The sequence below is a fragment of the Bos javanicus genome, chromosome 25 (genome assembly GCF_032452875.1).
Source record: "Bos javanicus breed banteng chromosome 25, ARS-OSU_banteng_1.0, whole genome shotgun sequence".
Classification (NCBI taxonomy): domain Eukaryota; kingdom Metazoa; phylum Chordata; class Mammalia; order Artiodactyla; family Bovidae; genus Bos; species Bos javanicus.
In genome coordinates, this window is record NC_083892.1 from 22,147,458 (window position 1) to 22,219,546 (window position 72,089).

At 39.8% G+C, this 72,089-nt stretch overlaps 1 protein-coding gene across 2 annotated transcripts; it reads left to right on the plus strand.

Moving 5' to 3' along the window:
* The first annotated feature begins 23,203 nt into the window (after positions 1-23,203).
* Positions 23,204-57,702, plus strand: RBBP6 (RB binding protein 6, ubiquitin ligase). Of its 2 annotated transcripts, XM_061401450.1 has the most exons (18): positions 23,204-23,369; positions 28,188-28,287; positions 30,637-30,673; positions 35,083-35,127; positions 37,163-37,251; positions 37,379-37,475; positions 37,833-37,972; positions 40,840-41,012; positions 42,543-42,646; positions 42,758-43,095; positions 48,583-48,679; positions 48,774-48,852; positions 48,958-49,012; positions 50,635-50,703; positions 51,960-52,319; positions 52,608-52,709; positions 53,574-55,331; positions 55,698-57,702. In XM_061401450.1, exons 1-18 carry the CDS (start codon positions 23,204-23,206, stop codon positions 57,280-57,282), a joined length of 5,394 nt encoding a protein of 1,797 aa, XP_061257434.1. In that variant the 3' UTR covers positions 57,283-57,702. The 2 variants fall into 2 exon arrangements, with proteins under 2 accessions (XP_061257434.1, XP_061257435.1); XM_061401451.1 differs by lacking the exon at positions 52,608-52,709.
* Positions 57,703-72,089: the final 14,387 nt, after the last annotated feature.

Here is a 72,089-nt window from a genome sequence, read left to right on the forward strand (position 1 = left end):
TTCATCCTTGGCTCATAAGAGTTTCGTATAGGCCTGCTGAAGGAGAAAATTCAAGCCAAAATCCTAGATGGGTTGGCTCAATATATTAAAATACTTAATATACTTAAATAAATAAATACTATTTATTTCATCAGTATACTTAAAATATACACTGCTCCTGGCTTCACTGGTGGCTCAGCGGTAAAGAATCCACCTGCCAATGCAGAAGACATGGTTCGATCCCCAATCCAGAAAAATTCCACTAGCCCATGCAGCACAACTATTGAACCTGTGCTCTAGAGTCTGGGAACCACAGCTACGGAAGCCCATGCACCCTAGAGCCTGTGCTCCACAAGAGAAGCCACCACAATGAGAAGCCCGTGCATGGCAACTGCAGAGCAGCCCCCACTTGCCTCAGCAAGAGAAAAGCCCACACAGCAATGAAGATTCAGCACAAGTGAAAATAAATACATAAGTAAATAAAAGAAAATGCAGTGCTCCTACATGACTTCTCCACTCAGGGGCAGCTTTGGAAAACTGGACAGAGCTTTGAGCAGTATATCTGTCATCAGTTTTGTGAGAAGAGAGAAGTGGCCTGAGTTAAGGATATATGCTAGCTTCTCGGCAGTGGCGAGTGGCTTCAGTGATTGGTTGGGAGCCTTGAAGAAGCAAGATTAGAGGATCAGAGATCTTAGAGCAGAAGTATGTGGGTAGATCTGATCTGTGGGAGAAGCACAAGTATGTGGATCCTCGTGCCTTTTCTTAATAACCATTAGAGGGCAAAAGAGAGCAGCTAAAAGCTGAGTGCACAGGGTGACTTGTCCAGTGGAGGTTGGCCAGCCTCTTCAATCAGCTGTAACCGTGCCATAGCTGTGAGCCCTTAAATGGAATAACCACCTGGCAGAGTTGGAGACTCAGCAAGGACCCAACAATGTGGACTCCCTCCCACCAAGGCTGGTCCAGCCACTGCTGCTGCTGGACACTTAGCCTGTCAGCATCATCCGTCGACACTGAATCCTATCTATGATGGCATCCCTGGAAGAACCCAACCAGCCCACGGGTGGCAAGGAGATTGCATTGGACCATTTCTCCCCTGGATGAGGCAGTGGTTTGTCCCTATTGGGATTCATCTGGATTTCAAGTATGGGTTTGTTTACCTTTCCCGTCCACAGTACTTTGGCCAGCACCACTATTTCAAGATTCACAAAGTGTCTGGTTTTCCATCATGGGAGCCTGGGTGACAAAGTCTTAGACCACGGGATTCCCTTTATGGTGAAGGACTTGGGCATAATATGCCACATCACTCAGAAGCTGCCTGTCTGATAGAACGCTCCAATGGCCTCTTAAAAGCACGGCTAAGACACCAGCTCAAGGATGACACCTTGGAGGGTTAGGATGCTGTCTCTCAAGATACAATATATACTTTGAACCAGTGGCCATTATATGATGGTGTGTCCCTAAAAGTGGTAATGCATGCATATGAGAATCATATTCCTCTCCACCATCACTCCCAGCAATGCACTTAGGGAGTCTATACTGCCTCTCCCTGCAACCTGAAGCTCTGCTGAACTGAAGTCTCTGTTCCTAAGGGAAGGTTTAGGGATCATTCCACTAACCTAAGGCTAATTTGCTACCTGGTCACTTTAAACTCCTTATGCAAGCCAAAAAAAAAAAAAAAAGCAATTACTATATTGTGTTGTGTGTTCAGCCTCTCAGTTGTGTCCAATGCTTTGCATGTCAGATGATATAGACCCCATGGACTGTAGCCCACCAGGCTCCTCTGTCCATGGAATTTTCCAGGCAAGAATACTATAGTGGGTTGCCATTTGCTATTCCAGGGGATCTTCCCAACCCAGGGATCAAACCCCAGGCACCTGCATCTCCTGCATTGATAGGTAGATTTTTTACCACTGCGCTACCTGGGAAGCCCAGTTACTATATTAGCAGGGCTAATTGACTCATTATTACAAGGACATAGGATTGCTGCTATCATATACAATGAGCAATATATAATGCTGCTATCATATATCATATATATCAGAGAAGAGGATTCTTAAACTCAGAGGATTTCTTGGGGTGCCCCCTGGGTGCTCCCATGGCCTATTTTAACTGTGAAGAGGCAATTAGAGCAACCCCAGCCTCCTTCCAGCATGGAAACCTAGGACCCAGAGCCTTCAGGGATGAAGATCTAGGCTAAACCACCACACAAGCAAAACTGGTGGCCAAAATAAGCCCAGGAAAAGATGTTCAGCATTATCAGTTATTAGGGAAATGCAAATACAAACCACAGTGAAATATCACTTCCCACCCACTGGGATGTCCACACTCAAAAAGAAGAACAAGCGAGGATGTGAAAAAATTGGGGATGTAAAATAGTACAGTTGCTTTGGAAACAGTGTGGTGATTTCTCAAAATGTTAAGCTTTGAGTTACCATATGACCAAGTAATTCCATGCCGAGGTATCTACCCAAGAGAAATAAAAACATATGTCCACACAAATACTTGTACACAGATGTTCATAGCAGCACTGTCCATCACAGTCAATAAGCAGAAGCAGCCCAAATGTCCACTGAATGGATAAACAAAACATCATATTCATACAGTAGAATATTATTCAGTCATAGGAGTGAAGTACTGATACATAATACAGCGTGGACAAACGTTGAAAATACTGTGCTCTGTGGAGGCCAGCATAGAGGTTCCTTAAAAAATTAAAAATAGAGTAGTATGGAAACATATACATTACCATATATGAGAAAGATAGCCAATGAAGATTTGCTGTATGAATCAGGGAACTCAAACTGGGGCTCTGTAGCAACTTAGGAGAGTGGAATGGGGAGGAACGTGGGAGGGAGGTTCAAAAGGGAGAGGATATATGAATACCTACAGTTTATTTATGCTGATGCATGGCAGAAACCAACACAATATTGTAAGACAATTATCCTTCAGTTAAACATAAATTTAAGTGTTAAAAAACATTGAGAAAAAACTAAAAATAGGGTTATAATCCAGCAATCTGACTCCTGGACATATATCCAGAAAAGATGAAAATTCTAATTTGGAAAGATACACGTACCCCAATGTTCATAGCAGCACTATGTACAATATCCAAGACCCAGAAGAAACCTACATGTCCATCAATAGATGAATGAATAAAGAAGATATGATTATATATATATGGTGTATGGGTATACACACATACATATCATATACAAAATGATTTCATTTTATATATGAGACATAAAAAAAGAATGAAATAATGCCATTTGCAGCAACATGAATGGACCCAGAGATTATCATAGGAAGTGAAGTAAGTCAAATATGTTATCACTTATATGTGTAATCACTTATTTACAAAGCAGAGATAGGCTCACAGACATAGAAAACAAACTTAGGAGGAATTCCTTGGCGATCTTGTAGTTGGGACCCCCCACACACACCCTTTCACAGCCAAGGGCGTGGGTTCAATCCATGGTTAGGGAACTATGATCCCAAAAGCTGTGCAGTGCAGTCGAATTAAAAAAAAGTTCCCCAGTGGGGTTTGTGCCCCAGTTACCCATAGCAGTAACCTGTTCCATGAAACACTTTTAACTGGCTTCCTTCCTTTCCCTGTCTCATGACCCTAATTCCCTACTGAGGCTTCTTGGGATCAACTGCCAAATAAACTATGTGCATTTACATCCTTGTCTCAGGATCTGCTTCTAGAGGAACTCAGTTCCAGGCAGGGTTTCCCCAGTGGCCATCGGTACATGCAAATTCAAATTTACATTTTATCCTTTCAGCAAACTAAACTGATGCAGAGGTGGGGGGCAGGGCCATAGATTGTTTCTCCTGAATTACTTTTTGGCCCTGGGAGGAGGCAAGTGAAAAGCTCTGAGGACGCTAGGCATTTTCAAGTAAGAGGAACAACTCTTTGAGATTCTCAGAATTCCATTGGTCCCAGCACATTTCCAACAGTTGCCAATGTTCCCTAGACTATTTCGTCATATAAGAAGCTATCATTGTGGGGCTTCCCGGGTGGCTCAGTGGTAAAGAATCAGCCTGCCAATGCAGGAGACATGGGTTTGATCCCTGATCTGGGAAGATCCCGCATGCCACGGAGCAATTAAGCCTGTGCCCCACAACTACTGAGCCTGTGCTCTAGAGCCCGGGAGCCAAAACTACTGAGCCCGTGTTCTCAACTACTGAAGCCTGCACACCCAGAGCCTGTGCTCTGCAACAAGAGAAGCCACCACGATGAGAAGCCCAGGGCACTGCCCTAGAGAGTAGACCCCTCTCGCCACAACTAGGGAAAAGCCTGTGCAGCAACGAAAACCCAGCACAACCAAAAAATTAATCAACGTTTTCAAAAAGAAGCTACCATTATGCATCAGCTGTACTTCAATTTAAAAAATAATTAACTTTTTAAAAAGGAAGCTACCCCTGTCTTGAAAGAATCTTGTCCCATAGGAGTGGACTCATGCCCTGTGAAATTTCCCCACGCTTTTCTTTTAGGAGAACCTTTTAAGATGTCTCTGGCGGGCTGACAAATGTTTCTAGATGTATGCTGTGTACCTTCACTAGGACAATATACATGATCTGAAGCGGGTATTTTGGGACTTTCCTGAGGCCCAGTGGTTAGGACTCCATGCTTCCACTGCCAGGGGACCAGGTGTGATCCCTGGTGGGAGAAATAAGGTCCCTGCAAATGCTGGGGCCAAAAAGGGGATTATTTTAATTAAAGGAGCAAGTAAGCCTTTATATGTCACCCCAGAAGCTTAGATTGTTTTTGAGTGGTTCCATGAAGTTCATCTGAATGTGACTCTCAAGGGACCTGAAAACAGACTTAGACAGACGCTGCTTTGAGGCCATAAGTGGCTCAGTGGTAAAGAATCTGCCTGCCAATGCAAGAAATGCAGGTTTGATGCCTGGGTGAGGAAGATTCCCTGGAGGAGGAAATAGCAATCCACTCCAGTACTCTTGCCTGGGAAATCCTGCAGACAGAGGAGACTGGTGGGCTATAGTCCATGAGGTTGCAAAAGAGTCAGACACAACTTTGCGACTAAACAAATGGGGTCTTGGCAGACAGAGATGCCTGATAGTTTTCTTTCTTTTTTTCCCTTTTTAAGTGGATGGGTAGAAGGGAGGTGCATGAACAGTGTCTCTGGAGGGAGAGGAGGCACTTAATAAACCAACTCTAATTTACTGGGTAGGGTTTGGGGCAGTGTGACTAAGGGGTTAATTAGCTTCAGGTCTGGGCCGGGGCAGGCCTACCTGGGAATGACCTGAGATCTCTGAGTTCACACAGCAAAATAGAATACCTGCTATAGAAAATAGTTTGTTGGTTCCCCATGAAAGTTAAACATAGGGGCTTCCCTGGTGGCTCAGTGGTAAAGAATCTGCCTGCCAATGCAGGAGACATGGGTTCCATCCTTGACCCAGGAAGATCCCGAGTGTGGTGGAGCAACTAAGCCCATACACCACAACTACTGAGTCTGTGCTCCAGAGCACAGAAGGCACAGCTACTGAAGCCCGGGCACCCCGGAGCCAGTGCTCCAGACGAGAGAAGCCACCGCAATGAGAAGCCTGCACACCGCAACTTGAGGCTAGCCCCAGTTCACCAGAGCTAGAGAAAACCGTACGTTCACCAGTAAAGGAACGGATAAACGAAACTATACAACAGTATATCTTTCAGCCATATAAAAGGTGGACAATTAGTCAGCAAAAAGTACCAATACATGCTGCTGCTGCTGCTGCTGCTGCTGCTGCTAAGTCGCTTCAGTCGTGTCCGACTCTGTGCGACCCCATAGACGGCAGCCCACCAGGCTCCCCTGTCCCTGGGATTCTCCAGGCAAGAACACTGGAGTGGGTTGCCATTTCCTTCTCCAATGCATGAAAGTGAAAAAATAAAGTGAAGTTGCTCAGTTGTGTCCGACTCCTAGTGACCCCATGGACTGCAGCTCACCAGGCCCCTCCGTCCATGGGATTTTCCAGGCAAGAGTACTGGAGTGGGTTGCCATTGCCTTCTCCCCAACACATGCTACAACATGATAAACCTTGAAAATATGGATGAATCTTCAAAACGTGATGCTAGGTGAAAGATACCAGACAGCAAAGACTACGTAGAGCATCATTTCATCTATATGAAATGTCCAAATTAAACAAATCCATGAAGACAAATTATGGTTCAGGACAGGACTGAAGGAGGTGAGTTGGTGTTAGCAGGCATGAGTGGGGAATGACTGCTAATGGGTACCAGGTTTCTTGTGGGGTAATTAAAATGTTCTAAAATTAGTGATGATGGCTGCATGACTCTCTGAATATACCTAAAGCCACTGAACTGTATATGTTTAAAAGGTAAATCTTATGGTATGTGAATTATATCTCAAGAATTCTGTTATAAAGATTGTTGTTGCTCAGTAGCTAAGTCATGCCCAACATTTTGCGACTCCATATGGTGACAAATAAGCACTTGAAAAGATGCTTCTCATTATTAACTATTGGGACATATACATGAGATACTCCCACATATCTGTTAGAAAGACTTTAAAAAAAAAAAAAAGGAAAAAGACTGAAAATATCAAGAACTGACAAGGTCGTGGACCCGTGGGGAGTCTCATACATTGCTGGTGGGAATGCAAGATGGAGCAACTTTGGAAAACAGTTTGGCAGGGTTTTTTTGTAAAGTTACATGTACGATGGCTCAATAACTTATTCTTAGGTATTTACCAAAGATAGATGAACACATGTTCATACAGAAACCTAAACCTGAATTTTATAGCACTGTCATGCATAATCGCCCAAACAAGAAACAACTTAAGGACTTCTCTGCAGTCCAGCAGGTAAGACTCCGAGATTCCATTGCAGAGAGCATGGATTCAATCCCTGGTAAGAGAATTAATATCCCATAAGCCGATCCCTGGGTCAGGAAGATCTCCTGGAGGAGGAAATGGCAACCCACTCCAGTATTCTTGCAAGCACAATCCCACGAACTGGGGAGCTTGGCAGGTACAGTCCATGGGGCTGCACAGAGTCTGATGCAGCTAAACATGCTCACATGTTCACTAGTAAATAATAAGCTGCATACAGCCAAAATAAAAAGCAACCCAAATATTTCAGCTGATGAGTAACCAACCACGATGTACCCGTACAATGCAAGATGAGTCAGTGACAGAAAGGAATGAACTATGGCTTCAACAACATGGATGAATGTCAAATTAAATAGGTTAAGTGAAAAAAGACAGCCTCAAAAGGCAACATATATATGGTATGGGGACTTCCCCTGGCAGTCCAGTGGATAGGACTCTGTGCCTCCAAAGCAGGAGGCATGAGTTCCATCCCTGATCAGGGAACTAAGATCTCACATGCTGGTATAGTGGAGCCAAAAAAAAAAGGCAAAATACAGTATGAAGCCATTTATAGGATGAATGGTAAAATAGCAGGAAGAGAAGACAGGTCAATGGTTGTCTGGGACTGGCAGTAGAGCGAGGGGCTGACTACACAGAGGAACCCATGGGAATTTTGGAGGCGATGGTGCTTGGCGATGTGACTGTATTCTGCCAAAAATCAGAAACCTGTAAGCTAAGATGAATGAATTGTTCTGTGTGAAAATTATACCTCAATGAATCTGACTTCAAAAGAAAAAATATGAAAGCAAAGCGGGAAATTACTCTTTCTGCTCATATGGCTGGACCAACCATCTAACTCCATCTTTCCTTCCCAGAAAGCAATCACTGTTATCAGCCTGTGTATCCTTTCAGCTTCTCAGAAATATTCTAGATATATACAAGTGCATATGTACATATGCATGTATGCACACACAATACGAAGTGAAGTGAAGTGAAGCCGCTCAGTTGTGTCCAACTCTTTGCGACCTCATGGACTGTAGCCTACCAGGCTCTTCCGTCCATGGGATTTTTCCAGGCAAGAATACTGGAGTGGGTTGCTATTTCCTTCTCCAGGAGATCTTCCCGACCCAGGGACTGAACCCGGGTCTCCCGCATTGTAGGCAGGTGCTTTACCATCTGAGCCACCAGGGAAGTCCCATATACAATATGCATACATATAATTTTAGAAGTCTATTATACACTGGGTTTTACTGTGCTTTGCACTTTAAAAATCTTGAACATCCTCCCATATCAATTCATAGCAGGTTGTCGCATTCCTTTTTTCTTTTTTTGAAGCAGGCAGACACCGTGGCTGAACTCAAGCTGCAGACCACCTCCCCTGGAAGGTAAGCAGCTGCTGAAGTGTAGCAATTCACTTTGTTTAACCACCACAGCTGGAGTTGACCTGTTTACAAGTGATCTGCTAGAGATTTCAGCAGGGGTCATGTATAGAATGTGAGGTTCCTCTTCTCTGGATCTCCCTTTCCAGGATTTCCCCCTCAATTTCCAGAGGCAGTGTTCATGAAAGGGAAGCCCATGGCTCAATCGGGAAAGAATCTGCTGGCAATGAAGGAGACCCAAGTTTGATCCTGGGCCCCGAATATCCCCTGGAGGAGGAAACAGCAACATACTCCAGTATTCTTACCTGGAAAATCTCATTGACAGAGGAGCCTGGTGGGCTACCGTCCATAGGGTTGCAAAGAGCCAGACATGAATGAAACCACTTAGCACGTGTTCATGAACACTCAGCCCTCTGACTCTTCAGGTCAGTAAACCCAGGAATTCTGGCAGAATTGTAGCCACCCCACCTCCAGCGCCTCCACTTAGCAAAGATTTGCGCTGCCTTTGAAAACAGGACATTCACCCGGTCCTGTCCTTTTCTTCTACGTAATAGCCACCACTAGAACCCGCCTGTCTTTAAACATTCCGAAGTGCCCTCATGCATGCTAAGTCCCTTCAGTTATGTCCAGGTCTTTTCGACTCTCTGGACTGTAGCCCACCAGGCTCCTCTGTCCATGGGAATCTCCAGGCAAGAATACTGAAGTGGGTTGCCATGCCCTCCTCCAGGGGATCTTGCCAACCCAGGGATTGAACCTTCGTCTCTTAAGTTTCCTGCATTGCCAGGTGGGTTCTTTACCACTAGTGCCACCTGGGAAGCCCTCGGGTCATTAATTAATTCATTTGTTTTTAATATTTTGTCCAGCATTTTATCACTGTTAACTGCATGTGACTGATCTGGGGGGGTATAAGTCCTTGACTGGAAGAGGGACTTTGCCTCACTCTTTTTAACTGCCACATTTTACCTTCAGGACCACTCTGCAAGAAGGGTAATGTTCTTGCCTCCTGTCTGCAGAGCAAAGTGTCGTATGGGCCCATTGGACCCCAGAACATTGGAGCATTTTGAGATTGAGTGTGATTTTTTCCCCAAAAAGATTTTATTTTATTTTTTAGCCATTTAAAAAAATTGAAGTGTAGTTAATTTACAATATGTTAGTTTGGCGTGTACAGCAAAGTGATTCAGTCATATATATATATATAATTATGTATGTACATACATACATATTATTTCCTTTTCCAGATTCTTTTCCATCATATGTCATAGCAAGATATTGAATGTAGTTCCCTGTGCTATAGGTCCTTATTGTTTATCTAAGGGGATCTTCCTCCTTCCTGATCCAGGGATCTAACCCACGTGTCTTACGTCTCCTGAGTTGGCAGGTAGGTTCTGTACCACTAGCACCACCTGGGAAGCCCATAGGTAGTAGTGTGTGTCTGTTAACACCAAGTTCCAATTCATCACTTTTCCTGTTTCCATAGATCGTTTTCTATGTCTGTGTGTTTATTTCTGTTTTGTACATAAGTTCATTTATATCATATTTTAGATCCACATATAAGTGATATCATATGATATCTGTCTTTCTCTGTCTGACTTACTTCACTCAGTATGTTAATCTCTAGGTTCATTCATGTGCTGGAAGTGGCATTATTTCATTCTTTTATGACTAACATTCCATTGTCTATAGATTATACATCTTCTTTATTCATTTATCTGTTGATGGACACTTAGGTTGTTTCTTGGCTATTGTAAATAGTGCTGCTATGAACACCAGGACACATGTATCCTTTCAAATTAGAGGTGTTTTTGTGTATGTGAGTCTCTTCTGCATATATGCCCAGGAGTCGGATTGCTGGATCATATGGTAATTCTGAATTTTTCAAGGAAACTCTGTGCAGTTCTCTACCGTGATTGCACCAATTTACATTCTCACCAACAGTACGGGAGGGTTCCTGTTTCCCCACACCTTCTCCAGCATTTGTTACTTGTAGACTTTCCTGTATGATTTTATTTGTTTATTTCTGGCTGTACTGGGTCTTTGTTTCTTCGAGGGCTTTTATCTCTAGTTGCAATTAGTGGGGGCTACGCTCTAGTTTCAGTGTGCAGGCTTCTCATTGCAGTGGCCTCTCTTGTTGCAGATCCCAGGCTCTAGGGCACACGGTCTTCAGTAGTTGCGCACATGGGCTCGGCAGTTGTGACTCCCGGGGTCTAGAGTTCAGGCTCAATTGTTGTGGCTTAGTTGCTCCAAGGCATGTGGGATCTTCCCAGACCAGGGATCGAATCTGTGTCTCCTGCATTGGCAGGCAGATTCTTTAAAACCGAGCCACTAGGGAAGCCTGAGTTTATAGACTTCTTGATGATGACCATTCTGACTGTTGTAAGGTAATATCTCATTGTAGTTTTGATTTGCATTTCTCTAATAATTAGCGACGTTGAGCATTTTTCATGTGCCTATTGGCCATCTGTATGTCTTCTTTGGAGAAATGTCTATTTAGACCTTCTGCCCATTTTTTTTCTTGCCATTTAAAAAAATTATTGGCATATAATTGCTTTACAATGTTGGATTAGTTTCCGCTGTACAATGAAGTGAGTCAGCCATATGTAAACATATATTCCCTCCCTCTTGGACCTCTTTCCCACCCCACCCCCCATTTTTTGATTGGGTTGTTGGGGGTTTTTTTGTTGTTGATGTTATTAAGCTGTATGAGATGTTTGTATAATTTAGAAATTAATCCCTTTGTATGAGCATCATTTGCAAATATTTTCTCCCAGTTGTAGTTTGTCTTTTCATTTTCCTTGTGGTTTCCTTTGCTGCACGAAAGCTTTTAAGTTTAATTAGGTCCCATTTATGTACTTCTGTTTTTATTTCTATTACTCTAAAACGTGGCTTAAAAAGGATATTGCTGCTATTTATGTCAAACAGTGTTCTGCCTATGTTTTCCTCTAGAAGTTTTATTGTATCTGGTATAACATTTAGGTCTTCAACCCATTTTGAGTTGATTTTTGTATATGGTGTTAGAGAATGTTCTAAACTGTTTCTTTTACATGCAGCTGTCCAGTTTTCCAAGCACCATTTATTGAAGAGACTGTCTTTTCTCCATTGTATTGTGTTGACTCCTTTATCATAGATTAATTGGTCATAAGTGCATGGGTTTATTCCTGAGCTTTCTGCTCTGTTCCATTGATCTATGTGTCTGATTTTGTGCCCATAACATACTGTTTTGAATACTATAGCTTTGTAGTATAGTCTGAAGTCAAGGAGTCAGCAGAGGAGTCTGAAGTCAATTCCTCCCACTCCATTCTCCTTTCTCAAGACCGCTTTGGCTATCGCTTTGGGCTCTTTTGTGTTTCTATACAATTTTTAAAATGTGTTGTTTCAGATTATTGAAGAGATATATGCACTGTCATGGCTACTGCAGCATTATCCACAATAGCCAAGATATGGAGACAACCTCAATGTCCATGATTAAAGAAGATGTGGCACACACACACACACACACACTAGAATACTATTTATCTAGGAGAATAAAGGAAACCCAGCCACATGTGACAACTTGGATGGACCTTGAGGATATTAAGTGAGATGAGTCAGGCAGAGAAAGACAAACACTGTATAACAAGACACAGATGCAGAGAACAAACAGAGGACACCGAGCGGGAAAGAGAAGCGTGGGGTGAATGGAGAGATCGGGACTGACGTGTATACACTATGGGTATGTGTATGTGCTTGGTCACTCAGTCGGGCTGACTCTTTGCAACTCCATGGACTATAGCCCATCAGACTGCTCTGTTCACGGGATTCTACAAACAAGAGTATGGAAGTGGGTTACCATTTCCTTCTCCAGGACACTATGGATACTATGTGTAAAATAGATAACTGCTGCTGCTGCTGCTGCTAAGTCGCTTCAGTCGTGTCCGACTCTGTGCGACCCCAGAGACGGCAGCCCACCAGGCTCCCCGTCCCTGGGATTCTCCAGGCAAGAACACTGGAGTGGGTTGCCATTTCCTTCTCCAATGCATGAAAGTGAAAAGTGAAAGTGAAGTTGCTCAGTCGTGCCCGACTCCTCCCAGCGACCCCATGGACTGCAGCCCACCAGGCTCCTCCGTCCATGGGATTTTCCAGGCAAGAGTACTGGAGTGGGGTGCCATTGCCTTCTTCAAAAATAGATAACTAGTGAGAATCTACTCTATAGCAGAGGGAACTCTACTCCATGCTCTGTGGTGACTTATATGGGAAGAAAATTTTTAAAAAGAGGGGATATAGTGTATGTAAAGCTAATTCATTTGGCTGTACAATAGAAATTAACACATTGTACAGCTATTATACTCCAATAAAAATTTTTTTAATAAAAATATTCTAGTTCTGTGAAAGATGTCATAGGTAATTTGATAGCGATTGTGAGTGTGGGTGTTGTATTTTTGGTTTGGGGGATTTTTTGAGGGGGATCTTTTTATTTTGGCAAATGAAATACTTTCAGTGTGACCTTGGAAAGGTCACTTAACTTCAGTTCTCATTTATAAATCTGAATAATGATGATGTTTTCCTTACAGGATGAACCTGACGGTCAATGCAATAATGCAATGATGTTTACATGGCACTTAGTCTATGCAGGTATTGCTCTTGGGTGCTTTAGTTTTTCCAGTAACCTGTGAGTGAGGTACTATTATTATCAGCTGCATTGGACAGTGACAAAAACCAGGGCACAGCGAGTTTACCTGGCTTGTCCAGTGCCCCTCACGTAGTACGTGGCAGAGCTGGGATTTCCACCAAGACTATGCGCTGCCTGCATCTGTGCACTCAACCACGTGCAACCAGGAATGTGGAGGCTCTTTATCCTAGCTGTTCATCAGAAACACCTGCACATCCTGCCAAGTCCTGCTGAATCAGAGCCTTCAGACTCTGCTTTGGAAGCCAGCTCTGTGCCTAGTCACAGAATCAGGGCTCAAATATGGGCATCCCTTTCTCCTCCCAGTCTCCCTCTGCCAGCCTCACTGGGGAGGATGTCTACCCCCAGCTCCTTCCTCTACCAAATCACATACCTAAACGATTAGGGTTACCTTTGACTCATTCCTGCCAGATCTGTGTTACCAGCTTGCACAACAGGTGGAACAGGCTCCAGGAGCTACCGGAAGAAACAGCTCTCCTTTGCATCATCCTTCCCCACCTATCTGCAGTGTAACCCTGGCCGCGTGACCACTGGGAATGATGCTATGAGCCACGGTGTATGTGCCACCCAAACTCTGCCTTTAAACAGCCACACCTGACAGCTCCATGCTATCCCAGGCCCCTTCAAGTTCCTGGAACCTCCCAGATGCTTCTGAGGATAATTATAGTTCAGCTGTGGTATCAGTCATACTCAAATTGCTCTGAATGTTAACCCGAGAGGGTCCTGCCTGAGTTCTCATATTTCTCTAGAACATTCCTCTCTAAATCAAAATTTGTTTAAATGGCTTTTATGGTCCTATGTGATTGGGCCCCTGCATATGCTTGTGGCCTAAGCTCGGACACTCCCCATCATTATCTGTGCCTCAGCCATCCCAGCCTTTTGACTGTCCCTTGATTACACCTTAGGACTCTTGCACAAGGCATTCATCCTGCCGGGAATCTTCTTAGAACCTCACACTCAAATGTCACCTCCTCACAGAGGCCTCTCCTGACCATCCAGTGTTAAGTCACCCTCAGCCACCACTCCCATCACTCTCCATCTCCCTAACCTGGTTTAATTTTCTTCACAGCACTTATCACATTCTACAGTTGTCTTCTCTCTACTTGTCTAGTTGCTTATTGTGATATTCCTCGACTAGAACAGAAACTCTAGGATAGCAAAAGCCTTGCCCGTCATGTTCACAGCCTTATCCCACAGGCCTAGAAAAATGCTAGGAACAAGCTGTCACTCAATAAGCATCCATGAGATGAATGATGCCTTTGTCATCAGCAGCAAATTGAAAGCCAGGTAGACACCAAGACAGGCACAGGGGGTAGACACAGCAAGGAACTCCCAACAGAGAGACTCAGTGCACCCACTGGGTTTAAACCTGGCTCTATCACTCCTAACTGTGACCTGGGCCTCACCTCTGAGGGATGCGACCTTGGGCTTCCTTCTCTGGGCCCTGGTTTTCCTCCTGCATGAAATAGGAAAAAGAATCAGACCTACCAGATCAGCAATCCTGGGTGCAGAGTCGGGGGGAGGGGCACACACAAAGCCTGAGAGATGGCCTGTGCACCTAAAGGCACCCCATTTGTACTTCCTTAACGGGTAGATTCAAGGCCACAGCCCTGCTTTAATCTACCAAGCTTGTTACTGCTAGAGAAGCCAGACAGAACCACTTATCAGGAGTCATTTTGTTGTTGTTGTTGAGTTGCTCAGTCATGTCCAACTCTTTGCGACTCTCCATGAACGGCAGCATGCCAGACTTCCCTGTGCTTCACCATCTCCCAAGAGTCATTTTGGGACTCTACAAATAATTATCCAGCACATTCCAGGTGCCTGCCGGGAGACATAGCTGAAGCAGATGCAGTCTGTGCCCTCTGAAAACTTAATCCAGGAGCAGAGATAAGATAAAACAGGGTTGAAGATAACAGAAAAGAAGTGTGAGACGAAAGAAGGTGGGAGACAGTCTGTTGGCCGTGGATCAGCTTTGCTCCTGGTACCCAAAGACGGGGAGCCTCTCCTCGTGGGCCCCTCCGTAGGATACCCCTGCTGTCACATAGAGTCATGGTTAGGAGACACCCCTGCCCAGCCAGGCACACCCTGTTTTAAATGATGGATCCTATATGACATCAAGCACAGCTTAACCTCTCTGAACCTCATTGCCTCGTTTATAACATGGGGATAATATTAGGATTTATTCACAGGGTTCTTGGGAAAATTTAAGGAGGGTTGCATTGAAAATACTTGGCACGGGGCATGGTGAATAGGAAATGGGTGGCAAATGCCAGCCAGAGCTGTTGTGTTGTTGTTATGTTTACCTGAACTGGAAGCGCTTCAAAGAAATATCTCTAGCATTTGCCACATGTATTTATGTGGTGCTTCTATGCCAAACACTGTCAGGGAATTATATTAACAACCTTATGAGGAAGATACTAGTTTTTGTCTTTTTTTCACACATAACATAAAATGTAAAAATCATTTTTAAATGTACTTAGTAGTGTGAAGTGTATTTACTTTGTTGCGCAACAGATCTCTAGAGCTTTTTCGTCTAATGAAACTGAAACTCTTCCCATTTCCCCCTCTGCCAATCCCTACTTTCTGTTTCTGTGTGTTTATAGTCTCTCAGTCGTCTCCAACCCTTTTTGACCCCAGGAACTGTAGCCTGCCAGGCTCCTCTCTCCATGGATTTTCCAGGCAAGAATACTGGAGTAGGTTGCCATTTCTTACTGCAGGGGATCTCCCCGACCCAGGGATCAAGCCCGTGACTCTTGCATTGGCAGGCACTGGCAGGCATCGGCAGGCAGATTATTTTATTGCTGAGCCACCAGGGAAGCCCACTTTCTGTTTCTAGGAAAGCACAATTTTAACTCTGTCTTACACAGCAAGAAACTAAGACCGAAGACTTCCTTGATTGTCTGGTGGTTAAGAGTCCCTGCTTCCCATGCAAGAGGCTCTGGTCTATCTCTGATTGGAGAACTAGGATCCGGCATGCTGCAGGGCACAGTACCCACCCCCACCCCCCAACCCCCAACGTGAAGTCGCTCAGTCGTGTCCGACTCTTTGCGACCCCATGGACTGTAGCATACCAGACTCCTCTATCCATGGGATTTTCCAGGCAATAGTACTGGAGTGGATTGCCATTTCCTTCTCCAACCCCCAATCCCCGCCCAAAAAGACAGGAAACCAAGACTGGCTACACACTCTGTGGGACTCAGGGCAAAATGAAAATGAAACTTGTGAGGAATGTCTAGACAGCAACAGCGCAGCATTAAACCAAGCACAGGATCCTTCTGAGTGCAGTCACGTGAGCCCATAAAACATCCCTGGAGGAAACCAAGGGCCAGAGAAGTTAAGGTACTTTCCTAAGGTCACACAGCAAGTTTGGGAGCCTCTAAAACTACACGACTTTCCTTCCTTATTGTAAATTTCCGACAGGCAGGGGCTTTGATAGGTTTACTGCAGATTGCCCAGCAGCCAGCACAGTGCCTGGAACATACTGACGCTCATTACAAACTTCATATCTGAGGGAATGAATGAATAGGTCGGATTCACCCTAGACAGAAGAAGCTTCTCGGAGGTTCTGAGCTTTGCCTAGGCTCTGGCACAATAATATTTCCATTCCTGTTTCTCTTCTGTGTTTATCCAGAACCCTTGCATTCCTGGAAGAAGTAAGCGTGGCATGTGTCTGTCTATACATAATATTCCCTGATGGCTTTTATGAGGCCTCACCTCTTCAAAACATTCCTGGTTTTGAGTCCCACTTTTATGGGGTGGAGTGAAGTTAGAAGACACAGGACAATGTGAGGTCACCGGTGCCATGTTCTAGCTCCAGGTCCCCATGGTCAGGTAGACTCTGATCTGAACACAAGAAAACTAGAACCAAAATATACAAGTATAAGCAAAACATGAGGTTTGTTTGCTTGTTTTTACAGTTATGGCTTTAAGTGCTACAAGAGTTTAGGGAGCTAGACTAACTTTGGTTTCTTTGAAAGAGGCTTCATTTTCCTGTCTGTGAGATTCTTTGCCGGCAGCAGGAAGGAGGGAGGGCTGAAACCTCAGGGGCACATCAATGAATTAATCATAACCCTGATCCCCTGACCACTTGTTATCATTGTTCTGTGCATGACTCCCTTTTAGTTTAATTGTTCTTTCTTTTCAGTAAAAGAATGAATACCTGCGAACCTATCAGCTTATCTGGTGGCTCAGATGGCAAAGAATCCTGCAATGTGGGAGACCTAGATTTGATCCCTGGGTTGGGAAGATCCCCTGGAGAAGGGAACAGCAACTCACTCCACTATTCTGGCCTGGAGAATTCCACAGACAGAGGATCCTGGTGGGCTACAGTCCATGTGATCACAAAGAGTGAACCTATCCAAGAACAAGATCATTCCAACAACTCTGAGCTCCTCCTCTGTATTTTATCCTTCCTTCTTAGAGGGAATCACTCTCCAGTTGTCTTGTATAGATGTGTTATATCCAATGCTTAACTAAATTATACATTGTTTAGTTTTACCTGTTTTTGAAATTCACAGAAAGGGTATTGCATAATATACTATCTTCTGAGACTTGCTTTTTTGATTCAAGAACAGCTAAAAAGATTCCTATCACCATATTATTGCACGTTGCTATATTTTATTTATTTTCACTACTGTACAACATTCCAGTGTCTGGATAGATTTTAATGTATCTCTTCTCACAGCATGGGCATTTGGGTTGTTTCAGCTTTTTGTTATTAAAAAGAGAGCTTCCATAAAATTCCTGTCCAAATTCATGAGCTAAATTTTGCCTTGTGTTTATAACCAATATGAGAAAGATACTATATATATATTATATATATATAAAGTTACTATGTATATATAGAGAGATATTATATATACTATATACATAAAGATACTACATATATAAAAGTGACATATATATATATACTAACTCTATACTCATTGAACATCTTCTCATTTCTTCTCCTACAATCCCTTACTCTTTCTAGGAAAGTACTATTTTAACTGTTTCACAAATCAAGGAGGGGAATTACTGATTCATGGGGTAAAGGAATGCTCAGTTTTGCAAGAGAATTCCACTTTTTCTCCAAATGACTGTTCCAGCGTATACCCCGCGATGATCACAAGGGATCTTACTCTTCCCTACACATGTCTTCTATGCATGGTATTGTCATATTTTTTTTTCTGTTTTGGATCACACTGCCTGGCTTGTGGGGATCTTAGTTGCCTGACCAGGAATTGAACCTGTAGTGAAAGTGCTGAGTCCTAACTACTGGACAGCCAGGGAATTCCCAATTGAATGAGTGTTGAGTGAATACATGAATTAATAGTGGGGAGGAAATAGGTTGCTCATATCAGTTTTCAAAAACTCAGTTCATGTGAGGACTTAAATAATCAAAGACCTTTAGCTTACAGCAAATTAAATGTGCCTTAAAATGCTGTTAAGAAGACAAAAGAGAAGGGAGTCAAAACTAATGTAGCAAAAATCTTCTAAAAACTAAAATCATCTATGTATTATAGACATAAGATTTAAAACAACAGTTAAAAAACAAAAGACAGAAAGTCCCTTGCACAGTTTTAAAAGGGATAAAATGATCTTTGCTCTGTGTAGAACCCTTCAAACAGATTACAGAATTTAAACTCAGGAAGTTCATACATAAACTAGAAGGAAACATAGCAAATAAACATCTAAGGTGGGTGCTGAATGGCCAGGAACTGTACAGAAGTAAGGGTAAACACCTTGAAGGAGGGAATTCCCTGGCAGTCCCGGGGTTAGGACTTGACACTTTCATTGGCAAGGGCCCAAGTGTAGTCCCTAGTCCACTGGGGAACTGAGATCCTACAACCTGTGTGATGCAGCCAAAAACAACAACAACGGCAACACACGCACACCACACACAAACACAAAACACACGAAGGGGAGAAGACTGACGCATTTTATAAAAAATGCAAAAACTTTTGTAGCCTTAATGCTAAATAAATAAATACCAAAGTAATATAAGGGCAATCAACCATCTGGGGAAGATATATTGGTAGATCGGCGGTGTGGGGACATACATATCTACCTTTGATGAATTTGGTCTGAGAGCATGCAGACCAGACTAAGAATCTGATGATCTGGGGCATTTGGGAGATTGGATTATAACTGCAAATAAACTGCAGTCTCCATGAGGGCAGTCTTCACCCTAACTTCTGGAGCCTGGGTAGTAGTCCACGTTCCCTGCAGTGGACAGGCAGAGCTTTGTGGGTCTCCCAGTTCACAAATTTTAGCCAAAGGAACTAAGGTAAGGAATCTACTAAATGCACGTGTTTGGTGGAGGGATGAGGTACAGTGGGCTTGAGAAGGACAAAGTTATAAAATCCTAGCTATAAGAGTCCCAAAATTGCTACAGAGGAGACACTTGGAAGGGCTTCCCTGGTGGTTCAGATGGTAAAGAATCTGCCTGCAGTGAAGGAGACCTGGGTTTGATCACGGGGTGGGGAAAAACCCCTGGAGAAGGAAATGGCTACCCACTCCAGTATTCTGGCCTGGAGAATCCCATGGACAGAGGAGCCTGGTGGGCTACAGTCCACAGGGTCACAAAGAGTTGGACACAACTGAGCCACTAACAGGCTCTTGGAAAGGGAGGCTTCGTTCACCATAGGTATAGCACAAAAGGCTTCTCAAGGACTTACAAAAATATTGGAGAGGGCTTCCCTGGTAGCCCAATGGTAAAGAATCCACCTGCATGTAGGAGACACAGGTTCCATTCCTGATCTGGGAAGATCCCACATGCTGTGGAGCAGCTAAGCTCCAACTGTTGAGCTTGTACTGTACAGCCCAGGAGCCACAACTGCTGACACTAGAGAAAGTCCTCCAGCAACGAAGACCCAACGGAGCCAAATAAATAAATTATTTGAAAAAACTGGGAAGATGGGTACAACAGTGGCAGGGAATGTAATTCTGTGCAACCAAAAGAAATTTACAAAATTGATATTAATAAAGGAATTTAATGAAATTTTGTCATTAATCAAGCTACTTAATTAAATCCCATCAAAAGTATATTTAATGTGGATACATTTGACCTGTTTGGCGTGATCCAGAGTGAGGTCTCCAAAAATAAGTGCCCAGAGTAAACAGTTTTATAAAGGGCTCTTGGTTGTTGGATCCAGTCACATCACTGATTGTGTATTCTTTCAGAGAACTCTTAGTGCTCTTCTGACAGGATTCTGATCTACTCTACCCTAAGGGTGTGGCATCCTTTGAATCTCATCAAGTTGACTGATTAAATTAGGGTTGGTGGGATTAGCTAAAGACTAGTGAAAGGATACAGATTCACCGTTTTGGAGGCAGAGATACTAGGATGATTTGTCATTTTCTTTCATTATATGTGATTTTTCCCTCATTCATTCACACAGAAATTTTTTTTTCAAGAAAAGCAGCCCTTCTTAAGTGGACCCAAGAGCAAGAAAATTTTAGTGGGTTACTGAAGAAGATAAGAGAGAAATGTGTTACATGTGAAAAGCATTGATGATGATGTGGTTAAATTAAATTGTATTTGTATCTCTCGGACTGTCCTTAATTTGCCAAAATCTTAAAACCATGCTATTACTATAGATCACATTTAAAATGTGTTAGTTATTCAACACAATGAGTGCCTACTATGTCCAAGCAGTGTTCTGAGGCGGAGATACAGCATAAGCTGCTGCTGCTAAGTCACTTAAGTCGTGTCCGACTCTGTGCGACCCCATAGACGGCAGCCTACCAGGCTCCCCCGTCCCTAGGATTCTCCAGGCAAGAACACTGGAGTGGGTTGCCATTTCCTTCTCCAATGCATGAAAGTGAAAAAATAAAGTGAAGTCGCTCAGTCGTGTCCGACTCCTAGCGACTCCATGGTCTGCAGCCCACTAGGCCCCTCCGTCCATAGGATTTGCCAGGCAAGAGTACTGGAGTGGGTTGCCATTGCCTTCTCCGATAGCATAAGCAAAAGAGACAAAGTCCCTTTTCTCAGAACAGACGATTTAAAAATAAACTCTGTGGGTAATGATGAGAGCTTGGAAGAAAATTTAAGTGTATAGGAATGGAGAGTAATGACGGTCCCATTTAAATAAGGTGGCCTCCGGAGACTTTTCCAATAAGATGACATTATGAATTGTATGGATGTAATAGTAACTTCCCCAAGCACCAAGGAGAAAAGATGCCAATCTACTGAGGGGGTTCTTAGTCGCTTAGTTGCTGCTGCTAAGTCGCTTCAGTCGTGTCCGACTCTGTGCGACCCCATAGGTGGCAGCCCACCAGGCTCCCCTGTCCCTGGGATTCTCCGGGCACGAACACTAGACTGGGTGGTGCTTAGTTACTGCCAATTAGCGAAGGAATTTCGGACCCCGCCACCGAAAAGACGTTCCTCTGATTCTGCAAATTCAGAAAGTGCACGACCCCCAGCCTCAGTTTTCTCATCTATAAATTTGAAAGTAGTAGTGCTGACCACCTCGGGTTTTTTGTTGACGTTGTTAAACTGACATTTATTGAGCCACATTAAACCATGTGCTAGGCACGGTCCTGAGCAATGAAAACGTATTCATTTAATCCATGACAATCCTGTAAGCCAAGTACGATTTTTTTTTTTAAAGAGTATTTTATAACCTAGGAAACGGGAGGCACAGAGGAGTAAAATCTAGGGTCCCACAGGTAGGGTTTCAAAGCAGGCAACTGCTCAGAACCTGGAAGTGTTGTAAAGCGCTTAGCCCCATGCTTAGCACGTAGTAAGAGCTCAGTAAATCTTCACAGTAGTGGCTGTTATCTGTTCTAGCCCGGGGCTGCTCCAGAATTTCTCCTTAGGAAGAGCTTTAGATAGCCAGTCTGTTGTAAGGGGAAGCTAGGGGGTGCTTACATGGCAACCATAGTTAACTGCATAGCAACCATAATGTTTACTTAAACTGGGGGGCTCGGGAGGATCGATGGGGGTTGTGTGGAAGGAGGAGTCAGCTAGGTGCCCCTCCCACACGCCAAGTTTCAATGGGAACTAGCCAGGCACCAGCGGAAACCTAAGCTCCCCTCCGGAACCGCGCTATGAGCCGGTCCTCTTTGCTGTCTGTCACCCCGCCTTTTGAGGCAGATGGTTTCTTCCGTTCACCCGGCAGGTTCAGGTTCCGCGCTCGGGAGTCACAAAGCGCGGGGTCACGTGGGCGGGCCGGTGCGCTTTGTGACGCCCAAGCCTCGCCCCTCGGCCCGCCTATCGGCGCACGCCAGCCCCGCCCCTCGCGCGCCGCCCGTGCAATCCCTGCTTAAGAGACCCCGGAGTGGGGCGCTCGCCCGAAGCCAGGCCGCGTCCGCCATAGTGCCTGGCTCAGAGGTGTCGCCGGCGCCTGGTGAGGGCCCGAGAGCGGCAGAGGGGCGAAACAAAACAGGGAGCCGGCGGAGCCCTCGCCGTTGCTCGGCGGTTTCCGGGCTTAATCTCGCGGTACTGGCCCGAGAGGCGACGGAAGCGAAAGGCGAGAGAAGCTCGGAGCACTCGGCGAGAGGAAGCGTCAGGGAGCCTTCGGCGGCGTCGCGAGGGTCGGCCGAAGCCCCCCGGCCGCTGGCTGGGGCCCGGGGTGGTGAGGAAGTGCTGCGAGGCCTAGCCGAGGCCTAGTACCGGCTTTGTGTCTGAGCGGCGTTGGCGTTGGCGTTGGCGGCGGCGGCGGCGGCGGCGGGGGGGAGGCGGAGCCGGGGGCGGCCTGCGGGAAGGCCTCTCCTCCGCCGACCGCGCGTTTCGGCCTAGGCCGCGGGGCCGCCCGTGGCCCTGCGGGGAGCAGGCGAAAGGGGTCTGTTGCGTGGCGGGGGCCTGGGCCTGGGGCAGCCGACGCCGGTCGTCCGGAAGCCAGGAGGAGGCGAGAGGCCGCTCGTGGACTCCGGGCCTAGGCCCTCTCCCCTCTGCCTTCTCCCGGGGCCTGGGTCACCCCCATCCACGGAGAAAGAGACCATCCGGGAGGTGCGGCCGCGCTATGGACCCCTGACCCCACGGGGTCACTTGGACTCTTAACGTGTGGACTGACCGCTACTGACTGCACCGCTGCCCCTGTCTCCTGCCGGCCCTTAGCATGAGCGAGAGGGACCCAGCCGGGTGACATTGTGCCGGTTGGCGGATTCTCGCTTGCCCCCTTGCCCCGTCCTCGTCCGCCTCCTCCCACATGAAGCGATTCTGAATATCCGGGGGGAGGGGCGGGTTCTGAATTATTGTTTTTACGAACCCCTGCTTGTGGTTGGGGGGGTATTTAATCTGAGGCTTTTTAGGGTCCTTCGGTGTCTCTGAGTGTTTTGTGTGTGTACATATTTTGCTCCTAAGTTTATAAATATACATATATTGAGCGTGTCCACGTCTCCTCGCTGAACCTTAGGAATCCTTTGGCACCATGTCCTGTGTGCATTATAAATTTTCTTCTAAACTCAACTATGATACCGTCACCTTTGATGGGCTCCACATCTCCCTCTGCGACTTAAAGAAGCAGATTATGGGGAGAGAGAAGCTGAAAGCTGCCGACTGCGACCTGCAGATCACCAACGCACAGACGAAAGAAGGTAAGAGCCGCCCGGGCTCCGGATCCTGGCTGGTGGAAGAGAGATGCTGGTGGCGAGGTGCCTGGCAGGAGGCTAACCGCCATTATGTCTCTTGTGGGACTGTTCGTTCTAACACTTTGGGGACGACTTTCATTGATAGCCAGGGGTTGAAGCAGTCAGCCCCCCGAGTTTAACTGACTTTGATTTGTTTTCTGTATACTTGGGTCATCTGCAACCGGCCGATCCCCAACTGTCTGATGATTCCTCCCAAATGATTTTTTTTAATGATGGTTTTGATGGTAAGGGGTGGGGATGTCATCCAGGTTGTCTGAGTGCTTACCCGGGGGCATTTCCTAATCTGTTTTCCATCTGAAGGAGGAGAGGAGAGCAAGAGGAAGGCTTCTTTGTAAAGCAGCGCTGGAGAACCTTCTCTAACTTTCTAACTTAATCACCGTAGGGGGTTTGATGGCAAATTTTAAGTCCTCCTCTTCTCCCTTCCCCGATTTATTTAGTTTTAATTTTGGAGTTGCCTGTATTTGGAGAAAGATCCTCCCTTTGATGTTTTTAATCCAGCCGGTTTTTAAAGTTGGAATTGCTTTTGGAACTTGGTATGTTCTGGTGTGACCACTTTTGTCTGGTGTGTTAAGTTTAGAATTAAGTAGTTGAACTCTGCGTTCATCACATTGCTCTTAAATTTTAGCAGTTTCATAAAGATCAAAAGTACATATTTTTAAAAATAGTGGTTGCTTGATTTTATATGATTATATTGATACTAGGATACTGAAAAATAGTCTGCTGCACTACCATATGAATATACATAAGCCACTAATTGGAATCTTTAAATTTTTCTCTTTTATTAAAGCTTTTTCTATGATACTGAGAATTTAACATAGATACGAGAATGAGAATGGCCTCTTAAGAGTTTCTATTTTCAGATTCTGGATTTGAACTTCGGTTTCTTTTTCTCAGGACTGCAACGCTGATGTGTCGTTTTGTGTCTTTTGAGTTTTTTTTTTGATAAGATGAGAAGTAAAGTGAAGTTCTAGTTAGGGTAGTTTATTGATCACTAAATTTGGCTTAGTGGAACATGGGTTCTTTTAGTTGAAATTGGGGGAGGTTCCCCCACTTGTCAAGTACAAGAGCTGTTTTTTACGTTTACCTCCAGACATAAATATAATTGTATTAAGGAACAGCACTCAAAAATAGTAAGAAAGAACTTGTATACTAACTTGATAACATGTGCAGGAATATTCTCCACTTCCCCCCTTTCCAGTTTTTCAGTGTATCAGACCTAAGAGACGCTTCATGTGAGGCTTTGGAAATTGTGATTGTGAGGAAAATTGCTGGTGATCATGATTAGTTGAGAAACAGCTTTTAAAAACATTATTCAAGAAAATACCTTTAAGGAAATATTTTTTAAGGCCACAAAAGCCTTCCTTAAGCATTACAGTCACACTTAACAGAACAGATGGATTTATAATAATTTTAGGACATCTGGATATGTTAATGATGCTTAATGAAGGAGAGAAAATAAACTATTAAGTGAAATTAGAGAATATTAAGACAGTTTTAATCATACACAGATTTCATATTTTGCTTAAGTATAACACAATTAACTCATTTAAGATTAAACATCAATCTTTTCCATCTAATAACTGATTACAGCTTTGTTAGACTGGAATAAATTATTGTGGATTGAATTTTTGTCCATGAATTTAAGAGTTTGTGATGTGTTATGTTTTTTCTAAGCTAGGAAATTATTTAATACCTTATTTTTACAAATGCTGAAAGCAGGAAAGTGCTTTGCCCAGCCCCGTGTTTTTTGTTTATTTGTGAACTGTCATTATTGGAGAAAACTTTGCTGTAGTAAGCTTTGCTATTGGATTGGTTAAGAGAAGAGAAAGTTTGCATCTTATGCTGTCCTCAAATTAGGAGAGAAAAAGATATTTAGGCACTTAATGAATTTTATGGCAAGTAGTATCAGTGTCACAAGGCAGCTGAGTAGGAATGCCACTTGCTTTTAGCACCATCCAGTGAATTAAAGAGGACAGAATAAATATTTATAGCTTCATAGTTAGGAGATTGCCTAGGAAAGAATGGCGAACTGGATCACTTTAGTTTGTTTGAATTAATGTTTCTCTCATGTTTCTATAAAAGATTCTGGACAGTTTTGGAAGTCTGTCCATGTTTAGGACTCTTAAATCTTAGACTGAAATGCTTGAATCAGAATTTCATGTTTCAGATTTAAGAATTCTGCTTCTTTGTTTCTAGACTACAATCTTTTTGTGTTTTTCCTATATAAACTTGTTTTTCTAAGTTTTCTGCTTATTTGCAATTATCCCCCCCCCCCAAAAAAACACACACACACACACACACACACACACAACAAAACAGCCTTTATTCTGAACTTAGGGTAAAAAAGATTTGGAAGCTGAGGAAAAAGGATTTTCAAAAGACTATTTCTCCATTTCTTAAATTTGTCTTGTTTTTCATTTCATCCATATTCTTCATGTTTTTGGATCAAAAATGGCAGTATCAAATAGGATCTTTTGAAGCTAACAGGTTACTTATTGAGGTATTCTAAAGGTAGGAAATCATCACTGTAATTCAGATACTTTAAAAGGTCAATTAGAGAGCATGTGGCATCAGAGCCAGACTTTAAGCTTGACAGCACTGTGTTGATGAGGTGAATAAAGTCGTCTTGGAAAGCTCCTGAACACAGTTGCTATTTGTTCCTACAGTGAACTCTTTTGACAGTTGTTACATAGTCAGCAACTTAATTGTCTGGTATTTGACATAAAGTTTTAGAGTTGTTTTTTTTTTTTTTTTAAAGATTCCTCATCTCCCATGCTTCTGGGTGTTTCTTTCTTAGAGCTTGCTTGAAACTTGGAACTATCCTGAACTATGCAAAAGATAATGATGGTAGTCTTACATTAGAAAATTGTATCACTCTAATTGGATACTTATGAAGATAAAGCTTACTACTTGAAATATATATACCAAAAAGAACCCTTTCCTGAACAATTTATGTGTATGTGCACTCAGTCGTGTCCAACTCTTTATGACCCTATAGACTGTAGCCCTCCACTCCTCTGTCTGTGGAATTTTCTAGGCAAGAATACCGGGTAGGTTGCCATTTCGTCCTCCAGGGGATCTCCCCAATCCAGGTATCGAACTTGTGTCTGTTACCACTGTGCCACTTGGGAAATCCAGTTTATGATAATGTGATTAGAAAGGATAGAGCCCAGTACATCTATAAAAGCTTAAAATGCTTACTACATATTTGATAAACTTAAAATAATTAGAACAGAGGTTGATAAGCTTAATAATTAGAGCACTTGGTGCTGAGTAACTTAAGTGAGTCAGGTAAACTCAGTAATTCAAAGAGTGAACCCTAATACTTGATTGTTTGATTAAGGGAGATGGTTACATTTTTACATATATCCCCCTGTAGTGGATTATTTTTGGTAATTTTTGCAAATTCCTTTCATAGCAAATTTTTTTTTAAAACCATCGTTGAATTCACTGATTCATTTTTTGTTTGAATTTCGTTCTTAGAGAACTAGTCCAAGTAATAGTCCCAAGAGTAGGATAATTCTTCCTGTCTTGTCTGCTCAGAAAGTAGCATCTGTGTTCGTCCTAAGCCAGGAACCCAGGAATTCATGACTGATTTCTCTTTCTCCTCCATCTCTGACCCCACCCACATCTGTCGGAAAGCCTTAAAACATTCTCTTGATTTCTCTGTCACTTCCAGAGCAGATCATTATTCTCTCTTAACTGAACTACGCAGCAATCTCCTCCTCAGTCACCCTGTTTCTGTTCTTGTTCCTATACAGATTCATTCTTCACTTAGATACCAGAGTTTTTGTTTTTAATATGAATCAGATTGTCATCATTTTTATTTAAAATCCTTCAATGATTTCCTGTTGTACTTAGAAACAAAATATAAATACATGTAACCTGCACCTGTGTTTCTGGTCTTTCTGTCCTTTTCATCAGCTCTTCTGGCCTTTCTGTGTCATTTTTTTCCACATGCTTCTGTGTCTGAAACATTCTTTGCCAGTGTTTTTGCATATCTTGTCTTCTCAGTCTTCTCTAAGTCTCAGATGTCAGTTCCCCAGAGGGGCTTTCCTTGAATCAACATTCTATCCAGAGTTGCATCCCACTTAGAATTCTTTATTACAAAGCCCTTTTTTCTTTGACTACAAAGTATTCAAAATGTGTCATACTTTTTAGTCTGTCTTCCCCAGTAATAACTCTTGTACAGCCCAGGAAAAGAGAAAGTGAAGTCGCTCAGTTGTGTCTGACTCTTTGCGACCCCATGGACTGTAGTCTACCAGGCTCCTCTGTCTATGGGGTTTTCCAGGCAAGAACACTGGAGTGGGTTGCCATTTCCTTCTCCAGATCATCTTCCCAACCCAGGGATTGAACCCAGGTCTCCCGAATTATAGGCAGACGCTTTACCGTCTGAGCCACCAGGAGAGAGAAAATATTTTCATTCTAAATGACAACTTTTTCCTCATATAGTTCAGATGTTCAGCATTACTGGCTAAATAGAGAATGACTTAGTCTTCCTGAGACTTGGGGTTCCACTTCCATCTCTGGTAGAGGTGCCAGAGGCAAGAACCTGTTGACATATTTGGTGTTAACTCCTTATGGCTTTGGATATTTGTTCTGACAATAATCTCGATGCAAGGAACATGTGGTTATTAATGCTCTTTTATATTTAAGATGATTTCCCATAACATTTATGTCCGGTTGAAGTTTTCTAATTCTTGAGGACTATAACTTACCCAAATCTCTAAATAGAAATTCAACTCTTTATCCTTTTATTTACAGAATATACTGATGATAATGCTCTAATTCCTAAAAATTCATCTGTAATTGTTAGAAGAATTCCTATTGGAGGTGTTAAATCTACAAGCAAGACATATGTTATGTAAGTATTTATTAAATTCCACATTTGCAAGTTCTCAAAATACTTTTTACTTTGTGAGAAGGAAAAGGTATACTTTAGAACTGAACTCATTACTTTGTGCTAATGAGTATGTCGTCTTAATCCTTAAAATTACGAGAATGTTTGTTTTCCTGGTTTCTTTCCCCAGTTAAACTGTAGTCAGAAGTAAGAGTGAGTAGGCTTTTTGATCTATATAGGTAATACTAACAAAAAGCAAATGATCTTCAAATAAGTAAATCTTTCCCCTTCGTTGGTTTTTGTTACCTGGGCACTTTTCCCCCCTACCATTTTTTCACTACAAGAATGTAAGTGTCTTGAAATCTGTCCTAAATATTTTGTCAGCGTCAGGAGTATTCAGTAATGCTAGTATTTGCTTCTCATTAATAAGGGACTTTGTTGGAAAGCGATGTTTATAGGATTCATGAGCACAGACACTGGAATCAGGCTTAGATTTGACTCCCATTTATTGCTTCACACCAGTTGTGTGAAATTGTATTTGGGTAAATTACCTAAAGTCTGTACCTCAGATTCCTCAAAATAAAATATATGTAACTCCAAGGAATTGGAGGAATTCAGTAGTGCCTGGCACATGGCAAATGCCCTTTATTGGAGTAGGAATTATAGTGGTAATACTTAGGAATGGTCTAGAGCTTAAGGAGTTCACTAAAAGGGCAGGATTATAACTTTATATCTAACTTTCTCTGCTTTCTTGCCATTTTAATGCTGATAACAGTTACTGGGTTGGCCAAAAAGTTTCTTCAGGTTTTTCCAAACAATGGAATGAAAAAACCAAAACGAACTTTTTGACCAACTCAGTATGATCTGTGAAGAGGATAGCAACTTGGGCTATTTAAAAAATACTCAGAGGTAAGATAGACTTACTTGAAATTCTGGCAAATTCTGCTTTTGGTCAGTGAAATTCTGGCAAATTCTGCTTTTGGTCAATGAAACATTCTGGAATTTGCCAGTCCTAGGAAATGGAATGTGTTCTTGGAATTGAGGTAAAATAAAGTCATTTCCTGGAGCTTTGCTTCATGTGGGCAAGTTTTCTTTCTAAGACTGTTCTCATTTAGTTTAAAGTTCTATTCCATATTTTAACATTTGGAGGTTCTTAAATCTTTTGTATAGTAACTTTAAAAGCTGAAGACTTTTTTTTTCCTTCTGTAAATACCAAGTGAGCTATGTACCTTTAACTTTATATAATTTTGAGACATTATAAGGGAAGAATTATTTCCTAGAATTTAGTGTGAAGTTATACCTTAATTTACTAAGTGCTTTGTAAAAATAGCAAACATTCAGTTTCAGGAGATTGTTTTGATATTCAGAAACTTTAGGGAGAGAATTGTTTAAAGTACATGGGAAAATAGTTGCCTCTTACAGAATTGCATGTGTAATTCACTATGTATTTGGTTTCTTTTATAATATACTTACCTCATGAAGTGTTTTTGAGTTTGTTGAGCAAATACTAGTAAATGAAACTTTCATTTTTATCTCAGGATGTCCCAGTCATGTACAAACCAGAAATTCCTTTCATATCCTATCTAACATTTTTCTGTCAGGATAGCATAAACTTAAAACTAAAACTAAGCCTTTACAGGCTATATTTTAGCAACTTGACCCTCATACCCTTTCCTGTGTGGACTTTTAAAGGAATTTCTTCTTGAGCTTACTTGTGTATATATTTTTAAAAATCAGTTCAATTCTCCATAACCAACTTATTAAACTTATTCTTTTAACGAAAATACACTGTCAAACTGTTGATTTTTCTGGAAGATAGCGTTCCTATTTTATCTTGGTCACTGTGTTGAGACTTTTAAAAAGATGAAACTGCCAACCTGTCTTTTCTGGATTTGAAATTTAGTTTTTGGAGCATAACAATTTCTCAGGGCTCCAAATTATAAAATATTTACAGCAGCAGTCTTGCTGTAAGGTAATTCAGGGTATGAAAATTCTCATCTGTACCTATTAAAAAGTGAGGATTAATATACTTGTTCAGCCTATTAAGAAATAGCCACAAAGTTTCTTGAATAACAAAATCCTCATACTGCCTTTCAGAAAACATTTATTTTAGGTAGAAAGATACACATCTATTCTATAATTACCAAGTATGGATTTTTTTTTAAACCAAAAATGCATCTTAAACTGTTCAAAGGTAGTAAAAATTAAATAAGGTAGTATATTTATTACTTCTGAAATTGGTTGTTTTTAAATCTTTGTGCCAAGGAAAAGTTGTGTTCCTAAAAAATTTATGATTGGAGAGATGTTTTTAGCACAAAAATTGATTAATAGCTACTCAGAGAGTTAATGCTGTTTTTCTTTTTGTCTTTTTAGAAGTCGAACTGAACCAGTGATGGGAACTTCAAAAGCAGTATGTAAAAACACAATCTCACACTTTTTCTACACGTTGCTTTTTCCTTTATAATGTAGCAGTGAAGTAAATCATTTTTAGAACGTAATATCCAGTTGATCATAGTACATATTGTAAATAAAATGTATTTTGATGACAGCTCAGTTGAATATGGATATATGTGGCATAATTTACACACTTTATTTTGTAGAAATGGGTAATTTGTGCCCAAAAACCACTGTTTCATATTAAATATGGTAGCATTCTCCCTGTATGACACTGTGTTGTACAGTTAATGTATGATCCTTTTTAGATCGTATAGGTTTTACACTGATGAACATGGTAACATGTTCTGCATCTGTCTGTCTATAGTTAGTATTTTGTATGTATGTACAGGCTGTTGTGTGCTTTTTGTTTCCTGCAATAAAAAAAATGTTTGGAATGTATATTTTGCCATTTTCACGTTGTATCACTTAGTTTTTTTTTGGTTTTTGGGTTTTTTTTTTTTCTTTTTTTCTGCCTGATTGATGGCTTTGAAAAATGCATTAGCAACATCCAAAGCTTATATTTAAAGTTTGATGCTTTCTCCAAGTTCAGACACGTCATAGAGCTTTCCAGAGACCATTGACGCAGCTTTTATTATTTAGTTTTGCTTTATTTGGCAGTTTTGAGCTCCTATTCTTTGTTTACATCTGTACTGTAAAGTGAAACCTGGAATTGGGCCCCCTACAAGTATACAATGTTTCGTCGATGATTTTGATGATTTTATACAATTGAGTACTCAAGTTTTAATAGAGATCTTTTACTTCTAGTCTGCTCAGTTGTCCGAATTAAAATAATTCCCTCTTTCTCATAAGGTATTAAAATGCTGCATTAATTGTAAGCTAACTGAAAGCTGTAGCTTATCAAAGGTAACTCCTCTTAACCAGGTTAACATCTTAGTAACCTTAAGTATGACACCATTTTGACTTTGAGCTTTTAAGTAAAAGGTAGCAGCATTCCTGAGTTATAGGGTGAAACACCCGGTTCAGAACAGAGATCTGTAGTAATTGAGTTCTGTAAAACTTGATGGTTCTCTAAACGTTTGAGTGCTCAGGCTTGATTTGTACACAATACAAGATGTCTGAAATCCTCACTTAGAATTTAAGGGTATTGCTTGCTCTTTCAACTTTATCCTTTTAAAATACTAGTGATCTTTTAATTGTGTATCAGGTATTTTCACTAACCTTGGATCATTGAATCTTAAACACGATAACATAGAATATCTGAACTTTGGACTTGTTTTCTAAAGTATATGGCCTTTAGTTCTCATGGAACTAAATATAGTGATTCAAAAATCAAAACTTAGTGTTTTGGGAGTTTTTTTCCCTCTTTGGGGTATATGGTTTTTTGGGGGTTTGGGGTTTTTTTTTTTTTTTTAAAGCATAATGCTGTAAAAACTGTCCACAAGTTTCTGTTTTGCTGGTGATTGGTTTAAAACTGATTTTTATGTATCCAAATGCTAGCACAAATTAGATTGACTATACTGGTGACTGTAGTAGTTAATGTAACACATTTTGTATAAAGTACATTTTATACAGTATTTAAACTAATTCAGATGAAATTTTATTTCTTGAAAACAATTATTTCCTTTTTGTTTATTAGCATGTGTATAAGCACAGATCACATGTTCATAAATAAAGTTAACATTCTTTTAGCCTTGTGTGTTCCCTGGCATGTCTGTATTACACTTATAAGAAGCAGTTTATTTTATGCTTATTTAGGTTTCTCTTTTCTTTCTTCTTTTTTTAAAAAAAAATAACTAAAAGTGGCTTTAATTTTTAGGTAGAATTATTTGAAGTGGAGAAATTAGATAACATAATATCCCCATTATTTGCTTGGGGTACATTTGCTGACATTTAAAATATGAGAAAATATATTCATAAAGCATCATTAGTGCCCATCTTAGGAGACTTAGGTGTCCTATGCACATTCACAATTAAGACAAAATCACTAAAGCCAGATTTTTTAATTCTGATTAGTAAAAGTAAATGTATGTACATTTTTGGTAACTTAAGCCAGCTCTAATCAAGGATGGCTGTTTCTATATTGCACAGCTTTGCTGTTTGTAGTTACCCTTCCGTGTTCCAAAGCTGTGGGCCTTCTGCTAACATCAGAATTACATTTTGTAAGATCCTTTAATTTCAGGCAAGTATAGTTGACATAAAAGATTTCAGATTCTTGCTCCCAGAAGCAAGACCACAAATTAGATGTGAGAGAGGTAGGTTGATTTTAATCATGTCCACAGTGTGCATATTAATCAGTGTTTCTAGAGACTACTAAAGTAGGGTTTTTTTAATTGATGTTTAATACATATAAATTCGTACTCATTTTTAAATCATTTCTTGTCAGCATTTTCACTTATTTCTTAATATCTTGCTATATGTAGAAAACAATTGGATGCCTTCCTAAATTTGTGGTAAATTATACCTCCTTGTATTTTTATAGGGTATTAATGTGCTATATATAGGGGCTTCCCTTATAGCTCAGTTGGTAAAGAATCCACAGATTATTTGATGGGAAAAAAGTGATTTAAATGCTGTTGAATATCTAAAAGCACTCATAACTAAATATATGCTCCTAATAACAAGTTGGCCCAAAGGAAGAATAGGAAAGCCTGGCATAATAACAAAAAGACAGCTGTATTTGAGGAGAAGAAGAACAACAAAAAAGTTAGGTTTTTTTGGTTTCAGCAGTAAAAAAGTGTAATATAACTGCTGCTTTCTTTCTAAGGAAGTGATCAGCATGCATATTCTGTATAGTAAAAGGCTATTTTAAAAGGCTATTTGTTTCTTTGATTAGAAACATAGTATAGATGATGGTTGACAGCAGTTTGTTCAGTCCTTATTTCTTAAAATTCAGGTAATTCCTGGTTGATATAAAATGTTATGCTCTTCAAAATAGATTGAATAGGTCAGAATTTTTCTGGGTAAAAATAGGCTGTGTTCTTTCAATTTTTCTTTCCTAAATTTACCTCTTGAGATATTCATTCTTTAAGGAAAGAACACTTCAACCCACTGATAGATTATATGGCTAGGAATGTATATGGGGTTAGTGCATTTATGGACTCTACAGTCCCTCAATGTGGAGCTGAGAACCTTTTGTTTAGATAAACATCCCAACAGTAATATCCATCAAACTAGCTTTTAAAACTCTTAAGACATGTATAAGATGTATTTTAAATTTAGCCAACATTAGTTTTATTTCCATTTATTGCATTCCTGCTGTGGTGGCATTAAGCTAAGAACTACATATTGAAACTGGTTACATTTCTATTTGGGGCTCCAAGTCATGCTGCTTTTTTTTTTTTCTTTTTCAAATACTCTCAGTTCTTTGGAATCCTTGAAAAATGCATGATGAAGACTCACTTTTTTTTTCCTTTGATCCAGACATCTCTTTACATTCTCTCCATTTTAAAGAAGAGTTGTGACCAGTAATGCATGAGAAATTTGTAACATGTTGAATAAGCAACCCACTTACTATATAGGAAGCTGATAATGTTTTCATTTTGGTACACTTGTAGGGAAATCATGTCTTTAGAGTTACACGCTAAAGATTGTTTGTGTGTATACATTTACACACCCATGCATAAACACTTTTTAAAAACTGATATTAATATAGTTCAGGGAAACAAATAATGAAGCACTTTTAAATACATTTGAACATACGTGTTTTAAAGCCCTCATATCCATGTTTAATACTTGCTCCCTTTGATTAAAGTAACTATTTCCCCCGCATATTGAAGTCCATCCTATAACTGCTCTGTTTGCCCTGCCTCGGGATGCCTTTTGTTTCCCTTTATTTGGCTTAAAATTTTTGCCCTGATAAAGCTGTGGTTTCTTTGGCGAGATTAGCTACTGATGCTTTGCATGGGAGAATAAACTTATTCAGACCGAGCAGTACGTACTCAAAAGAGGGGAAAGTAGCAATTATTTGGGAGCTGTTTTATTAAAGCAATTATCTGAGCCTTTAAAGAGCTGCTTGTTTTTACAGGGTTGTATACTGGCATTATAGGAAAGTTAGAAAGATTTCTTATTCTCTCTTCTAGTGTACATTGTCTTGAGCATCATTAGTTTTAGAAATCACTGATAAACCTGGGACTCTTAGTATTTAATCACCACACTGAGCAGCTTTCCTATCCTTTTCTTTACTGTTTTCTCATTGTAATAGCATCCCCTTCAACCATTAACCTTTATTGATTGTATGTGAGATGTGTGGAAAAGGATAAGTTGGGTGAGCTACATTTCAGCTTAAAACAAGATAACATTCTTTGGAAAACTTCTAATAAAAATACCCAATATTTGAACATTAAGTGGCAGTAGGGAGTAAATGATCACTTTCAGATGTTTTCAGTGTGGAACTTGAATGTGTGTTTAATTTTTTATGAACAGATTGATGACTCTTCTGCGTCTATTTCTCTGGCCCAGCTTACAAAGGTATATATATATTCTTGAAAATATAAATCTTTTTCTAACATCGTAATTTTTTTTAATGTGGAGCAGTTGTTTTAAGAGGGGTTGGGGGAGGAAATACTTTGCAGAAACATTTGTACATATTATTACTATCCTGTAAAGAGTAGCTGCTGTTTTGAGAAGATAGGGGGAGTATTTTGCTTCACCATAATGTTGGAGTTTCATCTTCAAGACAGAAGAAACAAATGAAGCTACACTTACTTGCCTTTTTTCTCATACATTTTGTTTATTTATACATTGGAAACTAACAGATTTCTGGAGGAATTCCCTGATTTTGGCTGTAATTTATGTGGACTTTATGCAGCCAAAATAGAAGCTTTCCTTTACATGGACAATTGCGTGGTTATTTCTTGAATATTTGAATTGATCCCTTGAAAGTTAACGTTTTAAATGTGATACAGTTGTTTCTCTATGCTATAGACTTGTAGTCTGTCTGCATTAGAAAAAGTTTTAAACAACCTAATTTGTTTGAACACAGACTACATGAATTGTGTAAATGTATAAAGTTGTTCGCAGGAATATACCAATGTGTATGTTTGGCAGAGGGGCAAATTGTTACCTCCTGAAATCATTGTATATGCCATGTTTTGCGATAAGATTGCTTGCAGTTTTCTGCTCAACAGTGTGTACCTTTTGTTTGGGAAAGCACTAGTGATGGATTAATTTTTAAAACAATAGACTTAGTTTGCAAATTATGCCTTTAGGGGAAAAAAGGCAAATGATAGAGAACAGGTAGTGTTTTGAGGGCCAAGAAGGAAGTTTTCCAAAAATCCTTTTTTCCCCTGCTATCAGAAATATAAAATTATATTTAGCAACCAAAGTGAATTAGTAGACAAGTTTTCCATTAGTGCTGTCCCTATCTTGTCCTTGGCTTTGTTGTAGGTTTTGTCCTTATCCCCTAGAATGTATCCCCAAAATGTCCTAGTAACAAATACAGCCTTTTAAACTCCTGTTGTGGGAAAAGTATAAAGTTGATAATTCTAAAACCAACCTCAATAATTTTTTAATGCAAAGTGGTTTAGCTTAGAGTTAACATCTTTAGCAACTTATAGTTCACTGTTTAAAGTCTTCTGTACTGTAAGGACCATATTTGAGTTCTGGTCTATTCCTCCATTGTTTCTTTGTGGGAAGCAGTTGGGGAGTTTTGGAGGTTTGGGGGACTTTTTTTTTTTTTTTTAACTATTTGTAAGTTAATGTTTGGGTTCAAACAAATTAGTTGTTCAACATCTGTAATCCAGTTTTTTGTAAATGTTGCTGTTGTTCTAAGCTCTGTTAATGTTAAGCATTCTTTGTATATAAAATTACAATAAAGTGTTAAAACTGGTTGCTTGTTTTGTGGATGAATGTAAAGCTAAAACCTAATGAATGGCTGATAATGAGTGCTAGATGCTTGAAGATTCAAGTTATTAGGACTCACTCCCTTAGACCCTGCTTATTATCTAGACTACTGTATGTAATACCTCAGAGATGAAGTTCATAAATCTTTGGAGAGTTGGATTTATAATTTGAATGCTCAATGCATGTGCTTTGCACTTAATTTTAAATTTGGCACCACTACTTAAAGAGCCTTCTGATTTCTAGTATCTGCTGCATAATATGTTCAGTGTCCTGTCCCCAACCCTACTTCTAAGTCGTGTGCTTGACACTTGATGCTTAATGCTATGACACTTGAATTATTTTTAATATTTAAAAATGTCAAGTGTTTCTCTAACTTAATCTCAGTTTTTAACTTAGAAGAGTAGTATGTAAATCTTAATATAAGGTACAAACAGGGTCTAAGGTTTGAGTGCCCCCAGAAGGACTTTCTTCAACCCATAGACACCCAAACATCATGTAATGACCTAAGGCACTCCCCATGCCTCTTCTAGGTTATACTTGTTAATAACTGTTTTTATGCAAGATTAGATATTGCTCTTTACAGGATGAGTGGTGTTGTCTTTGGCTGTGTGGTCTTAAATGTGTTTCTAATGTGTGTGTCAAATAATTACCTGTTAAACAGACTGCCAATCTGGCTGAAGCCAATGCTTCTGAAGAAGATAAAATTAAAGCAATGATGTCGCAATCTGGCCATGAATACGACCCGATCAAGTAAGTTTATAAGTACTTTATTCTAGTACGTACTTTGGGGTGGTACTTAACAACCCCCCATGTCAAGAGCTTTTTTTTTTTTTAAAAAGTCTTTGTGTTCATGTAATCTTTTTTTTTCCCCTTTCAGTTACATGAAGAAACCTTTAGGTCCACCACCTCCATCTTATACTTGTTTCCGTTGTGGTAAACCTGGCCATTATATTAAGAATTGCCCAACAAATGGGGTAAGTTCAAACTAAAATTTTTCCTTAGCCATATTATTTCTCTTGGTAAATATTGGTTTCTGCGTTATAGTGGCAAATGAGCACAGCTTCTGGAGCCAAACTACCAGTGTCAAATCTTGACACTGCCACTGAGTGAGCAAGTTACGTGAATGTCTCCAAGCCTGTTGTTTCTCCTCTGTGAAATGAAGATAGTGATAGTACTTACCTCACGTGGCTGTTGTGAGGATTAAATGAGATCATACATGTAAAGCTCTACAAATAATACAAGCAGATAGTAAATACTGTGTGTTAGCTAATATTATTAAATAATGGTAACGGCTTTTTCTCTTCCTCCTCTCTCCTTTCCCCTACCTGTAGGATAAGAACTTTGAATCTGGTCCTAGGATTAAAAAGAGCACTGGAATTCCCAGAAGTTTTATGATGGAAGTGAAAGATCCTAACATGAAAGGTGCAATGCTTACCAACACTGGAAAATATGCCATACCAACTATAGATGCGTAAGTATTCAAATTGGGTATGATCTGTGGAGATTACAGTCAATCCCGGTGATAGTGTTTTATTTAATCTTGGGCTTGTAACTTGGCTACTTGGATTCCTTACAAACATTGTATACCAAGTCTTAGTCTATATGTCGCATTTCTGTGTTAAGAATGAGAGGCTGCAGTCTGCTCCATTTAAAGCAAATTAAAAATGTATTTGGGGTTTTTGTTACCAGTGAGTGCCACTTTCCTTGTGGTCTTCTAATTTTTCTTTTTTCTGTCATTCCCTGCTTTCTTCCTCATTCACATACATACTCCTACATAATCTTGTATGCTATTTGCATCTTTTAAATGAACAAGTTAAGTGTCTTAGACTTTTTAAGAAACAAGAGGCTTAAGAATAATATCTTGATATCTGCAAGATATCAAGGCAGATTTAAGTGTGAAGATTATAGGAAATACTCAAGTATCTTGACTAGTTTGGATATACTATGTGAATCTTAAGATTCTAAAGTATGGTTTATTTTATAAACTGTTAGTTGAGATCTGTTATATAACAGTTCAGAACTATTTTTCTGTTATAAACTGTTTGTAGCTCTGTAAGCCATACCTTAATGCTTATTTTTCACATGTTTTCAGGTTTTATTTTAGGAGCCAATTTTTAATGAAATGAATAGACAGGAAACCTAGTGGCATAATTCAGTTGGGTCACTTCCCATTTTATCTGCTTTTATTAATACATTTAGTTATCTTTTGATTACCCTCAACTGTTGCAAACTCACACAACATAAAACACAGTATTAAGTGTTCCCTGAGACTGTGACTCTGTAACTTTATTGTACAAAAGAATCTCTTGCAGAAGTGTGTTAAAACAGTCTAGGTGCCCTGTCCCACTCCTCTCCCCACCCCCGAGGGATTATATTCTCAGTCTGCATCTTTAACAAGTCCTCCAGGAGAATATGAGGTTAGAGGATGCTCAAGGCATGCCTTGAGAAACATCAATTTAAAGAATAGATATCCATGTTCCCAGTGACAGAATATTTATTAAGAACAGTTTTTGTCGGCTTTGTGCTATATTATCAAAATGTGATGAGCAGGTAAGGACAACGAAAATGCTACGCTTACAGAATGATTCTGAAAAAAGATTGTTTTTGAGTAGGTAAATACATTGTTTTAGTTAACAGATAAGAATTAATGTTTTTCTAAACTCCCAACCCTGCTCACTTTCTCAGCTTCACTCCCATCTATTTTTTATCAGTCTACCATTGTGTGTTTTTGTGGTTCATCTTAGAGCAGTTTGTTGTATGCTGTTTCTAATTCAGACATTTCATACATGCATCCAAACAGTTTTAGGTTGAAATTGATGGCTTTTTACAGACAAAGTTTAAGAGCAGACCGCTTCATCTTAATACAATAAGATGTAAATGTAAAAGTATTTAAGTAGAAATCTGTGTTGGAAGAATTAACATCACCTGTAAACTCATAACTAATAATTAACTTCATTGCTGTTTGAATCCTGGAGTACAAAAGTGCATTTGTGACAGACACACAGCAAATACTGGGGAAAATGGGAACCCAAATATTTTAAATGAAACTTTCACCCTCTCCACTAACACCACTGATACGCAACTCAGACTCTTCTTCTGTTTCTTTTTCTATCCTCTGTTCTCCTCTTTTTTTTTTTTCTTTTCTTTTCTCTCTTTTGGGCAGTGGGAGACTCCTCTTTCACAAATTGGGAACAATGGGGCATAAGCAAATTGATACTTATTTCTGGAATCGTGGTGATGTCTATGGAGCAACTGCAACACAAATAACACACCTAAGGTACCCTGCTCTGTCCAGATGAGATTCTTTCATTTTTAGCATTGAGTTGAACACACTCTGTTCCTGAATGAAAGAGAAAAGATTTCTCTAAGAATTCCTATGTTTTACAAATGTGCCTGATTACAGAGAAGATGGGGGTATTGGAAGCAGTGGTGATAAGTCTGAGAATGGCTTATTTTTTTCTTTGTTTTTAATGTATTTAATATCCAACATTTCCACAAAATTTTTACAAAAAAATGGACCCCCCCAAATGTCTAATGAGGTGTTACTTTTAAGTTTTTTACACATTTTTCTAATTAAATCATTAATATTTCTTGTGCTCAGTCATGTCCAACTCTTTGTGACCCCATGGACTGTAGCCCACCAGGCTCCTCTGTCCATGGAATTTTCTAGACAGGAATGTTGGAGTGGATTGCCATTTCCTACTCCGACTGTCTATACATAGATTAATCTCTCATAATATTAAGTATAAGACCACTGTTTTGAAGTCTAATTCTGTTTATTAATTATAGATGTGATTAGTGACATATTTCCTTTGAATTATCCACCTTAATTGTGTAATGTCAGTACCAATTTTAGTTTCCCGTATTGTGACATTCACACTAGTATTTTCACAGGTTTGGAGACTGTTAGACTCAGGGGGAAAAAAACTTTTCCAGGAAACATGGTAGGCTGGAGAGCAGTGATTAGGGCGTTGTCATCACTAAAGCTCAAATCCTGTCTCTGCCATTTAAATATAACTTTGTGGTACTTGATTGTGTCACAGTACCGCTCTGACTCACAGTTCTTAGAAATACAGAATCTAAGATCCTTTTAGCCAATTTTATGGCTTTTTTTTTTCTTTCTGTTTTGTTATACTCTCTTAGGATTTTGTTTTATATCTTTTTGTTTAGGGGAGGATATTCATAACTGCTTTCTTATTTTGGAAAGTACTACACTTGTATAAACTAATTTGGCATCATACTAGATTATAAGTTCCCACTATTGTATAGTAGAATATATAAATATCTTGGAAATACTTTCCCATAACAGTGTTAAAACACTAAGACCTTCTTTTACAGAGAGGCATATGCAATTGGGAAGAAAGAAAAACCACCTTTTTTGCCAGAGGAACCATCATCATCTTCAGAAGAAGATGATCCTATCCCAGATGAGTTGTTGTGTCTCATCTGCAAAGATATTATGACTGATGCTGTTGTCATTCCCTGCTGTGGAAACAGTTACTGTGATGAATGTAAGAAATGTTGAACCTTTGAAGATATGTATTTTAGAGTGTGTGTATTTCCTTGGAAAGGCTCTTAGAACAATATATATTTAAATGATAAAATACGAATTATTGATACATGCATCTGAACATTTAATAACTTTTTGTTGCTCCTTTTTTTTTAAAAAAAAGTCTGTCCTTTAGAATTGACCACTTTCTTTACCTTCATCAAGGTGTCTTTACTGAGGTTTTATAAAATGTAGGATATTTGTTTCAAATATGTTTTAAATGGTATCAGTATAGAGAAATTTAAAAGCTTTTGGGGCCTTAGACATTTCCAAAGTATTTTTTAAAAATAAGTCCTTTTCTAGGAATGTGAAAAATAGCTTACTCTAAAATTCCTAAGTGTGATCGAGAACTACGGTCTGTAAACATATTATCCAAACAGTTGCCAGGGGGTTGCTTGTGACTTTTTTTTCCTAGTCATTTATCTTATATTAGCACTTGATTCTCTTCTGCCACTTACCTTAAGTTTTTCCGTTCTTCCCCAGATGAAAATAATGTCATCTAAAAATTTCATTGCCCAGTCCTGCTTTGGTCCTTTTCATTTCTAAAGATTGTTTTGGGGGACTTCCTTTGTGGTCCAGTGGTTAAGACTCCTTGTGTTTCTGCTGGAGTCAGAGGGTGTTCAGTCCCTGGTCAGGGAACGTAAGATCCACTAAGATCCTGTATGCCATGTGGTGCAGCCGAAAGAAAAACAAGAAAAGAGAGTTTTGGAATACAAATCTTTGTTATGAAGCCTCTTCAGTGAAGACAAAAGTCAAGAAGAGGTTACTTAAGGCTTGTTTCAGAGTGTGTCTTAAATTTACAAACCACTTTATATAACTGGAATTTTTTTTTACTATACTGAATCATAATCAGTACATCTGTAATTTGGTATTCCTTCTTACCTGCTGTGCTATAGATGTTTCTGATTTCCTTGCCTGAATAATGCTTCTGCTATATTAATGCCCTTTCCTAGTGATGCCTTTTTAAATTTTGTTTATGCCACATAGCTTATAAGATCTAAACTCCCTGACTAGGTATTTAACCCTGGCCCTCAGCAGTGTAGAGTCCTAACCACTGGACCACTAGGGTATTCCTAAGTGATTGCTTTTTTTAAAGCCCTGTATTTACAACATAATGATTTTGTCTTTTTCTAGGCTATATTTCTATTTTCTCCCTATAATACATTAGATGTTAGCTAACCAAAGAGAATGGTATTTGAGAAAGAGTGTCCTTTCTCTCAATTTAAATGTTTGTTTAGCTTATATCCATTACTTCTGTGTTTAAGGTAGAGGTTAGAGCAGAGGAGTGATAACCAGGAGAGAAATTTTACTTTTAAATTTCTTAAATTTAAAATTTACTTTTAAATTTCTTAATCTAAGAATAGAAGTGATGAGTAATGTGTGCTTGGAAAATAGTAGTGTAACTGAACACATATAAACCATCTTTTCAATTCATGGCCAAAAACTGGGTTCCTAACTGTGCTTTTGTTAATATTTAAAATCTTATACATAGGTATAAGGACAGCACTCTTGGAATCAGATGAACATACATGTCCAACATGTCATCAGAATGACGTCTCTCCTGACGCTTTAATTGCCAATAAGTTCTTACGACAGGTAGCTATATTTATATTCCTTTTTATGAAAATTTTTAAAAAATCTTTTGATTTAACTGTACTTGAGTAAATACTACATCTTTTTCTGCATTTTTATGTTTGGTGTCTATAGGCTGTTAATAACTTCAAAAATGAAACTGGTTATACGAAAAGACTAAGAAAACAGTTACCCCCACCCCCTCCCCCAATACCACCTCCAAGACCACTCATCCAGCGGAACCTACAGCCTCTGATGAGATCTCCAATATCAAGACAGCAAGATCCTCTGATGATTCCAGTGACATCTTCATCAACTCACCCGGCTCCGTCTATGTCTTCACTAACCTCTAATCAGTCTTCTTTGGCCCCTCCTGTCCCTGGAAATCCATCTTCTGCCCCAGCCCCCGTACCTGATATAACTGCAACAGTCTCCATATCAGTCCACTCAGAAAAATCAGATGGACCTTTTCGGTAAGTCTGTATTTCTCACTGTTAGGAAACAACTGAGACCAGAGATGGTTTTGTTTTTTTTTTTTTTTGTATATTGCTTAAATTGTTGTTTTATTGACTGGCAGCCTGTAGCATCCTACTGTATTCAGTAAGGTGGGTGACTTGTAAGAAACGGCTTAGTCTTTTGGAATTCCCTGGCAGTCCAGTGATTAGGACTTGGCTCTTGAATTGCTGGAGCCCGGGTTCAATCCCTTTTGGAGATCTGAGATCCCATAAGCCACACAGCATGGCCAAATGAAAAAAAAAGAAATGACTTAGTCTTACTGGAGGAATAAACAGATGAAGCAGATTCATTTGTAAATGATTAAATGTCCCAAAGTCAAAAACTATACAGATTGCCAGCAACCCCTCTTAAATGTTGAATAGTATCCCATAACAGCTTTGCAGTTCACAGGAGGGAGCGTTCACTTATGATCATAATGACGGTATTAAAAAACAGTAGATTTGAGTAGAACTAAGAATAGAGGGGACGGGATGAAACACTGGTAGAAAGGTCAGAAATAATTGTTTTGGAGCATAATTATGTAGGAGAGTAGCAAAACCTCACTTAAATCCTACTGCTTCTGAAATGAAAGGGACCTATGACTATATAGTCCAGTGGCTCTGTAAGTCCAAGTCTTAAAAAAATGAACCAGCTTTGAAAAATTAAGATGCCAGGGGTATTTTCCCAGAAGCAAAATTTTTAGGAGTAGGACCTTTACAAGTATACTAAAGAGATCCCTGCAAACTACTTGTATATATGGGATGGATAAACAACAAGATCCTACTGTACAGCACAGGAAACTTGAGTATCATGTCACAAATCATGATGAAAAAGAATAAAATCCCACTGATCTAGTTCAGCCTTTCATTTGATTAATAGTGGGAGTGGTCTTTTATAAACTGACTTACCTTAGAGTACCTTTTTGACTTACTAGAGCTGGAAGTAGAGTTTAACTCTAAATCCTTTTTTTCTCTTTTTGGTTTTGCAACTTTTTTTTTTTTAAGCTTTAATAGTCTTAAAACTGCACCAGTTTCTATCATTTCATAGATTGTACTTTTTACAAGATTCCTTCATCATACATTTTACTTACATATGAAGAACTCTTCCAAAGTCCAGTCTGGCTCATTTTCCCCAGAAGTTTACATCACCTTTGATTTAAGTCACTTTAATGCAAGTGTGATGGAGAACAGTGTTAGGAACAACAAGATGTAATTTAAAACTTTTTTTCCCGTTAATAATTTTTTAGTTACGTGCAAAAGGAAACCTTATAATCCTGTCATCACAGATTATGCATTCCTGAAGTAAGAATATTTGTGTACTGCAGACATTTTCTGCAGATCTATTATTTTTTGAACTCTGCAAGTGTTTCAGTTCAGTTCAGTCACTCAGTCGTGTCTGACTTTTGGGACCCCATGAATTGCAGCACACCAGGCCTCCCTGTCCATCACCAACTCCCGGAGTTCACCCAAACTCATGTCCATCAAGTTGGTGATGCCATCCAGCCATCTCATCCTCTACTGTCCCCTTTTCCTCCTGCCCCCAGTGCCTCCCAGCATCAGGGTCTTCTCCAGTAAGTCAATTCTTCGCATGAGGTGGCCAAAGTATTGGAGTTTCAGCTTCAGCATCAGTCCCTCCAGTGAACACGCAGGACTGATCTCCTTTAGGATGGACTGGTTGGACCTCCTTGCAGTCCAGGGGACTCTCAAGATCTCTCTTCCAACACCACAGTTCAAAAGCATCAATTCTTTGGTGCTCAGCTTTCTTCAGAATCCCGGCTCTCACATCCACACATGACCACTGGAAAAACCATAGCCTTGACAAAGTAATACCTCTGCTTTTCAATATGCTGTCTAGGTTGGTCATAACTTTTCTTCCAAGGCGTAAGCGTCTTTTAATTTCATGGCTGGAATCACCATCTGCAATGATTTTGGAGCCCAAAAAAAATAAAGTCTGACACTGTTTCCACTGTTTCCCCATCTATTTGCCATGAAGTGCCATCCAGCCATCTCATCCTCTATTGTCCCCTTCTCCTCCTGCCCCCAATCCCTCCCAGCATCAGAGTCTTTTCCAATGAGTCAACTCTTTGCATCAGGTGGCCAAAGTATTGGAGTTTCACCTTTAGCATCAGTCCTTCCAATGAACACCCAGGACTGATACCCTTTAGAATGGACTGGTTGGATCTCCTTGCAGTCCAAGGGAGCCCTCAGAAAATAAAGTCTGACACTGTTTCCACTGTTTCCCCATCTATTTCCCATGAAGTGATGGGACCAGATGCCATGATCTTTGTTTTCTGAATGTTGAGCTTTAAGCCAAGTTTTTCACTCTCCTTTCACTTTCATGAGGAGGCTATTCTTAGTTCCTCTTCACTTTCTGCCATAAGGGTGGTGTCATCTGCATATCTGAGGTTATTGATATTTCTCCCGGCAAGCTTGATTCCAGCTTGTGCTTCTTCCAGCCCACCATTTCTCATGATGTACTCTGCATAGAAGTTAAATAAGTAGGGTGACAGTATACAGCCTTGACATACTCCTTTTCCTATTTGGAACCAGTCTGTTGTTCCATGTCCAGTTCTAACTGTTGCTTCCTGACCTGCATATAGGCTTCTCAAGAGGCAGATCAGGTGGTCTGGTATTCCCATCTCTTTCAGAATTTTCCACAGTTTATTGTGATCCACACAGTCAAAGGCTTTGGCATAGTCAATAAAGCAGAAATAGATGTTTTTCTGGAACTCTATTGATTTTTTGATGATCCAGCGGATGTTGGCAATTTGATCTCTGGTTCCTCTGCCTTTTCTAAAACCAGCTTGAACATTAGGAAGTTCATGGTTCACATATTGCTGAAGCCTGGCTTGGAGAATTTTGAGCATTACTTTACTAGCGTGTGAGATGAGTGCAATTGTGCGGTAGTTTGAACATTCTTTGGCATTGCCTTTCTTTGGGATTGGCATGAAAACTTCCCTTTTCCAGTCCTGTGGCCACAGCTGAGTTTTCCAATTTGCTGGCATATTGAGTGCAGCACTTTCACAGCATCATCTTTCAGGATTTGAAATAGCTCCACTGGAATTCCATCACCTCCACTAGCTTTGTTCATAGTGATGCTCTCTAAGGCCCATTTGACTTCCCATTCCAGGATGTCTGGCTCTAGGTGAGTGATCACACCATCATGATTATCTGGGTCATGAAGATCTTTTTGTACAGTTCTCCTGTGTATTCTTGCCACCTCTTCTTAATATCTTCTGCTTCTGTTAGGTCCATACCATTTCTGTCCTTTATCGAGCCCATTTTTGCATGAAATGTTCCCTTGGTATCTCTGATTTTCTTGAAGAGATCTCTAGTCTTTCCCATTCTGTTGTTTTCCTCTATTTGCATTGATTGCTGAGGAAGGCTTTCTTATCTCCCCTTGCTATTCTTTGGAACTCTGTATTCAGATGCTTATATCTTTCCTTTTCTCCTTTGCTTTTTGCTTCTCTTCTTTTCACAGCTGTTTGTAAGGCCTCCCCAGATAGCCATTTTGCTTTTTTGCATTTGTTTTCCATGGGGATGGTTTTTATCCCTGTCTCCTGTACAATGTCACGAACCTCTGTCCATAGTTCATCAGGCACTCTATCAGATGTAGTCCCTTACATCTATTTCTCACTTCCACTATATAATCATAAGGGATTTGATTTAAGTCATACCTGAATGGTCTAGTGGTTTTCCCCACTTTCTTCAATTTAAGTCTGAATTTGGCAATAAAGAGTTCATGATCTGAGCCACAGTCAGCTCTCAGTCTTGTTTTTGCTGACTGTATAGAGCTCCTCCATCTTTGGCTGCAAAGAATATAATCAATCTGATTTCGGTGTTGACCATCTGGTGATGTCCATGTGTAGAGTCTTCTCTTGTGTTGTTGGAAGAGGGTGTTTGATATGACCAGTGCGTTCTCTTGGCAAAACTCTATTAGCCTTTTCCCTGTTTCATTCCATACTCCAAGGCCAAATTTGCCTGTTATTCCAGGTGTTTCTTGACTTCCTACTTTTGCATTCCAGTCCCTTATAATGAAAAGGACATCTGTTTTGGGTGTTAGTTCTAGAAAGCCTTGTAGGTCTTCATAGAGCCATTCAACTTCAGCTTCTTCAGCGTTACTGGTTGGGGCACAGGCTTGAATTACTGTGATATTGAATGGTTTGCCTTGGAAACGAACAGAGATCATTCTGTCATTTTTGAGGTTGCATCCAAGTACTGCATTTCGGACTCTTTTTGTTGACCATGATGGCTACTCCATTTCTTCTAAGGGTTCCTGCCCACAGTAGTAGATATAATGGTCATCTGAGTTAAATTCACCCATTCCAGTCCATTTTAGTTTGCTGATTCCTAGAATGTCGACGTTCACTCTTGCCATCTCCTGTTTGACCACTTCCAATTTGCCTTGATTCGTGGACCTGACATTCCAGGTTCCTATGCAGTATTGCTCTTTACAGCATCGGGCCTTGCTTCGATCACCAGTCACATCCACAGCTGGGTATTGTTTTTGCTTTGGCTCCATCCCTTCATTCTTTCTGGAGTTATTTCTCCACTGATCTCCAGTAGCATATTGAGTACCTACCAACCCAGGGAGTTTCCCTTTCAGTATCCTATCATTTTGCCTTTTCATACTGTTCATGGGGTTCTCAAGGCAAGAAAAGTGAAGTGGTTTGCCATTCCCTTCTCCAGTGGGCCACATTCTGTCAGATCTCTCCATCATGACCCTCCCATCTTGGGTGGCCCCACACAGCATGGCTTAGTTTCATTGAGTTAGACAAGGCTGTGGTTCTTGTGATCAGATTGGCTAGTTTTCTGTGATTATGGTTTCAGTGTGTCTGCCCTCTGATGCCCTCTTGCAACACCTACCATCTTACTTGGGTTTCTCTTACCTTAGATGTGGGGTATCTCTTCACAGCTGCTCCAGCAAAGTGCAGCTGCTGTCCCTTACCTTGGACGAGGGGTATCTCCTCACTGGCCCACCCTCCTGACCTTGAACATGGAGTAGCTCCTCTCGGCCCTCCTTTGCGCGCGCAGCCACTGCTCCTTGGACGTGCGGTGGCTCCTCTCCGCAAGTGTTTGAGGCCTTTAAATCTGACTCAATCTTTGGAATAATAGAATTTTTCTTCAAAAATATGGAAAATATTCTCATTGAAATTTAAGGCACACAGCGTGCTGATTTGACTTACACATATTGTGAAATAATTACTGCAGTAGGATCAGCTAACATCCATCTTCTCACCTAAATACAGTAAGTGGAAAAAAGAGTTCTCACCTCCTTGTGATGAGAAGTCTTAGGATTTAATCTCTCTTAACAGCTTTCCAGTATACCATACAGCTGTGTTACCTACAGTCATCATGTTGTACATTGCATCCTGAGTACTTATCTTACATAACTGGAAGTTTGTACCTTTAATTCTTTATTTGTAATGACCTTTTAATGTTGTTGTAAATTATTTTATTTTCTAGGGATTCAGATAATAAAATACTGCCAGCTGCAGCACTTGCATCAGAACATTCAAAGGGAGCTTCTTCAATTGCAATTACTGCTCTTATGGAAGAGAAGGTAAGTTTCATTGGCTTTTAAATTTGGAGACCTTTTTATATTATTATAGTAGTTTTTTGTTTTGTTTTTTAACTATTTGTGTTTTTTTCTAAAGGGTTACCAGGTGCCTGTACTTGGAACCCCCTCTTTGCTTGGACAGTCATTATTGCATGGACAATTGATCCCCACAACTGGTGAGTATAAAATCATTTTGGTTTGAACTTTTTCCCTTAAAAAATAATTTTAGCTTTATTCAGCATATAATTGTATATTTAGTTGTTCTTATTCTTTTGTCCAAGGTCCAGTAAGAATAAATGCTGCTCGTCCAGGTGGTGGTCGACCAGGTTGGGAACAGTAAGTATATGTTTCACATAATCTTCAGATGATTGCTTTCAAACCAGAGATAGAAATTACAATCTAAGTAGTGTGTTGCTGAGTGTCTTTTATTATAAACTCTCTTATATGCCGTAGTTTACAGTTTTTATGTAAAATGTCACAAACTCAAGACTATATGAAGAATTATTTTCTAAAAGAATGTGTTTTCTAAAATAAATATAAACTTATAAATTCTTTTTAAAGTGTATCAATCACAAAATTTCTCATTTTGAATAGTTCAGTTAATTAAATTCTATTACATATTAAAATCTATGAAGTTTGAGCGACATGCTTTGTGAACAGTCCCTGTAATAAGTCCTTCCTCCTCTCAGAAGAAAAAGCAAAAAATTCTATAGGGTATAATTTTTTATGGCATTAAAAATCAGATTTGTTTATTGTTTTATATAATATTTATGTTTATATAGCTCATATATTTAATTTATATAAACTGGCTTATATTCTAAAACTTTGATCTTTTTGTTTGAAAGATAAATCAGACTCATTATAGAAAAAGTATGTTAAGAGTGTATCAGTAGAAAAGGCTTCCCTGGTGGCTCAGATGGTGAAGAATCTGCCTGCAGTGTGGGAGACCCAGGTTCAATGCCTGGATTGGGACGATTTCCCTGGAGAAGGGAATGGCTACCCACTCCAGTATTCTTGCCTGAAGAATTACATAGACAGAAGATCCTGGTGGGCTGAAGTCCATGAAGTCACAGAGTCAGCCATGACTGAGTGACTAACACACACACATACAAATCTATCAGTAGAAAGAATACAGGATTTGAAGACAGATCTGGGTTTGAATCCCAGCTCCTGCATTTACTAGCTGTATGACAGTGAGTGTGTGATTATACTTCTCAGCCTCCATTGCCTCATCTGTAGAATTGGAATGGTGCTACTTACCTCACATGTCAGACACCTCCACATAGTTCCCAGCAGATAAAAGGACTCTTTTCCTTTTCTGTAACAGTTAAGTTCAAGGCTTCCCTGGTGGCTCATTGGTGAAGAACCCACCTGCCAACGCAGGGTTCTGATGCCTGGTCCGGGGACATCCCACATGCCTAGGACCAACCAAGCCCATACACCACAGCTGTTGAGCCTGTGTTCTCTAGAGCCCAGGAACTGCAACTGCTGAGCCCAGGGTTCGTAACTGCTGAAGTACATGCGCCCTAGAGTCCATGCTGTGCAACAGGAGAAGCCACCCCAGTGAGAAGCCTGCACACTGCCACAAAGACCAGCCCCTGCTCCCCACAAGCAGAGAAGAGCCCGAGCAGCAATCCAGCACAGCCAATAAATAAATACTTAACTTTTTTTAAGTACATGGGATCTTTTTAAAAAAAAAACACACAGTTCAAAGTAACGTTATAAAATGCTAATTAAAATGTACTACATGAAGTTTATATTGAGGCTTCATTGTTTATAATGTTAATCAGAAAAAATATTCAGGTACATATAATGCTTGCTCATATCTCTCTATCTGGAACAAGCAAGAATCAGGGAGTAAGGAAAAGTTTCCAGAATAGTTAAAAAATAGGTGTCTTAAAGTCTATGCACCAAAAGATCATGTATTATACTCAAGCCTATTTTATCTTTCCACACAGTTCCAACAAACTTGGATACTTGGTTTCTCCACCACAGCAAATTAGAAGAGGAGAGAGAAGCTGCTACAGGTAGGCTTGCTAAAAGTCGTGAATAACAGTAATCTGATGACACACTGAAAAATACAGCAAAAATTAAAGCATAGCAGTGGCAAGGGGAATGAGTTCATTTGGTTTGCAGATACCTCACTTAAATCTTGAGTTGCGCTTGAGAGGCCTATAAAAGAATAGGTTACATTTAGTATTTTAAATATTGGTTTTTTAAGGCTACATCTTTGCTACTCCTTCTTAAGGACTACTTTCTCCTTGTCAGCACATAGCAGAATATTGGCTTATCTCTGTTGAGTGTAGAGGGAAGTCAGTAAAGCCTATACAATGTTTAAGATGTTGTCATTAATTTAAAGTGAATGTTAACCAGTTCAACTCCTAATGTGAAGAAGAATTGCACATATTTCTCTCCTAGACTCAGTTGTCCCAGTCTTCTGCCATCTTTTCTTCTAAAAGAAGAGACAGGAGATTGTTAGGGACCCTTGCTCTGGAGATACACAAGCAGTGTCAATCTAAGAAGTAACCCATATAAGTTTTACTCTCTAGGTCATTCTTAAGGATATCTTCTAGTGCACCAAAGGGAATTGCTAAGCTTATGAAGGATAACTACTGTTTTGTTGCTAAATCACGTATTTAATAGGATATTTACTAAATCAGACTCTCTGAAAAGAGGCTTAAAATCTAAACCCCTACTGCTGCTGTTGTATACCAGTTACCTGTAATTTAAAGATCCTTTTAAAAAGCTTAACAGAAATAAGCCCACTTTTTTTTTTTTAAACCACTGTTTCTTTGATGAGGCAGAATTTTAGCACTTAATTTTAACTGTGTGAGAATAAAACAGATTTTCAGTTACTGATTACAACTGTTAAACTAATAATTGTTCTAGTTTGAAGGGTCTTTACATATTTACTCAAAAAGATTATAGGAAGTGGGTTTTCTTCATTTTAACTTGATCTTGGAAGGCATTTTGGGGAGAACCAGATCACAGGCTTTAACCTATCAGCTCCTTTAAATGATGGATTAGGAAGTAACAAGAGATCATTGTGAAGTGATAATTGGAACTTCACAAGAGAACATAGTGTCTCCATATAAAGAAGGCCTTGTAAACGTATATCCTCTCAGTCCCTAACTGGCCTGAAAAGTTGTTTTTAACATGTGAATGATGTTACCTTTACATTCAGTTTATATCAGTGTCCTGATGCTTATTTAAATAGTTTTGGGATAGAAAAGATAAGCTTCCTTATCTCAGATGCTTTAATATCTTGGAATTATTTTTCCAGAAGTATAAACCGTGGACGACACCACAGCGAAAGATCACAGAGAACTCAAGGCCCGTCACTGCCAGCGACTCCAGTGTTTGTGCCTGTCCCACCCCCTCCCTTGTATCCGCCTCCTCCCCACACACTTCCTCTCCCAGGTGTTCCTCCACCACAGTTCTCTCCTCAGTTTCCTCCTGGCCAGCCACCACCTGCTGGGTATAGTGTTCCCCCTCCAGGGTTTCCTCCAGCTCCAACCAATTTATCTGCACCTTGGGTGTCATCTGGAGTACAGACTGCTCATTCTAATACCATCCCAACAACACAAGCACCACCTTTGTCCAGGGAAGAATTCTATAGAGAGCAACGACGACTAAAAGAAGAGTAAGTGTTCTAATTTGAAATTACTCTACACGTTCATTTTCTGATGTAACATTAAACAGGTATCTTTGGAAGCATTTTCCAGTGTTTCCAGTTAGTGTAAGAAAAATCACCTAAAACTTAAACCAAGTCATACAAGCAACTTCCTCAGGGATTCCTAGTTATTTATAGTTTTAAAGTGGAAAACTAATGGCAATTTCATTCATTTCATTCATAATCTAATTACATTTGTCTTGTTAGTTTTCTTAAATGGTTTTTGTTAACTTTCACTCTTTAACTTTATTTTACTAGGGAAAAGAAAAAGTCCAAGCTAGATGAGTTTACAAATGATTTTGCTAAGGAATTGATGGAATACAAAAAGATTCAAAAGGAGCGTAGGCGCTCATTTTCCAGGTTAGTGTTTTGCAAGCCTTCACAACAGAATTGCAAATGGGACTTTGAATATCCAGGGATTAGCTATGGATATAAATAACATCACAGTTATGGAATTTTTCTGATTCGGTCTAGGTTTATAGAAATGGAAATGTAGCTTATTTCCCAGTATCTGTTTATGGAAATAATATCTCACTGTAAATTCTATTGTGTAGAACTAGCAGTTATGGGGATTAAATTACCCTTGTCCCTTGAAGTTATTTATAGTATGAAAAAAATTGGGAAATGTTTATAGAAGGAAAGAAATAGGGGAGTAGCCGAAGAATACATTTCTGAGGACCCTCTTAAGGCTACAGCTTTCTGCTGGAACATTAACCTGTGTAATTATGAAATAACAGTAGACTACAAATTGCTTTATTGATAGAAAAACTGAATTATAAAAATTCCCTAGAAGCTTGTTTAGAAGACTTCTTTTTTAAGCTTATGCTCAAAATATGGTTCCTTTTAAAGCTAGACTGTTGGCCAATAAAGGACAAAAAGAGAAAAATCAGTGCTACTTAAAATAATCAGATAGGAAGTAAAATTTAAATTTAATTGGCGTTTTGTCTAGTGTTGATTAGCTCATATAATTCACAGTACATTAATGCACTTCACTCTAATTATTAAGACTTCACTTTTGTTTTGCAACAAGTGATTGCTCTGATCTTTGTGTACTTTATTCCATTCCAGTAGAGGTCACTGTGCCTCTTTAATCATCTAAGATGAAACTTGATATAAAGAAATATGGAACCATGAGGAGAACATACTTGAATGCAAGAATCTGTATTTTATTTAGTATATATTTCTCAACTATCAATTATTGTTTTGTTTTTGTTTTTTTTTTAGGTCCAAGTCTCCCTATAGTGGTTCATCCTATTCAAGAAGTTCATATACTTATTCTAAATCAAGATCTGGTTCAACGCGGTCACGTTCTTATTCTCGATCATTTAGCCGCTCACATTCTCGTTCCTATTCACGATCACCTCCATACCCCAGAAGAGGCAGAGGAAAGAGTCGAAATTACCGTTCACGGTCTAGATCGCACGGGTATCATCGATCTAGGTCAAGGTCACCTCCATATAGACGGTATCACTCACGATCAAGATCTCCTCAAGCATTTAGGGGACAGTCTCCTAATAAACGTAATGTACCTCAAGGAGAAACAGAGCGTGAATATTTTAACAGATTCAGAGAAGTTCCACCACCTTATGACATGAAAGCTTATTATGGGAGGAGTGTTGACTTTAGAGACCCATTTGAGAAAGAACGTTATCGAGAATGGGAGAGAAAATATCGAGAGTGGTATGAAAAATACTACAAAGGCTTTGCTACTGGAGCACAGCCTAGACCATCAGCAAATAGAGAGAACTTTTCTCCAGAAAGATTTTTACCACTTAACCTTAGGAATTCTCCCTTCACAAGAGGCCGCAGAGAGGATTACTCTGGTGGACAGAGTCATAGAAGTCGAAATGTAGGTGGCAACTATCCAGAAAAGCTTTCATCGAGAGACAGTCACAATCAGAAGGATAATACAAAGTCAAAAGACAAGGAAGGTGAAAATGCTCCAGGGGATGGTAAAGGAAATAAACATAAGAAACATCGAAAAAGAAGAAAGGGGGAAGAAAGTGAAGGCTTTCTGAACCCAGAGTTACTAGACACTTCTAGGAAATCAAGAGAGCCTACAAGTGGTGAGGAAAATAAAACAGACTCATTGTTTGTTCTCCCAAGTAGAGATGATGCTACACCTGTTAGAGATGAACCAATGGATGCTGAATCCATTACTTTTAAATCAGTGTCTGAAAAAGACAAGAGAGAAAAAGATAAACCTAAAGCAAAAGGTGACAAGACCAAACGGAAAAATGATGGATCTACTGTATCCAAAAAAGAAACTGTTGTAAAACCTGCTAAAGGACCCCAAGAAAAACTAGATGGAGAGCGTGAAAAATCTCCTCGATCTGAACCTCCACTTAAAAAAGCCAAAGAGGAGACCCCGAAGACTGACAATGTGAAATCATCATCTTCCTCTCAAAAAGATGAAAAGACGGTTGGTACCCCCAGAAAAGCTCACTCAAAGTCAGTAAAGGAGCACCAGGAGACAAAACCAGTCAAAGAGGAAAAAGTGAAGAAGGACTACTCCAAAGACATCAAGTCAGAGAAGGTAGCTAGTAAGGAAGAAAAGGCCAGGAAGCCTAATGAGAAAAGTAAACCACTTGATAGCAAGGGAGAAAAAAGGAAGAGAAAAACTGAAGAAAAAAGTGTAGATAAAGATTTTGAGTCATCTTCAATGAAAATCTCTAAATTAGAAGTAACTGAAATAGTGAAACCATCACCCAAGCGCAAAATGGAGCTTGATATTGAAAAGATGGATAGGACACCTGAAAAAGACAAAATTTCATCATCAGCTGCTCCAGCCAAAAAAATCAAGCTTAACAGAGAAACTGGTAAAAAAATTGGAAGTACAGAAAATGTATCTAACACAAAAGAACCCTCTGAAAAATTGGAATCAACATCTGGCAAAGTGAAACAAGAAAAAGTCAAAGGAAAGGTCAGGCGGAAAGTGACTGGAACTGAAGGATCCAGCTCAACACTTGTGGATTATACCAGGTATCTGATAATTGGGGAGGGGTGGGGTGGGGGAGGGTTGCATTGTGGATTATACCAGGTAGCTGATAATGGCAGGGGTGAAAAAAGGAGAATATGTTTCTTAAGAATGTATTGATGTTAGGGGTTAGCTGGTTACTCTTGTCTTTGAGGATAACAATTGTTAAAAGATAACAGATGTTAAGCAGATTTTGGGAGTGAGCCACACTTACTTTTATGTAATCATATACACATATCTTAGAGCAGAGTAAGTGGGCTTTTGAAACTTGAAAGGGCATTTATTATATTTAAGTTAAGTCTTTTTATACTCATCAGTGTTTAACAGTTAGGAGTTCTTCATTGAATAAAAAATATTTTAATTCTTTTTAGTACCAGTTCGACTGGAGGCAGTCCTGTGCGGAAATCTGAAGAAAAAACAGATACAAAGCGAACTGTCATTAAAACAATGGAAGAATATAATAATGACAACACAGCTCCTGCTGAAGATGTTATTATTATGATCCAGGTTCCCCAATCCAAATGGGATAAAGATGACTTTGAATCTGAAGAAGAAGATGTTAAATCCACCTCACAGCCTGTATCAAGTGTAGGAAAACCTGCCAGTGTTATAAAAAATGTTAGCACTAAACCACCAAATGCAATCAAGTATACTGAAAAAGAAAGTGAATCATCAGAGAAAATTCAGAAACTCGCCAAGGAAGTGAGCCATGAAACTGCACAGCATGAGGTCAAAAGTTCAAAAAACTCTGCATCTAGTGAAAAAGGGAAAACCAAAGATCGAGATCACTCAGTATTGGAAAAGGAAAACCCAGAAAAGAGAAAGAACAACAGCACTCAGCCAGAGAAAGATAGTAATCTGGACCGTCTGAATGAGCAAGGAAATTTTAAAAGTCTGTCTCAGTCTTCCAAAGAGACTAGAACTTCTGGGAAAGAAGATAAGCATGATTCCATTCGAGGGTCCTCAAATAAAGACTTCACTCCCAACAGAGACAAAAAAACAGATTATGACAACAGAGAGTATTCAAGTTCCAAACGTAGAGATGAAAGGAATGAATTAACAAGAAGAAAAGACTCTCCTTCTCGGAGTAAAGACTCTGCATCTGGACAAAAAACTAAGCCAAGGGAGGAGAGAGATTTGCCTAAAAAAGGAACAGGAGATTCCAAAAAAAGTAATTCTAGTCCCACGAGAGACAAAAAACCTCATGATCATAAAGCCACTTATGATACTAAACGCTTAAGTGAAGAGACAAAATCTGTAGATAAAAATCCCTGTAAAGATCGTGAGAAACATATGTTAGAGGCAAAGAACAGTAAAGAGTCAAGTGGCAATAAATCACTTAGTATACTTAACCCACCTGACCCACAGATTGAGAAAGAGCCAGTTACTGGGCAAATTGATAAGAACACCATCAAGCCTAAGCCCCAGTTAAGTCACTCCTCTCGACTGTCCTCTGACTTAACTAGAGAAACTGATGAAGCTGCTTTTGAACCAGACTATAATGAAAGTGACAGTGAAAGCAATGTGTCTATAAAAGAGGAAGAAACTGCAGGAAAGGTTTCTAAAGAACTGAAAGATAAAGTAGTGGAGAAAGCAAAGGAGAGCCTGGACACGGCAGCAGTCAGCCAGGCAGGCGTCACCAGGAGCCAGAGTCAGAGCAGCCCGAGTGTCAGTCCAAGCAGAAGTCACAGCCCTTCTGGAAGCCAAACCCGGAGCCACAGCAGCAGTGCCAGCTCTGCAGAAAGTCAGGACAGCAAGAAGAAGAAGAAAAAGAAGGAAAAGAAAAAGCACAAGAAACATAAAAAGCATAAGAAGCATAAGAAGCATGCAGGCACTGAAGCAGAATTGGAAAAAAGCCAAAAACACAAACATAAGAAAAAGAAGTCAAAGAAGAGCAAAGATAAAGAAAAGGAGAAGGAGAAGGATGACCAAAAAGTGAAATCTGTCACTGTGTAGAAGGGCAGATTTTTAAAAATTGACTTAATTCCTAAGTCATCTGTATTAAATTTTGTTATAATGTAAAGAGATTCAAGCCTTGTAAATAATGATACAGAAGACCCTGTGCTGCACTTAAAATATTGCTGCTTGATTATTTGATTTTTACATCAGAGCTTTATAACACGAACTTTTGTACAGAATTGTGAGTTGTGACCATGTAACATGAGAGGTTTTGCTAGGGCCTATTATTTTTAACCACCATTAATTAGTTGGGGTGGAGTTTACTGTACTGTGAAATTTTCACATTTGAATTTTTTTAATTGCCTGGCAAAAGCTGATATCAGTTCTAAAATATCAGCAGAATGATTTGCTGAATTCATTACAACCCTGTTATGTCACTTTTTGATTACAATAAAAGTTTTCAGTAAACTTTTCAAATGTTGAATGATTGCCTTATTTGAAGGAAAGTGTGTCATGACTTCACTTCCCTCTTCCATTTCCCTATTTAAAGTATCCTTTGAGTCTTTAGTATAAACTGAACTGTATGTATAAAATCCTGAAGTAAACATGGAAGATATACTTCATTTGTTGGCTGATAAAAGGTGGCCAGAAACAAGGAATCGTGGTTAATTTGATTTCTGGTTGAATAAGTCTTAAAGTTCTAGATCGCACTTACCATACGTGGCCTATCCAATCTGTGTCCAGCAGCGAGTAGTAATAGGTCCAGAAGCAGTAGGTAGAGACTACAATGGATCTCCTTAATGGCTCTGGTTCAGGAAGTTTATTGTGGGCAATAAAAAGCTATTGAAAAGATGTTGGGAGCTAGGGTAAGATTGGTACTTTAGAAATACGGCTGTGTAAATAGAGATTAAGAAGACAGTGGCTAAAAGGAAAAGAGACTAGTTCTAGTGTGAGGTAATGATCCTGAAATACTTTGGTCCAGGGCACTGGACTGGTAGTGAGAGAACAGGTTTACATTAGCAGCAACTCAGTTCATTTCCTTGATATTATTTCCAAAGTGTACCATATTTACAGTCTTGTATGTTGCTGTTGGTACTCGGTTTTAGGTGGTATACAAACATACGTGAGGATGTTTTCTAATGCAGCATTTAATACGTAAGGAAAAACATTAAGTGATTGAAAGCATGTAAGGGTAATAACGAAAATGCTGTTCACATCAGGAAAGCCATTCAGGACTGAGTTAAGCTTGGGGAGATGTTGCCTTTAAGTGAAACCAACTTGACTTGTAAAGAGCTCTTTTGCTGTGATTCTTAAGTCACTCTTTTTATTTCCAGACATCTCCATCACGGGGGAGTTCACCCACAGCTCGCCTCACCCCTTTCCAAGCTCACAACGGTCCCCTTGTGCTTTTAGATAGTCCAGCAAGACCACACTCCATTCTTATTAATCTCGGCCCCACATCTAGACCATATCGCCCACATTCACTGAGGACTTTGGCTTCTAGAACTCACTTTTTATCATACATTCTATCATACGAGGTCAGTTTCATTACCTGGATGCATTGTTAATAATTCACTTTGAGCTCAACTGGCCTTCACTTTAATTGCAGTCCACTCCTATGACAATTTTCTTGAGTTAATCACCACCCGTCACCATACCCATCTTAAAATTTCAACTCCAGTGTGTCATCTGCAACCTACTTTTTTAGCTACTTTCCCTATTGGCCTTATTTAGACCTGAGGTTTCAACTCATCCCTTAGTCACTTACTGGCTTTCCTTCTATAGCTGCCTGTATCGCATCATTTCAACCACATGCTAACACTCCCCAAACCTGCTCACCCTTACCCATCTTGCTTATCTAAACAGCTCAGTCCCCAAAACTAGATACAGGTGCTGATAACTGCTGCTTAACAATTAAAAGGCTTGAAAGAAAGTTGAAGAAATAACTGCCAGGCACTGTGCTAGGTGCAGGCCTTACTTGACCCTTGAGAATGCTAATGACTCATGTTTAGTGCTGCTTTGAGCAGGAAGCTCCGCTGCCTGTGAGGATCAGCCCAACCCAGAGTACTCTAGTGCCTAACTAGTCCACCTAAGTAACCCCTGCCATTTGGAGTTGGACATGTGAAAGCCACCTATCTTTGCTGGTTTCCGAAAAGGTCATGTTCTGTCTTTCTCAATTGACTGTTTGCTCTGGCTGGAATTTCCTTCCTCCTCGTATCACAAGTTTCTACCCATTGTTTGAGAGTTAGCTTGATTGTTTTGAGTCCTCAGGGTTGCCTGCCTACCTCAAAATAACACCCTCAGGACACAATTGCATCACCGAATAGGCTATAGTATTATTAACTCTCCAGAGTGCTTACTATGAACTGTCTGATCTCCACTGCATCATGGAAGCCAGCAATATGTCAGCTTTTTTAAAGACGGGAATATAAGTTTTGAGCCCCTATGGGTCTGGGAGATAGTGTCCTTCCAATGACCAGGTGCTTTAGTGTGCCAAGGATAGACAAAGCCTTACAATTAAGGGTTGAAAAGTAGCTCCTTTACTAGTCTCAGCATGCCAAATGAAGAAAGCTAATCCCCTCCAAGATGTTTAAGGCAGGGATTCAGAGAAGGTAGGCAACTAGTTTTAATGGTTTGTTTATTCTGATTTCTGCAAGTGTCCCCAGCTATGTCTTGTCCACTTTTTCCTGTCTTCTTTGAGTGAGCTCTGTTCTTACTGTACAAAACTGTACAGAACAGAACCTCTGATTTGGAACCTTCATTAAAGTCCTTTTACACTACTGCCATTAAGCCGGCTTCCGTGGGTTTCTTAGCAACAGTGAAAACCTCACTAGCACACATACACACAGCGTATCCTGCTTTGTTTTTTTATATACCATGTGCTTAAGTCGCTCAGTCATGTCCGACACTGCAACCCCATGGACTGTGTAACCCACCAGGCTCCTCTGTCCTTGGGATTTTATAGGCAAGAATACTGGAGTGGGTTGCCATTTCCTCCTCCAGGGGATCTTCCCGACCCAGGATTCAAACCTGCATCTCCTGTGTCTCCTGCATTGCAGGTGGATTCTTTACCTGCTGAGCCATCAAGGAATCACATCCTTTTGATTTTTAAGAATCGAGAATGATTTTGAAATAAGTGAATAAACCATATAAATCCTTGATAAAGGATAATGTGGAGCTGCTATAAATGAATAACAGGTATACAGTATGAAAGAAATGGGGTTAACAGGAAAATTCAAGATTTCATGCGTGGACTTCCCTGGTCGTCCAGTGGTTAAGAATCCACCTGTCTGTGCAGGGAACCTGAGTTTGATCCCTGGTCAAGGAAGATCTCACATGCTGTGAAACAGTTAAGCGCTCTGGCCACAACCGTTGAGCCCACATGCTGTAACTACTGAAACCCACGCTCCACAACAAGAGAAGGCACCACAATGAGAAGCACAAGCAGGGCAACGAAGAGTAGCCCCTGCTTGCCACGTGCAGCAACAAAGACCAGGTGCAACCAAAATAATGATCTCGTGAATTTTTTCAGCAACTTCAAGTGTTTATACCAGGGCTTTCTTTGTTGACTTTGAGATTATTTTTAGTGTCATGTTAAAAGGATTTTAAAACAGTTACTGATAATTTCATTATGCACTTGGGTGAACAGTGATTTTTTTTTTTAACCAACACCAACATGAATCTTTTCCACTGTGCAGTGTGGCTATTTAGTAATTTGCTATGAAGTTGGCTTGGCCAGTATAAATCTTTCTCAGTTTTCTATTTTTTAAGTTTTTAGTGGTACAGCAGCCAAAATGGCTATCATCAAAAAATGCACAATAAATGCTAGAGAGGGTGTGGAGAGAAGGGAACCCTCCTACACTGTTGGTGGAAATGTAAATCGGTACAGCTGCTATGGAGAACAGTATGGAGGTTCCTTAATAAAAATAGAGCTGCCATATGACCTTGCAATCCTGTGCATATATCTGGAGAGAAACATCTGAAAGGATTCATGCACCCCCAATGTTCATTACAACACTGTTTACAATAGCCAAAACATGGAAGAATCCTAAATGCCCATCCATAGAGGCATGGATAAAGGAGATGTGGAATGGAATATTACTCAGCCGTTAAAAATAATAATGCCATCTGCAGCAACATTAATGGACCTAAAGAGTATCATACTGAGTGAAGTAAGTCAAAGAAGGAGAGATATGGTATGACATCCCTTATATGTGGGATCTTAAATGGTACAAATCAACAGAAACAGACTCACAGACTTAAGAGAATGAACTTATGGTTGCCTTGGGGTGGGGGGAGGGGAAGGTTATGGGGAACGGATAGTTAGGAAGTTTGGGATGGACATGTACACACTGCTATATTTAAAATGGATAGCCAACAAGGACCTACCTATAGCACGTGGAACTCTGTTCAATATTATGTGGCAGCCTGGATGGGAGGGGAGTTCGGGGGAGAATGGATACATGGATATGTATGGATGAGTCCCTTCACTGTTCACTTGAAACTATCACAAAATTGTTAATCGGCTATATCCCAACACAAAAAGTTTTAAAAACAATTGAGTTGCAAGCTGAAAGAAAAAGTCTTTTAGTGATAAAAGATACTGATACAAGGACTTCCCTGTTGGTCCAGTAGCTAAGAATCTGCCCGCCAATGTGAGGACACAGGTTTGATCACTAGGGAGATTCCACATACAGAGCAACTAAGCCTCTGTGCCACAACTACTGAACCCACACTCCAGAGTCCAGAAGCTGCAGCTAGTGAAGCCCAAGCACCCTAGAGTCATCCTCTGCGATGAGAGAAGTAACCTCGGTGAGAAGCCCTCGCATTGCAGCTAGAGAGTAGGCCCCGCTCACCACAACTAGAGAACGCCCACGTGCAGCAACGAAGACCCAGCACAGTAAAAAAAAATTTAAGATACTAATACAAGAGTGGACATACATTTAAGATTTAAAATACTCTTTTGTGGAGACACTGACACCTGAAAATTTTGATAATTGCTTATAAATATGTTTTTACCTAGGCTTAACGATATATGATTAAAGCTGGTAGACTGACTCTTTTTCATCTCCTAAAAATTAACAAATTTAATGAAAAATGAATATAGGGCAAACTATATCAGTTTAGGAACCAGGTAAAATATAAAAGGGGCAGACATGGTCACAAATGTGTGATTTCTACCACAATACCACATTTTTAAAGTTTGGGTTTTTTCTATTTTTGTTTTTGTGAGTGTGTGTGTGTGTGTGTGTGTATGGTTTCGTCTGATTTTGTCACTCAGTGGTGGGTGGCCATCCTGGTGATTATCACTGGTGGAAACATACTAAGAATAAAAACAAAATAGCAGTTCATTGATTAGTAGCAATTTTTCTGTTAAGAAAATGTTGAAACTGACAGTGAATTCCTGAAATTTTGAATCCCTTGAATAGAATTGTTGTTTAGGAGGGATTTCAACTTGACTTTATCAAGTTAATTTGGATTCAAAAATAACCCAATCCAAGAATCCAAAGAATCTTGACTTTACTCAGAATTTCAAGTCAGAATCTCAGGCTAAAGAACAGCCTCCCAGTCATGCAATCAATTTTTACCTCTTGTAATTACTCTGGGAAATATTATTTTTCTGCATTTAATATGTCTTTGTTTCTTAGTTTAATAGTTTAATAATATATTCTTAAATATTAATTAGCTTGGGAAATAAAATTTAATATCAATTTACAAAGTCACATTGATATCTTATAATTTTAAATGTTTCTTATATCAAAAGAGCTCATTAGCACACTTCATTAATACTTTATATATAACTGATGTAACTTTGTATTAGTTTAAGTTGTGTAATCTGTTGATTTGGTAGACATATATTGCAGTATGATTGCCAACCGTGTGTTAGCTAACATCTCTATCATGTCACATAGTTATCATTTATTTTTGTGGTGAGAACAAAGGATATAGTCTGTTAGCAGCTTTGAAGTTTATAATAAATATTGTTGGCTATAAACAAAAAAGAAGAAATGCCTGTAATTCTCTTTCTTGAGAAAGCAGATGGCCTTTTGGGAAGTACAAATAGATCATCACTAAGTTGGAGGCGGGGCTTCCCAGGTGGCCTAGTGGTAAAGAATCCACCTGCTGGTGCAGGAGACGCAAGAGATGCGGGTTCCATCCCTGGGTCAGGAAAATCCCCTGGAATAGAAAACGGCAACCCACTCCAGTATTCTTGCCTGGAAAATTCCACGGAGGGAGGCACTTGGTGGACTACAGTCCATGGGGTCACAAAGAGTTGGTCGCAACTGAGCGACTGACCAAAGTTGTAGAGACAGGGTAAGGCTGTGGAGCACAAGAGGAATATTCCCTCTGAGTTCACTTTTGAAATGGAAGTTGCACTTCAGGTTTCCTTGACTCCAATCTTAGGCTACAATGTTGATTCATAAAGGTGAAGATTCTATCCAAAAATAAATGGCTATACCTGGTCGCACTGCCAGGAAGCAGGTGAGGCCACACAGGCCTCATTTGCCTGGCTATTACAGGAAAGGAAAAAACACCTAAACATACATAATTTTCAAATCATTATGGTATTGGTACTAGCAAGGGCAGACAATTAAGTGGAATTGAATACCATTCCAGAAATTGACCCAAATATAAAAGTAGTAACAGTTTCAGCATAAATAGATGTGAAAAGGATAGATTTTTCAGTAAATACTTTGAGAGAACTGGACAGCCATTTAAAGTAGACTTTTTTCACATCTTAAAATTCTAGATAGGTTAAATTTTTCTCCAAGATTTTACTGTATAACCCAAGTGTTGATCAATTTCACTCCAGCCTTCTAGAATCATCTTTTCTTAAATAGTTTGGTCTTTATTTTCCAAATCAGCCTGTCTATTGGAAACCCGGGTTCTTCCTCAGTATTTCTGACGGTAGTTGTGAGATCTGGTTTACCTTGGTTTCCCTTTTTTGAATTCCTGATGTCTATTCCTTGTGCTGATTTTTCTCTTCTAATCTCACTAGAATCTCCGTCTTCATAGATTTTCTGACATTTCTCCCAGAGCAAATCACATCCTCATTTTCCTATATACAGCAGCATCCTGCTTTTTTGTCTTATACCATAGGCTTTTCATCTTTTAAACTGAAATCAGTCATTAAGGTATTTTTCCAAACCAAGAAACAATTCCCCTGTGATGAATTACACCATTAGAGGGCAGAAGATGCTGCAGTTAGTTCTTTAAGAATAGCAACTCTTTTTTTTTCCCCCCTCTACAACTTTTTATTTTCTTTTCTGTGGTCTTGGTTGCCATGCGGTATTTTTTAGTTGCAGCACGTGGGATCTAGCTCCCTGACCAGGGATTGAACCCAGGCCCCCTGCATTGGGAACATGAAGTCTTAGCCACTGGACCACCGGGGAAGTCCCCTCTACAACTTTTAAAAATTACAAACTCAGCTATTACTCAGTATACAAATGGCCCGTTACCATTTGAAAAAGATATCCCTGGTAAAAAGAACGCCAATAAAATAGAGTTCCGTTGCCCTCAGTTGTTTAGAATCATCCACAAGTCCAAAGTCTACTTGATTCTCCATCCCCCGTTCTCTGATGGTTAGTGTTTTTTTATGAAGTTCACCCAGATCATCATATGCATTCTCAATTTGCAAGTTTTAAATTTTGTTTCTTAACAAAGTTGTACGTAGTTTTAAAAGTCACAAATTTCTTCAAGACATTTCAGTCTCTTGCCCTAAGCTGAGGCACCTCAACTCCAGTTCTCCAGAGGCAATTTCAACTCTGCTAATTGTTTCTTTAATATACAAAAGTAGGGACTTCTTCAGTGATCCAGTGGTTAAGACTCCACTTTCCAGTGCAAGGGACACGAATTCAATCCCTGGTTGGGGAATTCAGATCCCACATGCTGAGTGCTGTGGCCAAAAACAAATATATAAACAAAAGAAAAAAAAAAAAAACTACCCCAAAGCATAACCCAAAAACCTAAAAAAATAAAACCCCAAACCTTTTTATAATAAAATAGAGCATGCTCCTCTTATTTCCTGATTTTCCAGTTTCAACTATTAACAATTACTTTAGTTCTTCCTTGCCTCCACCTGCCCCCACCCCACCACATAGACATCCTCTCCCATCCTCTAAATAAAAGTTTTATTATTTAGGCTAAATCAAATTGTGTATACATTATGATATGTTATCCAGAATCAAGTCATCTGGGATATAAGGATTTCTTTCTTGTAAAATTTTATTTTTCCTGGAATTAATAACTGGTTCATTTAAAAAAAAAAAATGTTTAGGACTCCCCTGGTGGTCCAGTGGTTAGAAATCCACCGGCCAATGCAGGTTCAATCCCTGGTCAGGAAGGATCCCACATGCCACAGAGCCACTAAACCCGAAAGCCACAACTGCATGTGTTGCAACTGTTGAAGCCCACGCACCATAAAGCCCACGCTCTGAAACAAGAGAAGCCAGCGCAATGAACATCCCGAGCACGACAATGAAGAAAGTAACCTCTACTTGTTGCAACTAGAGAGAGCTCTCACACAGCAATGAAAACCCAGCACAGACAAAAATAAAAGTTTTAAACTAATTTAAAAGTGTTCTGTTTCCTGTAGATTATTAGAAATGTAAACAACCTCTTGGAATATTCAAATAAATCTTGTTCCTTCAGCTTTATCTTTTTGTGTGTGATAATTCTCCTAGAACCTTCTTTACATTTATTCTTTTTAGCCTGTCGCACAGCTGTCACCGCAGGAGCTCATCTTATTATCCTGGAAATTCTCCTCACCTTCTCACCTGCACTGGATCTTTATGTTTTCCATGCTGTGTCTCTCTTTTAGGTTTGTTTCCTCATTTGGGGTAGAGGGCACATGCGCTAGTAAATTCCTGAGAAAGGATGCATGAGAGGTAAAATTTTTGAGCCCCTGTAATATTAAAAGTGTTCTCACTTCACCCTTACTCTTGATGTATGGCTTGACAAGGAACAGAATTCTAGGTTGGAAATCATTTTCACTTATACTTGGAGGCCTTTCTCATGATGCAGCTTGGCACTGCTGATAAGGAGTTCAAATCCATTCTAATTTCTAATCCATTTATATATGATTTTTTTTTCCTTTCCCAGGAAACTTTTGGGAACTTTTTCATCCTGGGTGCATTAAAAAGCCCAGTAATGTACACTGATGTGAGTCTTAAAATTTATTTCACTGAGTGCTCTCTGAGCCCTTTCAATCTAGAAACTCCTGTCTTTCAGTTCCAGAAAACATTATTTTATTACTTGTGGAACAATGTCCTCCCATTTCGTTTTTCTCCTTGGACTTATTCTATTTATATGTTAAGATTTCCTTGGGTGATTGTCTAATTTTCTTATCACTTTCCTCCTATTTTCCATCTATGTTTTTTTGTGGTGAAGATTTCAACATTTCCCAGTTTTTATTTTTGCTAGTATAGTTATAATTTCTCATAATTCTTTTTTTGTTCTATTGTTCCCTTTTAATAACATTCTGTTCTTTATTCATGGATATAATAGGACTGGTGGAGAGATGATAGGCTTTGTGTTTTTTTTTTTTCTTTTAGTTCTTGCCCCTTGCATGAAAAACTGTGTGTGAGGTTTGTCAAGTGGGTTCTATTCTTGTTGCATCATTTCATTAGGGGAGACCCAGCTGCTAGTATCTCCCAGGCACTTTTCTTGGGCTAGTTTCCCAAAGAGGAATTTTCCACTCTTCACAATGGGATAGAGGAGGTGCAATATAATTACAAAGCTGGCTACCAGAAACTTTTTTTGAAGCCAGATAGGCTTCACTCTGTATACAGACTTTAAGTCGATCTTTCTGTTCTTGTTGCAGCATCCCTACTACAGCTATGCCCGATGTCCTCAAATCCTGAGCCTTTCTGTTCAGTGGTTCTCCCGGGGCTGCATATTGAAATTACCTGTGGAACTTTAAAAATACTGAAGACTGGGGCATTTTAAAACACTGAAGAGGCTACCCTCCAGAGTTTCTGATTTAATACATCTCCCCAGGACTTCCTTGATGGTCCAGCAGTTAAGAATCCACCTCTCAATGCAGGGGACATGGTTTCGATCCCTGATCCGGGAAGATTCCACACGATGCGGAGCAACTAAGCCAGTGCACCGCAACTACTGAAGTGTGGACCTAGAGCTTGTGCTGAGCAACAAGAGAAGCCTCTACAATCAGAAGCTTGTACACTGCCCTGAAAAATAGCCCCCACTTGCTGCAATTAGAGAGAGCCCATGAGCAGCAACAAAGACCCAGCACAGCCAAAAAAAGTTAAAATAAAAAATAAATCTAAAAAAGATTTACACAATTTCCTTCATGTGAAAAAGAATAATAAAATTAAAAAAAAAAAATTACATTTCCCCAGGTGGTTTCAATGTGCAGCCAAGGGTTGAGAAGCACTGCTCTCTAGAGAGCTACTCTGCATTCTGCAGGATGAGCTGCTGTGTATCCACTCTTCTGGCCCTAATTGCATTCCTGCTTTCCGCAGTATCACCTATATATTCTGATTCTTCCTGGACTTCTGTGTTACGAATAGTTTGACTTTGGGCTACTGATTTAGAACTCTGATTTTCTGATTGTTCATTTGAATTTCATCTTCCAGCAATGTGTTGTTATTGTATCCTTTCCTATTCCTTTTCATTTGTGTCCCTTTTCTCCCTTTATTATCATTAGAGTGAATTTTCAGGGAGAATCAGAAGGAAATATATTCAATCCATTATGTTTAGCTGGAATCCCTCAATCCTACTCTCTCATCAATAATACTGTTAGACAATGTCTAGCTGGGGACTTGGTCAAGTCCTCCAGATTAGCAAAACTTGGCCTGTAAAATATCTAAGTTTTCCCCTGCTGCTGCTAAGTCGCTTCAGTCGTGTCCGACTCTGTGCGACCCCAGAGACGGCAGCCCACCAGGCTCCCCCGTTCCTGGGATTCTCCAGGCAAGAACACTGGAGTGGGTTGCCATTTTCCTTCTCCAATGCATGAAAGTGAAAAGTGAAAGTGAAGTCGGTCAGTCGTGTCCGACTCCTAGTAACCCCATGGACTGCAGCCTACAAGGCTCCTCCGTCCATGGGATTTTCCAGGCAAGAGTACTGGATTCTATAAATTTCTGGACTGCTCATGTTTTCAAGGCCATTGTAAATTCATGACTAGAATCCTTGGTCAACCTAAGTTGACCTATATCAGTCTATGTTCTTCCTTTAGATGACTAACTTTTTCTTCTGCTACTTCCTTTATTTCATCTTCTCTTCCTCCAACCTCTTTTATTTATTAATTTATTTATTTTGGTTAACTGATTGTTTGTAGTATATAACTAAGGGATTTATTTTCCATGTACCTATCCATGAGCTTTTTTTTTTTTTTAAACTTTTTTGAGTTATAATAAGCCAAAATTAATGTTCCAGGTGTATGACCTACTGATTCAGTATTTTTATACATTATAAAATGATGACTACAATAAGACAAGTTATCATCTGTCATTACACAGGTTGTTACAATATCATTGACTATATTCCCTATGTGTACGTAACATCCCCATGACTTACGTATCTTACAGCTGAAAGTTTGTGCCTCTTAATCCCCTTCACCTGTTTCTTCCATTCTACCCTCCCCACATCCCCTGCCTGGCAACCATCATTTTTGTCTCTGTATCTATGAGTCTGTTTCTGGTTTTTCCTTTGTTTCTTTTCTTTTTTGGGTTTTAGATTCCACATGTAAGCGAAATCATAAAGCATTTGTTTTTCTATCTGACTTATTCCGCCTAGCATAATAACCTTCTATGCATCCATCCATGTTGTCACAAATGGAAAGATTTCATTCTTTTTTACGACTGAGTCATAGTCCATTGTATTTATATACCACATCTTTATTCATTCATCTATGTGTGGGTACATAGGTTGCTAGCATATCTTGGCTATTGTAAACAATGCTGCAGTGAACATAGGGGTATGTATAGCTTCTCAAACTAGTGTGTTTGCCTTCTTTGGATAAACACCCAGAAGTGGAATTTGCCAGTTCATATGGTAGTTTTATTTTTTAAATTTTTTGCGGAACTTCCATATTGTTTTCCATAGTGAATATACCAATTTACATTCTCACCAACAGTGCATGAGTGTTCTCTTTTCTCCACGTCCTTACCAATACTTGTTATTCTTGTCTTTTTGATAACGTGAGATATTCCCTGATGATTAGATGAGTACATTTTCATTTGGCTGTTGACCACCTGTATGTCTTCTTTGGGAAAACATCTATCCTCTGCCCAATTGTTTAAATCAGGTTGTTTTTTTGATATTGAGTTATATGAGCTATTTGTCATTTCAGATATTAGCCCCTTGTTGGTCACATTGTTAGAAAATATTTTATTCCAGTCTGTAGGCTATATTTTCATTTTGTTAATGATTTCATTTGCTGTCTAAAAACCTCTAAGTTTAATTAAGTCCCATTTGTTTTAGTTTTTTTGCTTTTATTTCCATTACTTTAGGAGATGGATGCAAAAAAATACTGCTGCAAATTATATCAAAGATTATTCTGCCTAAGTTTTCCTCTAGGAGTTCTATTAGTATCTGGTCTAAAATTTAGGTCTCTAATCCATTTTATTTTTGTATTAATATTAGAGAATATTCTATTTTCATTCTTTCTTTCATGTAACTGTTTTCATGTACCTTCATTCATGTACACAACATTCATTTTTCATGAAACTATCCCATTTTCCCAGCACCACTTATTGAAGAGACTGTTTTTTCTCCATTTTATATTCTTGCCTACTTTGTCATGGATTAACTGACCATCAGCCCATGGGTTTATTTGTGGGCTCACTCTCCTGTTCCGTTGATCTATGTATCTGATTTTGTGCCAGTACCATACTGTTTTGGTCACTGTAACTTTGAAGCATAGTCTGAAGTCAAGAAGTATGATTCCTCTAGCTCTGTTTTTCTTTCTCAAAATTGTTTTGGGTATTTGGGGACCATTATGTTTCCATAAAGTGAAAGTGAAGTAAAAGTGAAGTTGCTCAGTTGTATCCGACTCTGTGACCCCGTGGACTGTAGCCCACCAGGCTCCTCTGTCCATGGGATTCTCTAGGCAAGAATACTGGAGTGGGTTGCCATTTCCTTCTCCAGGGGATCTTCCCAAACCAGGGATCGAACCCAGTTCTCCTGCATTGCAGGCAGACGCTTTAACCTCTTAGCCACCAGGGAAGGTTTATAGAAAATTTTAAATCACTTGTTTTAGTTTTGAGGAAAATGTCATTGGTAATTGATAAGGATTTCATTGACTCTGTAGATTGCCTTGGGTAATATAGTCATTTTAATAATATTGATTCTTCCAATCCAAGAACACAGCATATCTTTCTATCTGTATCATCTTCAATTTCGTTCACCAGTGTCTTGTACTTTTAAGAGTATAGGTCTTTTGCCTCCTTCAGTTTAGTTCAGTTCAGTCGCTCAGTCATGTCCGACTCTGCAACCCCATGAATTGCAGCACGCCAGGCCTCCCTGTCCATCACCAACTCCCGGAGTTCACCAAGACTCACGTCCATCGAGTCAGTGATGCCATCCAGCCATCTCATCCTCTGTCGTCCCCTTCTCCTCCTGCCTCCAATCCCTCCCAGCATCAGAGTCTTTTCCAATGAGTCAACTCTTCGCATGAGGTGGTCAAAGTACTGGAGTTTCAGCTTTAGCATCATTCCTTCCAAAGAAATCTCAGGGCTGATCTCCTTTAGAATGGACTGGTTGGATCTCCTTGCAATCCAAGGGACTCTCAAGAGTCTTCTCCAACACCACAGTTCAAAAGCATCAATTCTTTGGCACTCAGCCTTCTTCACAGTCCAACTCTCACATCCATACATGACCACAGGAAAAACCATAGCCTTGACAAGACGAACCTTTGTTGGCAAAGTAATGTCTCTGCTTTTGAATATGCTATCTAGGTTGGTCATAACTTTCCTTCCAAGGAGTAAGCGTCTTTTAATTTCATGGCTGCAGTCACCATCTGCTGTGTTTTTGGAGCCCCAAAAAATAAAGTCTGACACTGTCTCCACTGTTTCTCCATCTATTTCCCATGAAGTGATGGGACAAGATGCCATGATCTTCGTTTTCTGAATGTTGAGCTTTAAGCCAACTTTTTCCTCTCCTCTTTCACTTTCATCAAGAGGCTTTTGAGTTCCTCTTCATTTTCTGCCATAAGGGTGGTGTCATCAGCATATCTGAGGTTATTGATATTTCTCCCGGCAAGCTTTATTCCAGCTTGTGCTTCTTCCAGCCCAGAGTTTCTCATGATGTACTCTGCATAGAAGTTAAATAAGCAGGGTGACAATATACAGCCTTGATGTACTCCTTTTCCTATTTGGAACCAGTCTGTTGTTCCATGTCCAGTTCTAACTGTTGCTTCCTGACCTGCATACAGGTTTCTCAAGAGGTAGGTCAGGTGGTCTGGTATTCCCATCTCTTTCAGAATTTTCCACAGTTTATTGTGATCCACACAGTCAAAGGCTTTGGCATAGTCAATAAAGCAGAAATACATGTTTTTCTGGAACTCTCTTGCTTTTTCCATGATCCAGCAGATGTTGGCAATCTCATCTCTGGTTCCTCTGCCTTTTCTAAAACCAGCTTGAACATCAGGAAATTCACGGTTCACATATTGCTGAAGCCTGGCTTGGAGAATTTTGAGCATGACTTTACTAGAGTGTGAGATGAGTGCAATTGTGTAATAGTTTGAGCATTCTTTGGCATTGCCTTTCTTTGGGATTGGAATGAAAACTGACCTTTTCCAGTCCTGTGGCCACTGCTGAGTTTTCCAAGTTTGCTGGCATATTGAGTGCAGCACTTTCAAAGCATCATCTTTCAGGATTTGAAATAGCTCCACTGGAATTCCA

Excerpts from the sequence above, each read along its gene's own strand:
- RBBP6 (XM_061401450.1), top strand. The coding sequence starts at position 23,204 with ATGTCCTGTGTGCATTATAAATTTTCTTCTAAACTCAACTATGATACC. Across the intron at positions 28,288-30,636 it reads ACAAGCAAGACATATGTTAT|AAGTCGAACTGAACCAGTGA; the intron begins GTAAGTATTTAT and ends TTGTCTTTTTAG. Across the intron at positions 37,476-37,832 it reads AGAATTGCCCAACAAATGGG|GATAAGAACTTTGAATCTGG; the intron begins GTAAGTTCAAAC and ends CCCTACCTGTAG.